Source organism: Brassica napus, chromosome A2 (genome assembly GCF_020379485.1).
Source record: "Brassica napus cultivar Da-Ae chromosome A2, Da-Ae, whole genome shotgun sequence".
Lineage (NCBI taxonomy): Eukaryota > Viridiplantae > Streptophyta > Magnoliopsida > Brassicales > Brassicaceae > Brassica > Brassica napus.
The window spans coordinates 19,487,296-19,550,685 of record NC_063435.1 but is presented as its reverse complement, the minus strand read 5'-3'; the positions used below and the strand labels follow the sequence as shown (position 1 = coordinate 19,550,685).

General features: G+C 36.4%; 3 protein-coding genes and 1 long non-coding RNA gene across 10 annotated transcripts; 2 read left to right on the top strand and 2 right to left on the bottom strand.

Moving 5' to 3' along the window:
* Positions 1 to 13,944: 13,944 nt before the first annotated feature.
* On the top strand, positions 13,945 to 19,503 carry LOC106407265 (COP1-interacting protein 7). Of its 6 annotated transcripts, none has more exons than XM_048759442.1 (13): positions 13,945 to 14,225; positions 14,532 to 14,711; positions 14,790 to 14,910; positions 14,978 to 15,026; positions 15,086 to 15,150; positions 15,260 to 15,306; positions 15,411 to 15,563; positions 15,661 to 15,836; positions 15,897 to 17,092; positions 17,166 to 18,254; positions 18,340 to 18,742; positions 18,932 to 18,997; positions 19,115 to 19,503. In XM_048759442.1, the coding sequence occupies exons 1-13, from the start codon at positions 14,167 to 14,169 to the stop codon at positions 19,168 to 19,170; spliced, it is 3,660 nt and encodes a 1,219-aa protein (XP_048615399.1). In that variant the 5' UTR covers positions 13,945 to 14,166; the 3' UTR covers positions 19,171 to 19,503. The 6 variants fall into 6 exon arrangements, with proteins under 6 accessions (XP_048615399.1, XP_048615404.1, XP_013703558.1 ...); XM_048759447.1 differs by having other exon boundaries at positions 13,946 to 14,225; positions 14,981 to 15,026; XM_013848104.3 differs by having other exon boundaries at positions 13,946 to 14,225; positions 15,098 to 15,150.
* A 1,626-nt stretch (positions 19,504 to 21,129) lies between these two features.
* On the bottom strand, positions 21,130 to 34,170 carry LOC106409457. Of its 2 annotated transcripts, XR_001282073.3 has the most exons (7): positions 33,394 to 34,170; positions 33,135 to 33,301; positions 32,662 to 32,969; positions 26,655 to 26,729; positions 26,198 to 26,344; positions 25,848 to 25,945; positions 21,130 to 22,722 (listed from the first exon to the last, which is right to left on the bottom strand). It is a non-coding gene; the product is annotated as an uncharacterized LOC106409457 (long non-coding RNA). The 2 variants fall into 2 exon arrangements; XR_001282076.3 differs by lacking the exon at positions 26,655 to 26,729 and having other exon boundaries at positions 22,453 to 22,722; positions 33,394 to 34,164.
* An 8,459-nt stretch (positions 34,171 to 42,629) lies between these two features.
* Positions 42,630 to 45,893, top strand: LOC106409941 (glycerophosphodiester phosphodiesterase GDPD3). Its single transcript, XM_048759436.1, has 7 exons — positions 42,630 to 42,679; positions 42,755 to 42,942; positions 44,408 to 44,467; positions 44,575 to 44,853; positions 44,928 to 45,023; positions 45,171 to 45,367; positions 45,469 to 45,893. Exons 1-7 carry the CDS (start codon positions 42,643 to 42,645, stop codon positions 45,707 to 45,709), a joined length of 1,098 nt encoding a protein of 365 aa, XP_048615393.1. The 5' UTR covers positions 42,630 to 42,642; the 3' UTR covers positions 45,710 to 45,893.
* Positions 45,894 to 54,988: 9,095 nt separating this feature from the next.
* LOC106407208 (probable LRR receptor-like serine/threonine-protein kinase At1g56130) lies at positions 54,989 to 60,778 on the bottom strand. The gene is made up of 24 exons (XM_048759431.1): positions 60,600 to 60,778; positions 60,306 to 60,492; positions 60,145 to 60,216; positions 59,988 to 60,059; positions 59,819 to 59,890; positions 59,675 to 59,746; positions 59,508 to 59,579; positions 59,297 to 59,368; positions 59,102 to 59,173; positions 58,930 to 59,001; positions 58,620 to 58,691; positions 58,405 to 58,476; positions 58,258 to 58,323; positions 58,105 to 58,170; positions 57,933 to 57,977; positions 57,791 to 57,852; positions 57,324 to 57,679; positions 57,049 to 57,247; positions 56,815 to 56,973; positions 56,620 to 56,738; positions 56,185 to 56,395; positions 55,881 to 56,109; positions 55,619 to 55,769; positions 54,989 to 55,532 (listed from the first exon to the last, which is right to left on the bottom strand). Exons 1-24 carry the CDS (start codon positions 60,712 to 60,714, stop codon positions 55,167 to 55,169), a joined length of 3,051 nt encoding a protein of 1,016 aa, XP_048615388.1. The 5' UTR covers positions 60,715 to 60,778; the 3' UTR covers positions 54,989 to 55,166.
* Between the last annotated feature and the right edge of the window lie 2,612 nt (positions 60,779 to 63,390).

Below are 63,390 nucleotides of genomic sequence, written 5' to 3'. Positions count from 1 at the left end.
CATGTTGGCTGAAAAGAACAATGAGCTCCTGATCAAAAACCACAATTCCCGACCTACGGGAGCCAAAGCATTTCCTGAAGTGAATGCTACGGCGATAGAAAATTCAGAAAGGAGGAACCAGACCAACCGAGGTCATGGTCGTCGTTTCAACAACAAACGTGGAAAAACTTACAATCCCAAATGGAAGGGATCTAACAAGTGGGTTAGATCCGAACAAGTTTCTAAGGGTAAAAAAACTCAAGGGGATACCACCCAGAAGCGTGAGACAGTGTGTTACAGATGTGGCTGTAAAGGACATTGGTCCCGTACATGTCGTACTCCTCCACATCTCTGTAAGTTATATCAAGAGTCCACGGAAGGCAAAGTTAAAGAAGTGAACCTCACTGAAAACTTTGAAGGGACATCGTACCTCGATGCCTCCGACTTTGCAAATGAGCTGGACTAGATTACTCCTGAAGAGAAAAGAGATGCTTATAATAAAACTATCGAATAGTTTTCAGTATTGTCATGTATAATTATTACATTTCCTGTTTTAAACAAATAATGATGTTTTAACGTCACCTTAATGTATAATTATTGTGTGTTTCCTTATATGATTATTATATGAATGAATTTTATGTTTTTCTTTTATTAATATTTATGACAATTTCAGAAATGGGTCGAAATGCTAATGGAGCAAAATCCAAGAAACGGATTCGTGAAATATGTATACCAGATAGTGGAACAACGCACACTATTCTGAAACAAAAGAGATATTTCTCTAATATAAAACCGACAAGAATTGTCGTCAATACAATATCAGGTCCTGCAGACATGATTGAAGGAACCGGTAAAGCAAACTTTACGTTGCCGAATGGAACAAAATTTTCCATAAATAATGCTCTATATTCTCCGAGCTCTAAAAGAAATTTGTTGAGTTTTAAAGACATATATCTTCATGGATATGACACTCAGTCTGCAACTGAGGATGGAAAGAAATACATGTATGTAACTTCTGAGCAATGTGGCAGAAAACACATATTGGAAAAGTTTCCAGAACTTCCTTCGGGACTACATCATACTTATATCGATGAGATCGAATCAAACCTTGTAGTAAATCGGAACCCAGAAGAGTTCACATTATGGCATGATCGTCTCGGCCACCCAAGCACTACAATGATGCGTAAAATCATAGAAAGTTCGCATGGTCATTCACTGAAAATCCAGGAGATTTCTCAAGGGAATAAAATGACATGTGTTGCATGTTCTCTAGGAAAATTGATCGTAAGGCCATCGCCAACCAAAATCGATAAAGAATCACCAAAGTTCCTTGAAAGAATTCAAGGCGATATATGTGGACCTATACACCCACCTTGTGGACCATTCCACTATTTTATGGTATTAATTGACGCATCCAGTAGATGGTCACACGTTTGTCTATTATCTTCTCAAAATGTGGCATTTGCGAGATTTCTAACTCAGATAATCAAACTGCGAGCACAGTTTCCTGATTATACTATTAAAAGAGTTAGACTAGACAACGCTGGTGAATTCACATCCCAAGCATTCAATGACTATTGTATGGTAACGGGAATTGAAGTTGAACATTCGGTGTTGGGGTCAAAAACGGTCACGACGGAATTACCACCCGAAAATCCTCGGAGATCGCATTTCCGAAAGAATTAGTAAAAGAAGGGATGTAATTTCCGTAAAAATAACCTACACGAGGTTTTTACGAAGAAGTATCCTTTGAGATTCAAACCAAACCCGAGCCAAGTTCGGTCGCAACGTAGCAACCAAGCTCAGCCATGCTCGTCGCTACGTAGCGACCGAGCGATCGTCCCGCTCGGTCGCTACGTAGCGACCGAGCTCGAGCCAAGCTCGGTCGCTACGTAGCGACCGAGCGATCGTCCCGCTCGGTCGCTACGTAGCGACCGAGCTCGAGCCAAGCTCAGCGATCGTCCCGCTCGGTCGCTACGTAGCGACCGAGCTCGAGCCAAGCTCGGTCGCTACGTAGCGACCGAGCGATCGTCCCGCTCGGTCGCTACGTAGCGACCGAGCTCGAGCCAAGCTCGGTCGCTACGTAGCGACCGAGCGATCGTCCCGCTCGGTCGCTACGTAGCGACCGAGCTCGAGCCAAGCTCGGTCGCTACGTAGCGACCGAGCGATCGTCCCGCTCGGTCGCTACGTAGCGACCGGGCTCGAGCCAAAGATCGGTCGCGGTGTAGCGATTGAACCTTTCCGAACAGCGATGCGACACCAGTCCTCGCATTCTCGTCAAACCTTCGAATGCTATCTCCCGAAGACCGTGGTAAACTCAGTCCATGTTTCCCGCTATTCTAAATCCATCGATCAAAACTTCGATTAGAAACCGCGGAAAACTCGTAGTGAACGTGTCGAGTCGGAAGACGGCCCAAAGGGACCTAAAACACGACTCGAGGCCCATCCTACGATTTTTCCTAATCAAAAGCCCGTGAACCACAGCATGGTTCACGCTTGGCCCACGAGGAAGGATAAATGTCAAGTTTCCGCGGATAAATACGGAAGTTTTGAAGATAATTGTGAAGATCGGGAAAAATGGAATATCTCCATTTTTTGCTATGACGGCTTAAGGGCAGAAGAGTAAAAATGTAAACCGACCTTGGAGCTAGTATATAAGGAGTCCTAGGCGAGGAGCAGAGGGGAGAACTTTTTCAGAGCAAACTTAGCACTTAGAGCAATTTAGGCAACTTTTCCGTTTTTGTTATTTCGAGCTGCGACTCAATTAGGTTTAGCCGTCTTAGGGTTGCTAGAACTAGGAATCTCGCCGACAGCTCTCGAGCCCAGGCTTATACCTTGTTGTAACGCTCATACGCAGATTCGGAATAAGATCTACTTTGCTCTCTTTTCGATTTCTTATTTTTATCGTTGTTACTCTCGTGTTCTGATTGTTTGACGTGTGGTAATTAACAGATATCCGGGTCCTCTGGGAAGTTAGGGTTTTTCCTAGTTTCCTTATTTAAACGGAAATCGACAGTGCGAATTTCGGTTCCCACAGTTTGGCGCTAGAAGGAGGGGGCCTTACGGATCAATCTAACCCGCAAAAGCCACACACAGTCGGACATGTCAACCAACGACGCGGATAACGTGCAAACTCCCCTTAACGGAGGCAGCGGCACCGATCTCCACACTCCGGTAGCGGACGTATCTGCGGCCAACGCGCAAGCCAACGCCGCGACGCTCGAGGAGTTTAAAAAGATGTTCGCCACCTATGAAAAAAGGTCGGAAGAACAGGATAAGCTCGTGAATACCTTGACCAAACAGGTTGAAACCTTAACGGCAAGGACCCAAGCTATCCGTCCCCGCGGAACCACCAAAATCCGCGGGAAGAGGCTCGACTTCGCCACCCCACTCGATAGAGCAGGAGTCGCGCGGGAACGACCTTCCGGTCAAAACCCCAGCGAGAAATCTCCCATCGAAAAGGGGAACTCTGAAAGCCTTCCGCCCCATGCAAAGGACTCGGAGGATAACGAAGCCGAACACATTGACCTGGACCCTAGCGATGTCTCCAACGACACCGACGAGGATGTCGACAGGCACCCAAGAAGGACTAGAAGCCGATCCACTCGGGAAGGCTCCCCGTTCGAAAAACCAATGACGGAAGAAGAAGAAGTCGCCTATTGGAACGAACAAGAGGAGCTGGCCGAAAGGCAAACCGAGCTCACTCGCAGTAAACGCCGACAGGCTCGGAAATCCACTGACGAGACATCGGATATCCGCGATCTTCGCGATTACATCACTAAGACTGCGGCAGAAGTGAGAGCCGTAAAGTCTCAAATCCATCATGCTACTAGTGCTGCCCCCGAGATCGATCGACTGCTGGAAGGAGCTCGAAAGACCCCCTTTACCAGCCGCATTTCGGACATGAGGGTGTCCGATCCGGGAAAAATCAGAGTACCAAAGTACGATGGTACGGCCGACCCGAAAGCGCACCTTCAGGCTTTCCATATCGCGATGGGGAGAGCAAGACTGAAGGACGGCGAAAAGGATGCCGGCTATTGCCGCTTGTTTGTCGAAAATCTTGAAGGAGCAGCGCTCGAATGGTTCGCACGCCTTCGTCGCAACACCATCGGGAGTTTTCGACAGCTCGCATCGGAATTCCTCAAACAGTACTCTGTATTCATAGACAGGGAAACCTCCGATGTGGACCTCTGGAGTCTCTCCCAGAGGGAAGACGAACCCCTCCGCGAGTTTATCAGTCGGTTCAAGCTGATAATGTCCAGGGTCAGCGGGATAAGCGACAAAGTGGCCATCGACGCGCTGAGAAAGACGCTCTGGTACAAGTCGAAATTCAGAAAATGGATAACTCTCGACAAACCGCGAACGATCCAGGACGCCCTCCACAAAGCAACGGACTACATCATAGTCGAGGAAGAAACTAAAGTCTTATCGCAAAAACATAAGCCGGCAAGACCATCCTCGAAAGACGCGGATCCGAAAGGGAAAAAGAAGAACTCTCGTAACGACAAGTACGTCCATCACGAGGGGGAAGATCTCCAAGGGGCGCATAACTATGCGATCAATTCGGAGCAAGGCCGGACCACGGGCAACACATGGACTCGCAATCAAGGGTACGACGAGAACACCTTCTGCGAGTTCCACCAATCCCGAGGACACTCCACGACCAATTGCAAAGTCTTGGGAGCAAGACTGGCCGCGAAGCTACTCGCTGGAGAGCTCTCGGAGGTAACTAGCGTCAAGGATCTCATCCTCGATTCTGATCGGCCCCCAAAAACGGACAGAAATCTGCCCGCTGAAAAATCCCCTCAACGAAACCAACCCGGGGATAAACGCGGTAGGAGGCCGGATGACAAAGGGAATGATAACAATCGTCGCAGAGTCAATATGATCATCGGAGGATCTCAATACTGCGGCGATACCGTGTCGGCCATCAAGGCTTACCAACGGAAGGCAGAATCAAGCGCAAATTGGCCTACATGGTCTCCTCCTCGAGACGGCCAAAGTTGCTCGATCACCTTCACAGAGGAAGAAGCCGGCGGTATCGACCAACCTCACTGCGACCCGCTCGTCATAGATCTCGTCATACGAGATTTAGAAGTCGGAAGGGTACTCGTCGATACGGGAAGCACGGTCAACGTAATCTTCCGCGACACTCTCAAGCGGATGAGTATCGAGCTTGGAGAAGTAATTCCAACGCCAAAACCACTCACGGGTTTTTCAGGCGAAGTGTCGATGACTCTCGGGTCGATCCAATTGCCAGTCATGGCCAAGGAGATCACGAAAATCGTCGAATTCGCGGTAGTCGACCATCCCGCTATCTACAACGTGATCATGGGAACCCCATGGCTCAACGCCATGCAGGCAGTTCCGTCAACTTACCACCTGGGTCTCAAGTTCCCAACGCCGAACGGAGTCGCGGCCATCTGGGGATGCCAAAAACAGTCGCGACTATGCTTTCTCGCGGAGCATAAGTTAAGGCAAATCACGGCTTCTGCAAACGGCAAACGCGCGAAGATAGATCGATCTTCGGCCAAAAGCGCCCCGCACCACGACGAAGTAAAATCATCTGTCAACGCAAACGCATCGGATGTCGAAGCTCGACATAAACCCGAAGCCCACGCGACAACTCAACCGGAACATCCGGAAAATAGCGTCGACCCAGCCACGATCGACACGGTCAAGGCGGACATCGCGACACCAACCGCTGAGTAAGAACACTCGCGGCATGAAACAGAACTACGAGATGGCTTGATCCTCGAAAGGGGTACGTAGGCAGCTTGTCAAAAGACAAGTTCAGCTATCCCCCTCTCTAAAAAGGGGGGGAGTGGGTGCGTATACTCATATACTCCCACAATCGCCATTATTGTAATCGAGTTGTTAGAAACATAAAAATCGAGGATAATATACACTGTCTTTTTATCGAAAACGCCTACGCTTCAGTTTCCACTCGTCTGTGGCCTCATCCGGCCCAAAAAACGTATCACCTCTCAAACACGCAAAAATGCACGCATAATCCTCGAAAATAACTGCGAGACGTCGCAAAAAGTTAAAATTCGAGGACGATGCTAAACAAATCGTCCAAACGCGACCACCAAAAACCTTACACCCCGTTCGTCGATTGGCCCCGACGAACACACCAGCCGTCTTAAACAAACGCAATCTGATCACTCTTTTGATCTTTAAAAACGTCCAGCACAAGGACAAAAGCGCGCTACAACAAAAATCCGAAATTTTGGTTTAGCACTTCCAGTTTACTCTGAGAAGATGCTCGACTCGTACCATACAAGTCATATAAGCCGAGAACATATCGCGGACTTTAAACCGGTGCGAGTCAGGAAGAAATCGCAACAGGAAAAACGATAGCCGGCTAGTCACCGCACAAACCTTAACCGAAAGTAAACCTAGGTCTTGCCCTAAACCCAACGCTCTGGTCTCAAACATCTCAAGGCATGATATCTAAAAGATACGAGATCATAAACCATGCCTCTCCGTTCGTATCTCAATGTTCTCGAAAATCGTAAAGATAGATAAATTTTTACGAAAATCACGAACGAACCAACAGATTGAACGTCTAATCAGAACTACATACGAGACGACAACTCGTATTTACTTCAACCTTACTCAGGAAAAACTTGAAACAAAACATTTATCATATAAATAAACCGCGTAAAAGCGGCAGGGGATTCAAAGCCACCAACGGCCAGTCCCGAAAATACAAATACGGCCATCTTGGCCTAAACGAAATCTAAATTCAAAGGGCCACATTCGGCCGAAAACAAGGATAACTGATTCACCCCTCATACTCCAAAGTCGAAGTCCCCGGACAACGAAGCACCAAACGCATCCGCAGGACGATCCACTTCCTCGCCACCATCGTGAAAATCAATTGGGATCTCCGCGGTATCAGGAGAAACCGGGATGGAATCCCAGAACCCTTGAATCCTCTCGTCAATCGGAGGGATAAGCGCCTCAGCATGGGCACGGTCACTCATCCCACTCTTCATCAAGCTCATCTCCTCTTCGAACACATAGTCGTCGGCTTGCGTCCGCCAAAGACCTCCGACCGAACCACGGCACTCGCGAAAGTCGCCCACCGAGGTAAAGGCATTCTTAAGGTTCCCGTATTCAACCTGGAACTGAGATGCGCGAGTCTTCATCACCTCAACGATTTCTCTTTTGCCTTTCCTCTCCGCTCTACGAACAGCCCGCGCATGATCGCGAGTGAGCTGTGCCTCTCGCTCCAGCATCTCGCCTTGCACGCGAGCAAGATCCCGCTCCGCTTTCTCCGCTTTAAAACGGTAGACCATGGCTTCTCTATGACCCGCCTCGATGGCCGAGCCCAGCAAGCTCAGGCCCTGCAAATTCGATGGGCGTGTTACAAATCCATACATAGGATAATAAAAAAAAAAAACTAACCCCATTGATGATGCGAGATCCTTCCGCAACGACTCTCGGCCTCGCCGATTCTTTCGTAGGAGGAGGAGCATCGAAACCCGATGGCAGCCCAGCAAAGAAATCATCGAAATCCGGAATAGGAGCCTCGCTCGAACCGCTCCCGTCGCCGTAAGCAAGGTTCGGATCCCATCCTGGAAGCATAGAGTCGTCCATCGAAAACTCTATGTCGCCGAGATCGACATCTTTTCCCTTCCAAGAGCTCGACTCCGGCACAGCTGTCGGAGCTTCGACGGGATTCTGGTCGTCGGGTTCGGAGTCGCTTCCCGTGTCCGCATCCAGAGCGGGACCAGGTTGCACGAATCTCAGTGCCTTCCGAACCCTCTTCGGCGTAAAAGAAGTCCAGAAGAAGGGACCATTCCTGAGAAGATCCCTCACCGAAATGATATCTTCGGGGAACGGAGCAAGAGGATTGATGAAAGGACGATTGTTCGGCAACCTTCGGAACAGTGGAATGCAACTCTCTTCGACGGACGCAGCGTCCAAACGAACAAAGAAAAAGAACTTCTTCCACGAGTTGAAGTTTGAAATGAACTTCTTAACCACCGACATAAATTTCCGAGGGACAAACCTATGCTTATCCGAATCCGTGACAAGTTGAAGCCTCAAAAGCGCTTCATAATGCTCGACGGAGAGGGAAAGGCCATGCTCATAGCTTAGGACCAAGATCCCAATAAGGTGTTGAATGGCAAGGGGTGTCAACTGACTTATCGCAACTTCGAAACGATCCAACACTCGGACGAGAATTTCGGGTATGGGGAACCAGAGGCGACAACGCACTATGAACGCCTCATAACAAGTAAAGTAACCCTCCGGGGGGTTGTTAGCACATTCCCCGCGGCAGGGAACCCGGAACTCCACGGCATCCGAGATGTGGTAGAACGACCGCATCGTCGCGAGAAACTCGTCGGTAGTCCTGCTTGCATCCTCTTCCTCGACTCCACGATGGACCAGGATCGGGAATGGCTTCTCCTTGGGAGGGGTCAACGAGCCATAATGTGCAACCCACCATGCCTCGTTCTCGGCAGGATGCACCGAGTGAGGCACGAACTCCATCTTCGGAACAATGAGCTCTTCGTAAGGGCTCGCGGACGAAGACCCTTTTTTCGCAATCTTTTTCTTCCTCGACATCTTTGCACTTCTCTTGAGAGAATAAAGGAAAAGGGTGGAAAGAAAGATAGAAAGTTTTTTAGAGATCTTAGAGAAAAACAAGAAGGTGAAAAAATTATGAAACAAGTTACCTCTCTTCTTATAAGACATGAGGATTTACTATTCAAGCTCGGACTTTCGGATATTAATTCCACCCATCACGCCTAAACTTGCCAAACATGCCTAACCGCGCGCTAGGATCTTACGATGCATGATCCTAACGGGCTGGGGGGCTAACTGTTGGGGTCAAAAACGGTCACGGCGGAATTACCACCCGAAAATCCTCGGAGATCGCATTTCCGAAAGAATTAGTAAAAGAAGGGATGTAATTTCCGTAAAAATAACCTACACGAGGTTTTTACGAAGAAGTATCCTTTGAGATTCAAACCAAACCCGAGCCAAGTTCGGTCGCAACGTAGCAACCAAGCTCAGCCATGCTCGTCGCTACGTAGCGACCGAGCGATCGTCCCGCTCGGTCGCTACGTAGCGACCGAGCTCGAGCCAAGCTCGGTCGCTACGTAGCGACCGAGCGATCGTCCCGCTCGGTCGCTACGTAGCGACCGAGCTCGAGCCAAGCTCAGCGATCGTCCCGCTCGGTCGCTACGTAGCGACCGAGCTCGAGCCAAGCTCGGTCGCTACGTAGCGACCGAGCGATCGTCCCGCTCGGTCGCTACGTAGCGACCGAGCTCGAGCCAAGCTCGGTCGCTACGTAGCGACCGAGCGATCATCCCGCTCGGTCGCTACGTAGCGACCGAGCTCGAGCCAAGCTCGGTCGCTACGTAGCGACCGAGCGATCGTCCCGCTCGGTCGCTACGTAGCGACCGAGCTCGAGCCAAGCTCGGTCGCTACGTAGCGACCGAGCGATCGTCCCGCTCGGTCGCTACGTAGCGACCGAGCTCGAGCCAAGCTCGGTCGCTACGTAGCGACCGAGCGATCGTCCCGCTCGGTCGCTACGTAGCGACCGAGCTCGAGCCAAGCTCGGTCGCTACGTAGCGACCGAGCGATCGTCCCGCTCGATCGCTACGTAGCGACCGGGCTCGAGCCAAAGATCGGTCGCGGTGTAGCGATTGAACCTTTCCGAACAGCGATGCGACACCAGTCCTCGCATTCTCGTCAAACCTTCGAATGCTATCTCCCGAAGACCGTGGTAAACTCAGTCCATGTTTCCCGCTATTCTAAATCCATCGATCAAAACTTCGATTAGAAACCGCGGAAAACTCGTAGTGAACGTGTCGAGTCGGAAGACGGCCCAAAGGGACCTAAAACACGACTCGAGGCCCATCCTACGATTTTTCCTAATCAAAAGCCCGTGAACCACAGCATGGTTCACGCTTGGCCCACGAGGAAGGATAAATGTCAAGTTTCCGCGGATAAATACGGAAGTTTTGAAGATAATTGTGAAGATCGGGAAAAATGGAATATCTCCATTTTTTGCTATGACGGCTTAAGGGCAGAAGAGTAAAAATGTAAACCGACCTTGGAGCTAGTATATAAGGAGTCCTAGGCGAGGAGCAGAGGGGAGAACTTTTTCAGAGCAAACTTAGCACTTAGAGCAATTTAGGCAATTTTTCCGTTTTTGTTATTTCGAGCTGCGACTCAATTAGGTTTAGCCGTCTTAGGGTTGCTAGAACTAGGAATCTCGCCGACAGCTCTCGAGCCCAGGCTTATACCTTGTTGTAACGCTCATACGCAGATTCGGAATAAGATCTACTTTGCTCTCTTTTCGATTTCTTATTTTTATCGTTGTTACTCTCGTGTTCTGATTGTTTGACGTGTGGTAATTAACAGATATCCGGGTCCTCTGGGAAGTTAGGGTTTTTCCTAGTTTCCTTATTTAAACGGAAATCGACAGTGCGAATTTTGGTTCTCACATTCGGTTGCTCATGTTCATACGCAAAATGGTTTGGCTGAATCTTTAATTAAGCGTCTGCAATTGATTGCAAGACCATTGATCATGAGATCAAAACTTCCAACCTCTGTATGGGGACATGTTATTTTGCATGCTGGAGCACTTATTCGGATCAGACCGAGTGCATACCATAAGTATTCCCCACTACAGTTAGCGTTTGGTCGAGAACCAAACATTTCCCACTTTAGAATATTTGGTTGTGCAGTATATTTGCCTGTAGCACCACCACAACGTACAAAGATGGGACCACAAAGAAGATTGGAAATATATATTGGTTGTGATTCCTCATCAATTATACGATATCTCGAACCACAAACTGGTGACGTCTTTACGGCACGTTTCGCCGATTGTCACTTTGATGAAAAAGTATTCCCAGTTCTAGGGGGAGAAAACAAAAATGTAGAAAATGATATCAAATGGAGTGTACCTTCGTTACTATATCTTGATCCTCCTACTAAAGAGTCTGAACTAGAAGTTCGACGAATCATGCATTTACAGAATATAGCTAATCAGCTACCTGATGCATTTGCGGATACCAAAACGGTAGCTAAATCTCATATACCAGCCGCGAATGCTCCAGCTTGTATCAAAATAACAAATGAGCAAAGAAAAGCAGACGATACACGAGAGTCTAAAACACGCTTGAAGCGTGGCAGACCTACTGGTTCTAAGAATAAAATCCCAGAAAACAAAAGGAAGTCGAAATAAATGACACACCCAAAATAGCGGAAAATATTTTGGAAGAAACAAATAATGAGGATACTGACAAAGTAGGGCATCATGAGTCAGAAAATAATCATGAGATTTCTATCAACTACATCCATAATAAGAAGATATGGAATAGAAATGAACAGGATGATGTTGATGATGCTTTCTCATATATTGTGTCAAGTGAAATAAATGAAGAAATCGATGATCCAGAACCAAAATCTGTTTATGAATGTCAAAAGAGACATGATTGGAAACAATGGAAAGATGCAATACAAGCTGAACTTGATTCGCTTAATAAACGAGAAGTATTTGGATCTATTGTACTCACACCTGCAGATGTGAGACCAGTCGAGTACAAATGGGTTTTCGTTCGAAAACGAAATGAGAAAAATGAGGTTACGAGATACAAAGCTCGTCTTGTGGCTCAAGGTTTTTCTCAAAGACCTGGAATCGATTATGAAGAAACATATTCTCCAGTTATGGATGCAATCACGTTTAGATTTCTGATGAGTCTAGCCGCTGATAAAAATCTAGAGATGCGTCTCATGGATGTTGTTACAGCTTATCTATATGGATCATTAGATACTGATATCTACATGAAAGTTCCTGATGGTTTTAAAATGCCATAAGCATTAAATTCCAAACCTAAAGAGTTATGTGCAATAAAATTGCAAAGATCATTATATGGGCTAAAGCAATCTGGACGTATGTGGTATAATCGTCTCAGTGAGCATTTAACAAAAGAAGGATATGTGAATGATCCTATATGTCCATGTGTTTTCATTAAGAAAACAATGTCCGGATTTGTAATAATCGCGGTATATGTTGATGATCTTAACATTATCGGAACTCAGAAGGAAATACAAAAGGCATCAGACTATCTCAAAGGAGAATTTGAAATGAAAGATCTTGGACAAACACAATATTGTCTTGGCCTACAAATAGAGCATTCACAAAATGGTATATTTGTGCATCAATCCACATACACTAAAAGAGTGTTGAAACGATTTAACATGGATAAATCAACTCCTCTTAGCATCCCGATGGTCGTTAGGTCACTTAATATTAAAAGCGATCCATTTCGACCACCTGAGGAGAAAGAAGAGATACTTGGTCCGGAAGTACCATATCTAAGTGCAATTGGAGCGCTGATGTACCTTGCAAATTGTACACGGCCTGATATATCATTTGCTGTAAATCTTTTGGCAAGATTCAGCTCATCTCCAACTCGGAGACATTGGAATGGGATTAAACATGTTTTTCGTTACCTCCAAGGGACCATTGATTTGGGTTTATTTTACCCTAAAGATTCAAAAGGTCAAATGATTGGTTTTGCAGATGCAGGATATCTTTCAGATCCACACAAAGCCCGATCGCAAACGGGATATGTTTTCACGATTGGAGGCACTGTTATATCTTGGCGTTCTCAGAAACAAACGCTCGTGGCTACTTCTTCAAATCATGCTGAATTTATCGCACTCCATGAAGCAAGTAGAGAATGTGTTTGGCTAAGATCAATAAGCCGACACATCTGTTCAAGCAGTGGGATTGACGGAAATACAGAGCCAACTATCCTCTATGAAGATAATGCAGCATGTGTTACTCAAACAAAGGACGGATATATCAAAAGCGATAGAACGAAACATATTCATCCAAAGTTCTTCTCATACACTCAATAGCTCGTGAAAAAGTAAGAGATTGAAGTAAGATATGTCCGATCATGCGACAATGCAGCCGACCTTTTCACAAAATCACTTCCGACTGCGGTATTCATAAAACATGTCCATAACATTGGAATGCGTCATCAGAAGGATCTATGACTGCTCATTCGAGGGGGAGCTTACGTAGTTGTACTCTTTTTACCTTACTATGGTTTTTCCCATTGGGTTTTCCTAGAAAGGTTTTTAACGAGGCAACAAAGACGTTAAGCAAGAAGCGATAGTGACACTGGCCTCCAAAGGGGAGTGTTGTAAACGTGAAGAAAAACAACGTCAAAATAATACGCACCAAAACTTGACATTTTCGCATTGTTATTTACTATGTGGAGCCCACCGTCACTATGCACACACAGTAACTTTCTCTTTTTCATTTATATATAAACGATCGTTTCGATCAATTGTAATACACCATCTCTTCTTCCTCATATAACATATTCTCTCTTGTTATTATCTTGTATCAGTAGTATCTCCTTTCTGCGGGTATAAAATTTTGCCCTTATTTATAATTTTCAATACTATAAAATTATAAGTTATTTTATAACACGGAACACTTTCGTCATAAATTTATTCTAGAAGAACTATTTTTTTGACATATTTTCGTTATATATTATTCTCTTATTTACGATGACCCATATTCGTTGTAAATGGTTGTCGTTAAATTCATGTTTTCTTGTAATTTTCTTGTAATGTATAGTATATTATAGCACATATTTTATAATAGATATGTACCTAATTTTTGTTTTACTATAGTTATATCTTTCAGTTTCTCTTAAAGTAATGTGTCAATTTTTTTTAAAAAAATTATGTTTTTAAATTTAGATACAAAGTGTACTGAAACATAATTGTTCTCTAAATTAAACTGTTTCGATCCTTCATTTTGAAGTCATTTTCCTAATAAAGACATAACTGTTGTTTGTTTCAACAAAAATAAAATATAACAACCAATATTACCGTTGAGGAAGACTATGGAGCCGATGACATATTTCTGTCGGTAGTAAACACTTATAGACACTTACACCTGTGATCACCCTCGGATTTCCTATTTTACCCCTGACTTTTTCCCACTTTTACATTTTCGCCCAATATTTCCTCGAAAATTTCGCAGATTACACACTGCCTTTCGCTCTACAATTCTTCGTCTCCATCTGATTCTTCACTTTAATTTGTAGTTTGTGTTTCGTTCTTCGGTTCGGTTAGTGGGTTCTTCTTTGGATGATTCAGTAATCTGAAAAGTTTCAAGATTTTGCGATGAAATCTTCGACCAGGCTTGATTCAGTTGTGTTTCAGCTCACTCCCACTCGAACCCGGTAATATAATCTCTCTCTCTCTCTCATTGATCTAAAATATTTATTTAAGAACATAATATGCGCCGAAAGGTTTTGCATTTTTATTGGTTTCTTGATAATATCAAAATCCTTTTAATGGTGATTTGATCCCATATTGTTAAGTGTTAGAAACTGTAACAAAGTTATTCCATTTTTGAGTTCTTTGATACGATCAAAAGTCTTCTCTTTTTTTTTTGTGGGCTGTAACGAAGTGACAAAGCTATTATTATTGCATCGAGAAGTCGAGAAAACTGTAAAGTCGCTAACTTGTGTAACAAAGTGATTCAGGTGTGATCTGTTGATAATAGATAATGGAAAGGCTGAGAAGATAGCTACAGGGTTGCTTGATCCTTTTCTCGCTCACTTGAAGACTGCACAAGATCAAGTTTCTAAAGGTGGCTACTCCATTGTTCTCAAGCCTAAGGATAGTGACAATGCGGCTTGGTTCACTAAAGCAACAATTCAAAGGTTTTATAACAATACAAGCTTTCTTTAAACGGGGCTTTTTTGGACACTGAGACACTTTTTCTTCTTTGTTTTCGTTAGGTTTGTTCGCTTTGTGAGCAATCCGGATGTCCTAGAACGTGTTTACACTTTAGAAACTGAGATCATGCAGATGAGGGAAGCAATTGGTATCCAGCACATCTCTGAAGTAGCATTAACTGTTGTAAGTAAAACTTTGATATACTGTAAATACTTTGTTTGGTCAATTGTAACGTTAGATTGTACAAAAGCAGGTGGAAGACGACAATCTACGAGCAAAAAGAGCAGAGAGTACACAAGGTATGCTATAATGATGCCAACGTTTTCTCACTAAGATTACAGTTGAACCAATATTTTAGAATGTGAATCAGGTAATAGGCCATTGCTAAAGTTCAACGAGGAGAAAGCCATTGTCCTTTACGAGGTTACTTAGAACCGGAATGGTTTCTATAATTAAAATGATTTTCTTCTTCTCATCTTTTTTTTTTTTCTGGAGAAAACAATTAAATTCCATCTTCTTTCATCTTTGACAGCCAGATTCACATCCAAAGCAAGCAAACACATCAGATGAAAACTCTAAGTATACCACCCCTTTGCATGAAAGATGTTTCTTTTCTTTTTCTATGCTTAAAAGAAAGAGAGTAGTGAAGTATCTGATTGGTGATGTGGAATTGTTTTTATCAGAGTTCAAGTTCTGAAAGTTCTGGAGACAAGGAAGAAAGTGTTGCAGAAAGAACAGGGAATGGCATTTGCACGTGCCGTGGCAGCCGGTTTCCAAGTTGATGATATGCTTCCTCTTATATCTTTCGCCAAATCCTTTGGAGCCTCACGTTTGATGTGAGAGGATTTCTTTTATTTTACTTCTCGAGTTCGAAAGAATCTTTTGAGTAGCAGCCGTAGTTATGTCACTGTTTTGCTTCATCGATGTCATTAGGGATGCCTGCTTAAAATTCATGGACTTGTGGAAGAAAAAGCACGAATCTGGTCAGTGGCTTGAAATCGAAGCAACACAGCCAAACATCTCTCCAAAGAACGCCTCAGGGACTATGTTGGCAAATGCTGCTAATATGCGTAGGAACTCGTGGCCTGGGACACCTGAAAATAATAATGGTAAGACGGTCCATTGTTTTGCACAGTCGATATTTATACCAATAATATTTTTTTATTCAGATGTGAAGTCTCCTACAAATGTAAATAAAGAACATGTGCAAGGGCAGCATCCACAGCCTATGTATGCACCATGGCCAGTTCACTCTCCGCCCGGGACTTTTCCAGTGTTTCAAGGATATACAATGCAGGGCATGCCTTACTATCCATATCCATCACCCTATCCCTCTACGGATGATTCTAGGCGTAGCTCTGGCCAAAGAAAGGCTAAGAAACATCACTCATCTTGTAGCGAGGACTCCTCCGGATCAGAAGAAGATCAGGGCAGAGAGAAAGGAAAATCAGGTAGGAGAAGGAAATCAGGGAAGGTGGTGATTCGGAATATAAACTACATTAATTCGAAGAAGAAAGATCATTCAGGAACAGAATCTGATGCTGAAGAAGGGGCGATAGTAGTAGAATGTTACAATGTTGGTAAAGAGAGAGAAACAAAAGGGACAGAGGCTGACACTGGGGATTGGCAGGCCTTTCAAACTTTATTGTTGCAAGATGCTGATAGAGAAGAACGTACCGTTGACCACATGATGGAGAAGGATAGGCAAGGTACATGGAAATATGATGATCCTTTGGCTCTTGACAAACGTGAAGCAGAAGAAAGATATCAAGAAAGGGATACTCAAAATGGAACTGTGACTCGTAGAATTAGGGGATCTAGTGACTCTTTTATGGTTCACCAGAGAGAAAATGGTTTTGAGAATCCTTCTGATCCTCTCAACTTGAATGGTTTTGATAATCCAGGGAATGGTCTGGATAAAAGATCATCATCAGTTAACATGGATGATGATTCTTATATTGTTACTCGGGAAGCTGGAAGCAGTACTCGAAATGCTTTAGACATTGGACCAGAGATCTCTTCGTACCACCAAGCTGATGGAAGTGAAAGAAACAAGATCAGTTATGAGCCTCATGATCTGAGTCTGATGCCAGAGCGAGAAACAGAGAAGTTATCAGCTGGCTATGATCCTGCACTAGATTTTGTTGGTTCCAAAGCTTTAAAGAAAAAGAATAACAAGGAAGCTGGAGTTACAAAGAGAGATCCAACAACAAGACTGTCTAATGATGCTGCAGATAAGAGGAAGGCTTCAGGGGTAATACGGAAAGGAAGACCCACAAAGATGAGTCCTTTAGATGAAGCAAGAGCACGAGCTGATAAGCTTAGAAATTTCAAAGCTGATCTTCTGATCATCAAAAAGGAAAAGGTAAAACTAACAATTTGATGAGATAATTGCTTTTTTTTTATTAGTGCATCACACATTCTTATTACCGTTTTAGGAAGAGGAAGAGAGGAAACGCATCGAAGGTCTGAAAATAGCAAGACAGAAGAGGATTGCTGCTAAAAGCAACTCAACTGTAGTAGGCCAGTCACAGTTATCTGCTCAACAAACAAGAAAAAATTTGTCAAACAGATTTTCTCCTGGCGCTCCTAGAGCCTCTAAGTTTAGCGACACAGAACCAGGATCATTATCATCACCTCTTCAACGCCGTCTTCCTATAAGAAGTGCTTCTTTAGGCTCAAATGAACCTCAGAAAGTTCCGAAGAATAGTAAACTGAGTTCTGGAAGTAAGTCAACAGGTAACAGGCTAACAAGATCAATATCACCGCTACCTCCATCTAAGAGAGAAAACATAGCATCAAGTAACAGGCTAACAAGGTCGACATCACCGTTACCTCTTTATAAGAGAGAAACCAGAATCAGTCTTGATAGTCAGAACGAGTCTGTTTCAAGGACAAGACCCAAAATGGGTAGTGCACCAAGTTCTGCAGTGAGGTCACTGCACATGGCAGGAAGTAGGCTAACAAGGTCGATATCACCATTACCTCTCTCTAAGAGAGAAACCAGAGTTAGTCTTGATAGTCAGAACAAGTCAGTTTCAAGGACAAGACGATTATCAGAACCTAAAACGGGTAATAATAGTGCACCAGGTTCTGCAGTGAGGTCACTGCGCACAATAGCATCCAAAAAAGCATCTGATGCTCCGGAGACAAAGAAAATATCTGCCATTGTTAACTATGATATAGCGAAAATCGCCTCTCTTCCAGAGCTGAAGATAAAAGCACCAAAAGGTCCTAACAATGTTCTAGTGAAAGGAGCAGAGAAAATTAAATCTTCAGCTTTTGAGATTGAACCATTTGGTAACAAGAACAAACCCTTGTCCCAAAATGCTGTTGATGAAACTCCAGTGATTGAGAAGACAGTGGTGATGGTGTTGCCAAGTTCAGCTCGAAGTATAAGTGCAGCTCAGACGGAGGAGTCCAAGTTAGTCCCTGGATACTCCACCATCTATGACTGTTGTCCTTCTGCAGGAGCTGATAAGAAAGCTGTTGAAACAATGCAGGAGAGTGGCAATGATCTGGTCTTAGTAAGTACTCTTATTCTAGCCAGATCACTTTGATGTTCTGTTTTACAAGGTTTTCATGACTGGCATGTGTTTTTTTTGCTTTCAGATTAGACCGGAAACTCTGAGTGACTTGATAACAGAAACACCAAAGTTTCTGACAGTTCAAAATGTTGTTGAGAAACCATATGAAGCTCCCCATGCTCGGGTTTCTTCGTTAGAAGTTCCAGGTAACTCAGTGTGTTCCCAAGCACCTGGACCAAGCTGTCATTCAAATGAAACAGCGCAAGAAACTGTCAAAGCTCTTGCAGCGGAGAAGAAGATGAGTGAGGCCTTGGAGAAATCTCAATCAAAGGAGTCAGCAACAAAAGGGCTTAGAAAACTGTTGAAATTTGGAAAAAAGAGTCGGTCTTCGTCTACAGGTAAATACCATACCAAGTCTAATAGTGCTGCTGCTGTCAGTAGCAACAAGGATCATGAATCAGCTGTAACTGCTGCTACGACAAGTGAAGGTACAAACATTTTACATTCTTTTATCTTTATGGCTTGTAACTAATTACTAAGGATTTAACTTACATGGTCTCATAACCGCACGAACCTTCTGTTGATGTTGAGTATATGGTGTGGAATAGAGAATATGACAATCATGATTTGCTTACCTTAACTTGAAGTCAATATAAATTTTATGTTTTGTTATCCAGCTTTTACACTGAAGAATCTCATATCTCAAGATGAAACACCTACAGCAGCAACTGCTTCACAGAAATGTAAGCAGTTTTTCGTTTAGAAACTATCTGACACTGTAAAAGAAATTCTCCTTCACTTTCTATGCTTTTGTCAGTAATCTATGATAGGTCTCACTTTTTTTTCCTTCATTTCCTCAGCTTCTCGCCATTTTTCATTGCTCTCTCCCTTCAAGAACAAGAAGAGAGTATCATGAAGACAGAGATCAATATCTACATTTACAGTCTTCAAATCTTGTAGTGGCTGAGTATTTATAAAGTATCCATCGAGCCTCTTCCCAGTATTTATGAACACTTTAATTCCAAAAGCAATGAAATGGATGCAATTGTCAACTGATAAAATATTATTAGTGTTGTTCTATTTTATCTAATCTACTAGATTTTTAGGGTATATTTTTTGTTTTACATTTTTGTTGAAATTTAATTTTTATATTTGTATTTTTAGTCAATATATGTTTTTCTTTGTATAATATTTATCTTAAATGATTAATAAAAAGTTTTAATAATTGTAGTAAAATAGTTGGACCACACCTATATGAATAGGACATGTTTATGTTTTAATAGTTTTAATCTATTCTATTAAAAAGGAAGTAGTTTTGAAAAATCTACTTATACAAAGTTACTGCACCTTTTCATTTTTAATCCAACCAATTATATATAACTAGATATTATAACTGAACTCCTATTATATAGCAACCAAATAATATTTCCAACATTTAGAAATATATTGTAATCTCTCTTTTAATTCTAATATTTTTTTGGATCCACTTTTTTATCTACATATAATACCGAACGTATTGACCTTTATAAGATCTACAACTTATAACATCTACCGTTAACTAACGTGCTATACCAATATCAACACTATTAACAAAACAAATTATATCAGACATTGTGGACAATATAGAAGATTTCATATTATGTTATTAGATTATATATTTGGGACTGCAATACTAAATTAAAAAATATGCTAAATAAATCTTAGAGAGTAAAGTTTAATATTTGGGTCTTCGGGCCGAGTTGGATCGATTCCTTTTATGTCCTAGACATTTAAACCAACTAGATATTTAAAAATTTCAGTTCGGATTCGGGTTGGTTCCGGATCGGTTCAGATTCGTAATTCAAATAACTATAATTTTTGGTTACATGACGGATCTGACCGATTTGAATATTTAAAACCCGAAATGATTTGATATACCCGAAAACACAAAAATACCTGAAACATGAAATTTTTTGAAAACTCAAACAAAACTCTTAAAAGTTCAAATAGTTTATATAACCCAAAACTTTACCCAAAATATGAACTAAAAAACATAAAATATCCAAAATTTTACTTGAATACCTGAAATATATAAGTAAATTTTGATAGCATCACCTTTTAACTTAAAATATCCATAATACCAATCTTAAATATCCAGATATGCCTAATATACACAAAACAATTGGGTACTTTGTTTAGCCGATCGAGTCTCAGATAAAACTCGAACCTAACCGAGATCCGCGGGTTCAAAAGTATACCCAATAAATACTTTGTTTTAGAAATTGACCAAATTGAATATGTATTTTTGGATCAGTTTTGGTTCAAATTTTTGGATTCGGATAAAGTACATATGCCTAATAGAAATTTACAGAAAAATATACATAGAGAATCTCAAATAAGCTAATTAAATCTAAATAAATATCCTTCTTTGATATAATATGACTCTGTAACGTAATAATGTAAAACAATCTCAAAATGATAATTCATATCAAATTGTGTTTTTTTCTTTATAATCCAAAAACCCGCGCTTCAGAGCGCGGATCAAAATCTAGTAGTATTGATTAAAACAGAGTTCTATTTGAAGTTTTGAACTCTACTGTGACATACTGTGACATATTTGTTTTGGACCTATTCAATAAATTGTGACTAAATATAAAATTACACTTCATTATATAATGACCTATATATTTAAAGTAAACTAACTTTAATCTGTGATTATTATTTGAACCTATCCAACTTTGATAAGGTCATCCATCTTTTGTCGTCGTTGGCTTCTACATCTTCTTCCTCTGTTCCACCATCATGATCTCCGACCACCACACACGGGTAGATTCACAAAACAAAGAACAAAGTAAAATTAGGGTTTGTGGATTGATTCGTGGACCAGCCATCTTCGAGAGCCAACTTCTAGCGTGCCCCAAATGTGAAATGCCAAATCTCCTATGGGCTCCTAGAGTCTCCTATACCCCTATTTCATAATTCTTTTTTTTGATCAAAATCTAAACTCCTAAGTCAAATCCTTCCCGGTTATCAAAACTAAATCCTAACCCCCCTATGGATTAGTGAACCCATGGGAAAATATTTAAATTCTATACCTTTCAAATTCAAAAAAATATATTTTAAAATCGTTTTTAATCATATTTTGATGATTTTTTCGAAAATATGGAAAACAATGTTTTTGGATTTTTGAAATATTTTTTTTATCAAATTGTATAAATCAAATAAAAAATATTAACGTTTTCATTTTAATTTTATGATTTTTCGTTTGACATATAAAATTAAAAGAACAAAAGGGTCCTTTTGAGATTGTGTTATGAGATATAGGGGCATGAGAGGAGATGATTCCATTCTCGAGCAAGAGGTTTTGCTTCATAGAGTTTATGTGCTTACCTGCGCAGCTGTTTGATAAAGGATGTTTCTTGATTAGAAGGAAACAAAGATGATAGCTCAAATTAGTATATGTGATTCCGACCCTTGATTGTTGATCATCGCATGAACTCTTTCGTGAATTTTCTCTTGAATCTGAGTAATAGACGCTATGTTTTGTTTAATTCAGAGCTCAGGTCAGTCACTATCATGAGTGAAACTGAGACAAGAGTGAATTCTGAGTCAAGGCAAAAAGGTATTTGGAAGACGTGAAAGCTCCCAAGCAAGTTTTATCCCCTTCGCACGTTTCTGTCGTGGTGTTGGACGTACTGATATGGCATTCCAACAATCAAGGTAGCAAGGCTGTTAAATCTGCTCAGTTGGTACTTGATTTCTCAAGAATCCTGAGACTAATACTGAGGTAACTTTAGAGTTTTGACTCTATTACTATTTTTTTTTTCTTTTATTGATATGGATCTTATGCTCAGTTGATAATTATCATTTAATTTTCAGGTCAAAGTTTTGGGTTTTGATGCCTTTTTCATATCGCTGGCAACTGGAAAGTCAGTTGGCAGTGAAGTCAAAACAATAGAACTTTATTGGTTTTTGAATTATAATCATCTAAACTATTAAAACTGAAGTACATTTTGTACTTAGCCCTGACTTTTCCACAAAAATTACCACTCTATGCCACTGGTTAAAATTGAGCGTTTTCTTTAATTTAGTAAACCAAGTCCATCGTTTTCTGTATAAGTAAACCATTCAATAACAATCCAATTATAATTAACATCGTACCACTATCCTACCAATCATTTAAAATAGTTACTAACAGATATAATTAAAAAACCAGTAGTAAACCAGAAAATTTCAAAACCATCTTAATCATCGTTATTGTCATTCTAAATTCTTAAACATACAATATCGAATTCAATTGTGATACTACCTTAGTTCATCTTTGTCTACTGAATCTAGAGTCAATAGAGACACTCCTACATAGCTTTCCAGAATTATACTTAAACATCTAATATCGGTTTATATGATACCTCGGTTTATCTTGGTATGCAGAATCAAAACCCCAAAATAACGAAAGCTACAACTCCATGTCATTGTCCACGCATTAATCCTGACAATATAAATATATATATCATAAGTTATATCATTATTATCCTAATTAAACTCACGTAATTAAAAACCAAAATTAACTTTAACAAGTCAATAATATACTAAACGAATATACTTGCCCAAATATATTCCTATTTTTAAGCATTTCCATAACAATAGCGATGTCAATCAAATACAAAAAGATTTTCAAGTTATTGTAATCTTGCCAATCACGTTTAGTATCAACTCATTAAAAATCTACAACCCTGTGATTACGGTAACTCCATAACAAGCAAAAAAATTTTGGGAACAAAATCGATCCGCATATTCTCTATTAATGATAAAAAATCACAACTGCCAACATCTTTATTGGTTTTTGGCGTTAACCCTAGCTTTACTCACTACCTATATATATATATATATATATATATCTCTTCTCCCCCATTACGTGAAAACCAAATCATTCGACTCAATTCCTCTTAAAATGTCGATCCTTGCTACATTTCATCCTCTCACAAAACTCAGACCATTCAAAAATAAGTGGCGAGTTCAAGTTAAGTGCTTACATTCCTGGAGGCAGAACACACCTTTTGGAGATACCTTTGAGATGGTTTTAGCAGACCAATGGGTAAGATGGTTTTATCATTTCTATATGTTTTTTATATTGAGAGTTACTGCTTTAACTATCTAAATTAATATTACCAATGTGTTTTTGTTAGGGAAACAAAATCCAGGCCTCTTGCAAAAGAACACACATGGCCAAAGTTCAACGTGCATTACCATTAGGAAAATGGGGAGTCATTGAAAATGTACAAATGAATCCAGCTGGTGGCAAATATCGAACAACACGCCATCCATACAAGATGGCTATCTCAAATGAAACTGTGATAAAAGGGTCGGATTTAGCTGATGATCGTATCTTTCTGTCTCTGTCCAATTATGAATCAATTGGAAAAACAGACACAAAAGAGGCTGTTTACCTTATAGGTACTATGGTTATCTATTTCAATTTTTTTTATTAATCTTAAACCAGTTTTGTGGTCTGACAACATTCTATAAATGGGAATAACATATATTACTCCGTTTTTTAACAGATGTGATAGGGAGAGTTCATGACCTTGGGGATGTCCTTACAGTCAAGGCACAAGGAGAAGACAGGAAGAGGGTCGAATTTCGTTTAGTTGATTCACAGTATGCTCTTATTTCCTCAATTTTAGACATTACTCTCCTGTTTTGAAAAAGTCTTACTAATCTTTAACTTAACAGAGGAAACGATCTTCCATGTTGTCTTTGGGGAACATATGCTGAGCAAATAGAAGCTTTTATTGAGAAGAGTGATGATCGAACTTTTGTTTGTTTGATATGGTTTGCGAAAGTGACCTTCTTTAGAGGTATTTTACTTTAAACTTCGTGATTATTTCCTATCATTTACTCCATCTAAACTTTTAAATTATAAACTTTGTCTGTACTAGGAGATGTACAAATCACAAACGCCTTTGATGCATCGCGCATGTACCTCAATCCAACAGAACCAGACGTTTTAGAGTTAACTGAAAGGTATATTCCTATTTTTAATGATTTAATATTGTTTACACTAACTGTTACTGATTGATGTTTATGATTCATAATTTTGTAGTTTGTCAGCTGCTAATTCACAACTTGCTACGGTTGAGAAATCTACTGGGAAGAAAGATGGTAAACGCATTCAATTTGATTGGAATGATGCAGAGATCAAGCCGATTTCAGAAATCATGGATGCAACACAGGTAATCACTTAATTTTTTGTTCATTGATTTCTCTGTCTCAATGTGGTTTTCTGAGATTGTTTATTGCATTTAAGTTATTTGTGACTAATTTGGTCCAACAAAACACTTCTATGCAGGTGGAGATTTGTAAAATCATATGCACAATTGAAGCAATAGACACTGATTGGGCATGGTTTTACTTTGGGTGTGACCGTCACAGCAAAAAAGTCAATAAGCTCGCAAATATTGATTATGAACAGATGACAAGAATTGACAAACCAAAGTTTCATTGTGAAATTTGTAATGCTATTGTGACTCATGTTTCCCCCAAGTAAGTGTTTACAATCGAATTACATGTGTTACGTTTTTTTTTTTGTAATTATCATACATTTTGCTAATCGATTTTATTGACTTTTATAAGGTTCAAACTCCATGTGGTCGTGAAAGATGCCACAAAGACATGTAGTCTAATGTTACTAGGCTCTGTTGCAAAATCCATTGTTGGTGTGAAAGCTGATGATCTATGGGATGGTTCTTATGGAGAGGTATTTTTTATACAGTTTTTTTAGCATATCACGTTAGTGCAATTTAAAACTAACAAATGGTTTCAAAACTTTAATAGATAGAAGATCCAGAGATACTACCAGAACCTATCCGAAATTTGGTCGGAAAGTCCTTCTGTTTTGGGGTGTCTATTAACTCTGAAAATGTCTCAAGTGGATCAGCCACCTTCTTGGTTTTAGAAGTTTGTTCTGGAGATAAGGTTCTAAGCATTGAAAGTGGTTCTGAGGCAATTTCTGAAATGGGAACAACTTTTTCTACAATGTCATCTGGTGGTGTAAGTACAAAAAAAGTTGTATCTGTGATTATGTTATAATTCTTCTTTTTTTCTTAGCTTATTTTTTTTAACCAAATCGCAACTTCTACGGTTTTAGGTGGTGCTGTTGGATTCAAGTTCATCTGAAGATCCTAAAACTCCATATTCAAAACGCAAAGAAGATGATGCTGATCTACCAGACCTAACATCCACTTCCAAGAAACTATGCACCAAAGTGATCAAACATGAAAATGCGAAAACCGATTAGCTGTTCGGATAGGAAAAAAGTTTCTTCCTTTCAATGTTTTTGAATTGTTTTTTTACTTTTATTTTCTCAGTACTTTTAATGTTTGCAGTGCTTTCTATTGTTTTCTATTGTTTCTTATTTTTATTTAAGTGACAATGAATAAAATCTGGTTTTCTATTTGATTTCTTTTGAATTGTTATATTAAAGTTTATCAGATACATGTAAACATATTATTCAGTCTCCTAAGTTAACATAACTAACTAAGCAATTCATATGGTCGAACTGACTTAGATGATTTCTAACTATCTAATTTTAAGGATATAATACCAAGAACATACCTGTCTCAGCTTTGATAGAAAGCATCTGTTACGTTATCACCTTTGCATATTAACGTCCTTCTCATCAAATCTCTTCATAATCTCCAACAACATGATTGCTTAGAATAAAATAAAAACAATTCTTAGTTATATTAATCATTTATATTGGCATCATTTTATTAGAGAACTATAATAACTGATTGTAATAATTATATATTTTATCTATTCTGAATGGATACAACAATAAAGGAAAACCGCCAGAAATATATAACTAGATTCGTAAATATACTTTTTTACTTAAACGATTTTCCTAAATTTCAGCCAACAATATATTGTCAATCTTAAATTTGGGTAAAAAAATATGATTTTACCTCAAAAGAGTTTATTCTCATCCAGACAACGTCTCTTTCTTACGCAAGATTTTTCTCATCCTTTTCCTCATACAGAGCACTCTCACGCACATTGTATTCCAAATATGATGAACCGGAAAAGAGGAAATGTACGACTGGGAATTGACACTGCAAAAAGAAAACGTTCACCAACAATCAATGAGATCCCTAACCTTGAAGATAACCACAGATGTTCTAAATCTATCTCCAATCAGGATATTCCATTAAGTTCTATTTATTTTAGACTGTTGGAAACCATTGAAGGTCACCAAGTGCTAAGCTACACAATTCCACCATTTCAACAAATAAGCATGCTTTCACCACAAACACCAAGGAATTTGAGAAGATTAGTCCTTGGTAAGTCATTCACCTAAAAGAACTTATTAACTATATTAAGAAAATACACACTGTCCTTTGTCAAAAGCTGGTTTTATGATACCTGATTATCTTTGCAAGGTATCGATTTAATCAAAGACAGTGTGCCATATACCCCCACGCCCAGCAGTTGCTTAACCTCAATAACAAGTAAGTTTTGTTTAGATTTTTTATTTACATTTGGTCTTACGTAGAAAAAACATGCTCACGCACATAGTCTTGCATTGGAAATAAACAGAGGATCTACATAAGAGGAGCTTCAAATCAATCAAATCCAAGGGAGGCCATAAACGCAAAAGCGATTGTAATGTCCTAAAAGACATTACTAATATATCACAGGTGCCAAATAAAAGAACACCAAAACATGCACGTACATTCAATGCATCAACTCAGACCATAGAAGAAGATGATGAATTGGTGGGAAATGATTTGTTTGGAGGTAGCAACACGTTTAGGTGTTTTCTTTGTAATTGTGTAACTTAATCTTTCTGGACATTACATGATTAATTAATTGTGTTGCATACAGGGATAGTTGATGAGGATAATGATCAGGTTTTTGAATGTTCTTCCCAAGAGAATACTGATACAGAAGATGAGGATTCTGACTTAGATGATCCTATAGTTTCTGAAGAACAGGATGATCGGATGATTATCACTAATAAGGCGCCTAATTCAGAACGTGTTGTTGAAAGTGTAAAGGCTTCTAAACCATCTAAGTCATATGTTAATGAAAATGGTAACCACCCCAAAATTCTTTGATATACAAGAACACCTATACAGTTGCCTATATTTGAAAAAAAAAATTGACATCATGTTTTCATTTCGAATTTTGCAGACTATTTAGATGAAGGTGATCCGGATTACAAATGTGGTCATTGTGGTGCTATCATGTGGTATGGAGAAAGACTCAACAAGCGGAGAAATGCAAAAAAACCTACATTTTCATTATGTTGTATGCAAGGTCAAGTCCAACTGCCTTTATTGAAAGAACCACCATCAGTTTTAAAAAAGCTCTTGGAAGGAGATGAACCAAGAAGCAGACACTTCCAGAAACATATAAGACCTTACAATATGTTTTTTTCCTTCACTTCACTTGGTGGAAGAGTTGAGAGGTCTTTGAAAAAGGGTAGAGGCCCTGATATGTTTCAGCTACAAGGAGAAAATTATCATCTATTGGGTAATTTAACCCCACCTGATGGTAGTGACCCCAAGTTTGGCCAACTATACATAGTGGACACAGAGAATGAAGTTGAAAACAGATCTAAATGTTTAAGGTATAACAATAAACCTTCTGAACACCTTTTGACCCAATTTTCTAACTAACATGGTTGTTTTTAACTATGTTTTACAGCTCTGGTAAACAAAACTTTGTGGTCAAGAAAAAGGATAATCTCAAGAAAGATATTATTGAGACATTGATGAAGATGTTGAATGAAGTCAATCCATATGTAAAAAAGTTTAGATCAGCAAGAGATCGTTTTAACACAGATCCTGAAAATTCTTTTCATATGAGGATTGTTAGTGAGAGATCGAAGGATGGAAGGACATATAACACACCCACGGCCTCAGAGGTTGCTGCCTTGATTCCTGGTGATTTTAGTCTTGATATGGACAAAAGGGATATTGTTCTACAACAAAAATCAGGAAAACTGCTGAGGATAAACGAGATTCATGCTTCTTATCTTGCACTTCAATATCCTCTTTTGTTTACGTATGGAGAAGATGGATTCAGACTGGGTATTAAGAAAGGAGCAACAGAGAAGGCAAAAAAAACACAAGAAGCCTAATATCAGTATGAGGCAATTCTTTGCCTTTCGACTACATGAACGTAAAAACGAGTCTCATGCTCTCCTACATTCTAGAAGGCTATTTCAGCAGTTTGTGGTGGATGCGTTCACAACAATTGAGTCCAATCGACTGCGATATTTGAAGTTAAACCAACCTTCTCTTCGATCTGATAGTTATGACTCCATTAAAGAGTCTGAGAATGCAGGAAAAGTGGATATGAATGAGCAAGGAACAGAGTTTACATTACCAGCGTCATTTGTAGGGAGTCCTAGATATATGAAGAACAACTATTTGGATGCTATGACAATATGTAAGCATTTTGGATTTCCAGATCTTTTCATAACATTCACATGTAATCCCAAATGGCCAGAGATTACAAGATATGTTAAGGCAAGGAAGCTTAAGGCTGAAGACAGATCAGACATTATTTGTAGGATCTTCAAGATCAAACTTGATTCATTGATGGATTCTTTGACAAAGAAAAACATTCTGGGAGAGACACGCTCATGTAAGACAAACTCGACTGTCTTTTAGTTTGATTGTTCTTCCATACGTGTGAATTTTTGTAACAAATGACTAATTATTATTTTTTTGGCTTGATACAGCTATGTACACAATTGAGTTCCAAAAACGGAGTTTACCACATGCTCACATTCTCTTATTCATGAAGAAGATAAAGGTTCCTACAACAGAAGATATTGACAACATCATTTCTGCAGAGATTCCTAATAAAAAAGAAGAACCAGAACTTTATGAGGTCATTAAAGATATGATGATTCATGGCCCATGTGGACGAGCTAGTACTAATTCTCCATGTATGGAGAATGGCCGTTGCTCTAAGTCATATCCTAAATCATTTGCTGAGAAGACCACTATCAATAAAGAAGGGTTTCCGGTTTACAGAAGGCGTCAACAGTCAGATAACTATGTTCTGAAGAATGGAGTGAAATGTGACAATCGATATGTCATTCCTTATAACCGGAAATTATCTCTTCTATACAGAGCTCATATTAACGTCGAGTGGTGCAACCAAGTTGGTTCTATAAAGTATTTATTCAAATACATAAATAAAGGACAGGATCGTGTCACAGTTGCTGTTGACCCCCAGACAATATTGTTGCAAGTGAGTTGGGAGATGTTGAGCTTACAAAGGAAAAGCTCGACAAGAAAAGGAATGAACTCAAGGAATTCTTCGATTGCAGGTACTTAAAAATTATGATTTTTTCCGGTTACAGCTTACTCAAGCAAGCTGCGAAATTGATCTTTACTTTTTTGTGTATGCAGATATGTTTCAACATGTGAAGGAACGTGGAGAGTCTTTAAATTTCCTATTCACTATCGATCTACTGCTGTTGAGAAGCTTAGTTTTCATCTCCCTGATAAGCAAGTTGTTACTTTCAAAGGGAAAGATAAATTGAAAGCAGTGGTCAGCCGGAAGCTCATTCAAAATACAATGTTCTTGGCTTGGTTTGAGTTGTGTAAAATTGATGATCTTGCAAGAACATTAACCTATGCTCAGATTCCAAACTACTTTACTTACGATAAAAAGTCAAAGAAGTTCAAAAGACGGAAGCGGGGATTTGCTCTAGGCCGGATTAATTATGCTCCTAGGACCCAGGAAGCTGCTTATTTCTTGCGTGTATTATTGAATGTTGTCAATGGACCCACCAGTTATGATGACATTAAAACATATCAAGGTGTTCTGTATCCGAGCTACAAAGATGCATGTTATGCTCGTGGGTTATTAGATGATGATCAGGAGTACATTGATGACATAGTAAGAAGAAGTTTTGAAAGCACAGAAAGTGAGCTTCGGAAAGTGTTTGTTATGATGCTTATGAGTAACTCTTTGTCTAAGCCAGAGGCGGTATGGGAAAACACTTGGCAGTTATTGTCAGAAGATATCGAGCACAACAGGAGAAGAAATTTTAACAGACCAGGTGTGTTTTAAATTTTATTAATAAAATCAATCTAGAACGCTACATGATATTACGTGATTGATAAACTAATTTACTGAGCTCGCCTGTCCTGTCCTTTTTCATTGTAGGTCTTATTCTGAGTGATGACGAGAAAAAGAAGTATGGTTTACTAGAGATAGAAAAAATATTGAAAAGAAATGGTACTTCTCTTACAAGGTTTGAATCTATGCCTAAATTACCAAGGACATATAGGCAGGATTCTAACGTCTTGGTGTTAGACGAACGCAGCTATTGTCGTTCCTCATTGTTAGAAACTCTTGAAAGAGATATTCAGAAGATGACTTGCGAGCAAAGAGAGACATATGAGCAGATACTATTGGCTGTTAATAAAGGAGATGGTGGAATGTTTTTTGTTAGTGGTTTTGGTGGAACTGGCAAAACTTTCCTCTGGAAATTGCTTTCTGCAGCTATACGTTCTCGAGGAGATATTGTTCTAAATGTAGCTTCAAGTGGCATCGTATCATTGTTGTTGCAAGGCGGTCGGACAGCTCATTCCAGATTCGGTATCCCCTAAATCCAGATGAGTTTTCCTCATGTACTATGAAGCACGGAACTGACCAAGCTAATTTAGTGAAAGCGTCATCACTTATTATATGGGACGAAGCACCTATGATGAGCAAGCATTGTTTTGAAGCATTGGATAGAAGTTTATCTGATATAGTGGGAAAACACGATACACAGCCATTTGGTGGAAAGGTTATCGTTTTTGGTGGTGATTTTAGGCAGGTATTGCCTGTTATAAATGGTGCTGGTAGAGCTGAAATTGTTATGGCCTCACTGAACTCATCGTATCTTTGGGAACACTGCAAAGTGCTTAAGCTCACCAAAAATACGAGATTGCTATCAGCTGGATTGTCAGCATGCGAGTTAAAGGATCTTCAGGAATTTTCAGAGTGGATATTAAAAGTGGGTGATGGTAAACTTTCAGAGCCTAATGATGGTGAGGCAGAGATAGAAATTCCTTCTGAATTTTTGATTACCGACTCAAATGACAATCCTATAGAAGCAGTCAGCGAAGCGATATATGGCGATTCAACTTCACTACATGAAAACAAAGAGGCGAAATTTTTTCAAGAGAGAGCTATCCTTTGTCCAACTAACGAGGATGTTAATAGAGTTAATGAATATATGTTGGATAAGCTACAGGGTAAATATTTTTTCTGAATCTTTTAATTTGCCATTTTATGTTTTGATGTTATTCTCCTAATATATGTTTTCCATTTCAGGTGAGGAAAAAATTTATAACAGTGCTGATAGCATTGATCCCTCTGATACAAGTTCTGTAAACAATGAAGCTCTTAGTCCTGATTTTCTTAACACGATTAAGGTTTCTGGCTTACCAAATCATAGTCTTAGACTAAAGGTTGGTTGTCCTGTTATGGTTCTCAGAAACATAGCTCCTACTGATGGCTTAATGAATGGGACGAGACTGCAAGTCACTCAGCTAATGGATTTTATGGTTCAAGCTAGGATTATAACAGGAGAAAGGGTTGGTGAAATAGTTGATATTCCTAGATTGCTGATAACCCCCTCAGACACCAGATTGCCTTTTAAAATGCGGAGACGGCAACTGCCTCTCGCTGTGGCTTTTGCAATAACAATCAACAAAAGTCAAGGACAATCGCTGTCTAAAGTAGGTTTTATCTACCAAGACCTGTCTTTTCACATGGTCAGCTATATGTGGCTGTTTCTAGAGTCACTTCAAAAAAGGGATTGAAGATTTTGATTTTAGACGAAGATGGCAAACCTCAGAAGAAGACTATGAATGTAGTTTTCAAAGAAGTTTTCGACAACCTTTAAACAAATGTGAAAGAAGGTATGTGAATTTCTATCATTTTGATGTCTTATACGAGTGTGTTTGGATGAGTTCTTAAAAAAAAAAAATTCTAAGTGTTTTTTTGTGTACACCGTGAGTTCATGTGACTTATAATTTATTTTACTTATGTTCTTTGCAGATTTCAGGCCTTCATAATTGATCTATGGTTGAAGAATGTTTTTTTTTTCACAAAAATATTTTTAGTAATGAAAACAACATTAGTTTTGATTTCCAATAATTCTATTCAATAAGATTTTTATTCTTTTGATTTCACGAATTTTGAATTATTTGCTGTTGTTTAAAAACAATTCCCAAAAATCGTATGTTATATTAGTTAATCATTGACATAAACTCTTATATACATCGCTGAAGCAAGTAAAAAACAAACATCGAAACATAAGCCAGGGTTCTATAATCTAATTCCTGATTCTACACTGTCCTACTTTATCACCCTATGAATTACTTCCAATAGATAAGTAATTACTAACCTTAGAAAAAGACTGTTGTCCAGACAAGTTGGCATTTTTCTTTTGCATCTTGATTACTGGTACTGGTTCTCTCCACCTCCAATATACTTCCAACAATAAATAAATTCAAAATCAGCATATGATCATAGTACTAAATGATGATCGAATGAATTTAAATGAGAACACATCCATTAAAGATTTACTACATGGTTAGTTGCCTTCCCTTTGCTATGTGATGTTACGACATTTTTTTATCTCTCTCTCCTTCACCATGTCTCTGGCTGAGCTTTTCTATAGATCACTTATGTCCCCTGTCCCTCAGTTTCTCCCTGCAGAGTTGTTTGTGTAGATTACACAACAGTCTAGCTTTTGACAAAGCTCAAAGCTCAGTCTAATCTACGATTGTCTAAATCTGAAGCTTTTTGATTTCTCCAATAACAGAAATCAAAAATCTGGAAAAAAAATTTAAACTGAAAACCGTAGATTAGAATTACCTTAAGAAGGAATAAAGATCTCAGCCAGAGACGAAGTCCTCGAAATATTCAGCTGCTACCCGCGAACAAACCAAAGTTCAGCCTGATTCTTAACCAATCTGTAAGGGGCTGAGGTTTTTTTTTGACTGGAGATTTAACCGATTGAACGTTCTTGGTATTACACACCTCTGATGGATATTAACAAATCATAACACAGAATAAAGATTAGAACAACTAATCGTTTCAAAATCAACTTCAACCTAAGTATACAAACTCGAACCTGTATCCCAAAATCTCCAGTAGTCATCAGTAGATCTAGACTCTGGCTCTCTTTTAAGTGAAAACTTCATAGCTGTTTGTGCACTTCTCGCCAGCAGAACGAACGGCAACAACGACGAAGAGATAGGTTGAAGACACAGAACTTTCTACGGGAACAAAAAAAGAGACGTACAAGATATTTTTCTGTTTTTTTCCCGGAAATAATAGTTATATGGGCTTCCTTGAATTTTTAAGGTCCAATATCTTTTTTCTTAAATATGAATTTCCTATTTATAATTCATAACAAAAGGCCCAATTCAATTTATGTATTTCAGCTTGCTATATATAATTGCTATAGATTGTCTATAAAAATGTTTAGTTAATATTGATGCTGTCTAAATATTTTTTAAAAAATACATATTAAATATTGTCTTCAAAAATTTTTACTCACCACATTTATAGTATAATTTACCACAACACATATTTTCTCAACAAAATACTCTATAATTAATCATTTTAATGTCAAATGTTACCAAGTAAAATTAAAAAATATACAATAAAAGACGTATACAACCTGATAGTTAAAAAATAGACACTAAACAAAATTACAAATATACACCAATGTCAAACAATAGATAATCTATGAAACACAATTATGTTTTTACAACAAACAAAAACATTTAATTATATAAAACATATACATCCGCGCGGACGCGCGGGTCAAAGGCTAGTATACTTTACAACACATGATGATGATTGGTATTGGATGACCGAAGCTTTAATCTATCTACTACGTTTTGAGGTTAATTAACTCTGGATTTTGAGCTTTAGTCTATCTACTAGGTTAAGAACATTATATAAAAATGATTTTCTATATTATATGTTTCTAACATATTATGAAATAATAAATATATATTGAATAATTAAAAATTCAGTAACTAATATTTATATAATTAAATTGGTGCGAACATATAAATAACTTTTATTAATCCAAACAATAGTTTTTCTAATTGATATGGTATATAATTAAATTTAAATGATAGTAACATATATAAATAGTACATTTTAATATTATTATTTATTAAATGATGTTTTTTACTCATATGTTTTTTTTATCAATTGTATATGTTATAACAACAAAAATTAAATTACTGATAGCAAAATTTTTACTGTATGATTAATAGTTTAACTAATTTATAATATTTTTAAAAATTAAATTGTCAATATTTTTTCAAAAGTTTTATCAAAAACATTATTCAAAGTAAATTTTAAAATTAAGATATTGATGTACTTTTATATGGCATATAATTTAATTTAAATTATATATATATATATACATATATATATATATATATATATATTTATCTTTTATTTTTAATACTTATTAAATGATACTTTCGACTTATATGATTTTTAAATCATTTGTATCATGTCATAACAAAAATTTTAAACTATAGATCACAAAATTTGAATGTGAGACTTATAACAGTTTTAATAATTTATACTCGTTTTTAAAAATTCAAAATATAACATATAAAGAAATTTTTTATTTTTTATTATATGGTTAATATGGTTGTTTAATTTCTTTTAATAGTTTAAAATTAAAAAAAATATAATATAAGAAACACTTATTTTTATCAAATCTTTAATATTTAAAATCATTAATTGTCATATATATTTTATCCACATTAGGAAATTCCGTAATATTATTTAAGGAAATAATGAAGCACATTAATAATGTATTTATGGTTAGTTTAATAAAAAACTTATTCTATATTTAGATGGACCAACCTATTTTTCTAAGGATTCTAAAAATCATTCTAGTGATGACATGTGGCTACAAAAAAATGTTGTAATGCTTCTCAAATAATATATAGGGGATTATGCTTTTTGGGATTATTTTTTTAAAAAATTTATTTACATATTTGTTTATTTACTAATAGAATTTAATATGTTTAGGTATGTTTAATATGTTTAGGTATGGGTGTTTGGTTTACGGTTCATCTATAGATTGTATTTTTTAGTCTTTGGTTTTTCCGGTTTAGTTATGATTTTTGGTTTTCGCTTCATGAAATATACTAACCACTCAGTTATTTATAAATTTGGGTTTTGTTTGGAATTAGTTATTTTAGTTGTTGGTTTGGTTTAAATAACAATATTAGGAACCTGACAAAATTCTGAGTTTAATTAGAGCGCGTGAGGGAACCAAACCGAAAATTAAAAAAATACGCTAACAGAGATTTATAAAATATTATCAAATCATAAAATTTTAATTTGAAAACATCAGTTATAAATATAAATAATTCCGCGCAAACGTGCGGATCATAATCTAGTTTTATTTCTTATAAGAAAAAAACAGAGATTTTTTTTTTGGATTTTGATATTCCACTTTTCTCATGTTATTACAGGTAGGCATAGGTGTTCGGATGTCTAATTGGGTTCGGATCGGAGTCAATTCGGGTTCAGGTTTTTGAGAGCACAATCTTTTAATCCATTCAGATATTATAAAAGTTCAGTTTAGTTTTGGTTCGGGTTTACTTGGATTCGGTTCGGGTTTAGTAAATCATATAAAAATAGGTTGATCCGAAAATGTATTCGGTTTGGTTCTACAACGGGTTATTATAATCCGGAAATTCATTTCCATTTTAAAAAATATTCACTTAATTTGGATGAGTTAGTTAAAGACTTTGCCGATGACCGAAATCATTAAACTAAAACTGAGAATTGATCCTAGAAAAATTCATGTAAACTAATCATAACTATTAATGATAACTCATATACAAAAAAAAACTATACTAGCAATAAGAAGAATAAACACATATCCCCTTCTTATTATTTGGGGAGCATTTAAAATAAATAACTTTTAGTTCATGTGTTTATTACAAGTATGCCATTTTTTTTACGTGGCAACTCCACAAGCTCTCTCACATATTCTATTTAAAAACTCTTTATTAACTTGAGTAATTACACAACATGCCATTGATCAAAATATTATAATTACCTTAGCTTTATCTACATATATTCGTAACACATTAAATCATTTATTTCTTGTGTTTAATTACCTTAACCAAAGTTTTTTCATTAATTTGTTACTTATCTTAACTGAAGTTTTTTCATTAATTTGTATCAATACAAGAACATTACTCTTTTTCTGGACATACATATTGGTCTAATTTTTTATTCAAAATGAATATAGATGCCAATAATCAAGTTTCATATTACAAAAAAGAAAATTATAAGAAACAAAAAATTAATGTTTGATGATCATTCAAAGTTTGTTTTCTTAAAAATACTAAAAAGTATTTGATGATCAATACATGCTCAAGTGATTTATTTTCTATTATTAGTATTTTTTATATTAAGTGCCAGTAATGTTTGATGATCAATCAAAGTTTGTTTTCTATTTGTTTCCTATAACACCTCTTTCTGATTGATTTCTTTTACAGAATTTCCTATATTTCCTCTTGATGTTTCCTATAATATCTTCGCATTTATCCCTAAGCCATTATGATTGATTTTCTTGGTTTGAATACACATTATATTCACGATAATCATGCAATACTTGCTGCACAAGTTCAATCTTTGAAATAATCTAATTAGTGCAAGATTGAAGCAAATTGACAAATTTGCATCTCTAGGAAACTTAGTTGTTCAAACTAGCCAAATATGGTAACAAATGATTGATTGCTCAATCACATTATACACCTTCCGTTTAATTAAAACGTGTAGTATATTTTTCACTATAAATATATGGCTTATACAATTGATCGACTCATATCATCCTTCTTCTCTACCTCTCTCTCAAGCAGAAAATTATCTCAAGCAAAAAAAAACTCTCAAGCAAACTCATGGATGGATTTAACTCTGTCTCCGATTTGAAACCTTTCAAGACAATGTGGAGAATTATATTTAAATTAACAGAGGCCGTAACGGTCCCATAATATTTAAATGACATGGAGAGAATTATCATGTGGTAGATGCCTATCAGTTGCATGCATGATATATTAGAGCTCAACCCCTTAGACACAGTGATCAGCGATGGCAATGTTTCACTGGTTAATTAACAAGATCTTGGATCTCAACTGTCGTATATTGATCACAAGAAAGTGTCGATCAGTGGTCCTATAGGGATATCAATCAATACACCTTTCGCAAATATCGATCGATTGTCAGAAGACAGTATTGATTGATGCTTCTAGTTAAGTCTTAGGCGTAAGTTGATAATGCTCACTAGCTTTCTAGTTCAGCGGTAGCTTTTTTCCAGTTGTCTAGTATGACAGATTAGGTTCAGGACTGGATGGTCAAGGATGCTTGACTCATGCAGATTCCTAGATTCAATATTCTAGGTAGCTAATCTAGAACAAGCATTAAAAACAATCAATCAATGAATACCACAACTTAGCAATCTGTAGTTGGGGCTAATCCCTCTAACTTATTTGAACCATGAATCTAACAAGTAAACTACTCAGACATAGCTAAGCAATTCATGACACAAAATTTAAATAATAACTGTATAGAATAGAATAAATGAATCAATGGAGTTCCAATCACAAATATCTTTATGATCTTTTCTCCTAAAACTCTCTGCTGAAAATAAGAATACAAAGGTGGCTCAAAGCTCTCTTTTCTCCTAACACTTAGACAAGTATATATCTATTAGGTTAAAAACTCGCTAGGGGTAATCTTGTTATTTGGTGAAGTATTGGGTTTAAAGTCAGCTGGAACCAAGTCGTGCTTCCGTGTCTCGACATCGAGCGATGGTACATGATGTACATCGATCGATCTTAATCTTCAATCGTCGAGGCTTCTCTTCTGTATCGATCGACGACACTGGATATGCATTGATCGATTGTGACTTCTTTGTATCAACCTCTAATGGTCAGCTCGGATGAATACTCATTTAAGCTCCTAAATGCTCCATAATCATCACTTTACTCCAAGATACTTTTGAACCTGAAAACATACCTAATATGATAGAATATATAGTATATAGATAGTAAAATACTTATATACCATGGGTGAAAATAGGTCAAATCCATGGTATATCAGTAATCAACCTTACGCACCACTCTGTCCGGTGGGCCGAGCTCTACCACCTCAGCCTCTGATCTCAAACGTTCAGGAGCAGCCCGGGCAGCCACACGAACCGGAGGAGTAACCTGACCCACAGATGAATTCACCAAAGGTATGAATGCCTGGGTCAGTGTCACCATCTGTGCTCCCATGAGCTTCACAGCCTCCAGCACTTCCCTCATGGAAGGCTCGGCCACTTCCCCTTCCGGACCACACTCAACATCCTTAGCACCACCAGAAACCCGTTCATCCGTACGGGAAGTTTCAGCTTCCTGCTCCTGGTTCTGATCACGTTTATCACCAGCATCTTCCCTGTTAAACTCAGTCGAAAGGATTGGTCCCTGCGGCAATCCGGTTTTATTGTTGACCGGACCCGTCTGGGTCGGCAACACCTGAGTAGGAAACACCTGAGTACGCAACACTTGAGTCGGATCGACCCTATCAGCCTCAACAATCCCGGATGCTCCAGCAGCCTCCTTTCCCTTCTTAGACTTCCTCTTAGTACCCTTAGGATTTACAACACAAAGAAAGGTTAGTTCATAACATAATCCAAAACCTCAATCCAATCCTAAGATTATGCAACCAAGCATTCAACACAAGGGAAAACAACACCCTTACCGTGAGTCTCAACAGCCGAATAGATGGTGATCCCAATAATCCAAGCAAATCCTAGAATCAATCAGCTCTGATACCAACTTGTAAGGCCCGATCATGGATTCCTCAATCCAACTAGACGGCGGCTTACTTAAACATTATATTCAGTTCGATTCCTTTACTTCCGATTCCAAGTGTAATATTTTTCTAAGTATTTTTCAGAGTTTTGAGGTTCATTCAATCACACTTAGACTATCATATTCAAGTAAGGAAAATTGTTATTTTATAGATAATTAAAACAAGATCCATACAACATTCATTCGTCCTTAATACATAAGTTGCACAGTAGGCTATCATAAGTTCACAACTAGCACAATAGGTTATCAGTACTTCACATCTATCAACAATGACTCAATCACCACACATCTTCCTATGTCTGGAGTCCTCACAGTTCCTTTCCTTTACCACGGTACAAGTCTGTACCTGGAACCACAAACACAACACACAAGAAAATGATCAAATAACCTAAGACAAGGAACTATCATTGCATGACTGGTTCCATAACTAATCATCAGTCTACACATCAGGCCAAATCTGACCGATTTCAAAAGTGTTCCAAGAACTAATTAAAATTCACTATAACTCATGATAAATCCCAACTAATAGATTCCCATAATCAGAATCCAATGAATCGACCCAGACCATATGGATTCTGATCATGAACCGCCCGACTAAGGCCATGGGCATCATTCCAGAACCGGCCAAGCCATGGTTCCTTGCCATCAAGTCTGAACCCACAGACTACACCATAATCATTCAGAATATAAGATGAAGTAATCAGAAAGTGGAAATGGGTGTAACCAACAAAACAGATCGAACCATAGACTCGGACGGATCAACCACCGGCTATCTCCGATGGTTTGCAAACCACACCACTAACCTTAGGCGTCTGTTCTCCAGGGCGCCAAGTCCTTCTCCTTCTCCTTCTCTCTCTGTCTGGTATCCACCTTGCTTCACACGGTCAGGGTTTGGTCGGAATCGATCAAGCATGACCACACACGGTTTCTCTTCAAGCCGCCGGCCACTCTTTCTTCTCTTTTCTCTCACGATTTCTTCAGGGCTTTCCCTAGGAAAAATGATGCTCAAAATCGACCCCAATGGTCTGTATTTATAGAGAGAGAGACCAGTAACTGCTCTGGCGGATCGGTTACAAGGGATTGGCCAAGGAGATGCCACTTGTCCCCTTGTACCTTTTCGCCCAAAACCGCTCCCATAGCCGCCCAACTGCTCCCTTAGCAGTTCCCACATGAAAATCAACCCCTGGCCTTTGTCTTACTGCCTGGTTTGGTCAGGATCGCACATGGACCGTCGTCCCACACGGACCGTCGGACCGGCTCGGTAACTGCTCGGACCTGACCACACTGGTCCGGACCGGAACACTCCGCCAAGCTGAGATGAGCTGCCCACCAGTTGTCCCCAGCTGAGTGAGCTAGTCCATCAGCTCCCGTAAGCTGAACAACACTGAGTGAGCTGACTCCATACTCTATTGAGCTGACTGAGCTTGATCCGGACCTCGTCCAGCTCCCAGATCACTCGTCCAGCTCTATTTAACTTGTCTCCATCGTATCCAGGTTAAGTCTCAGCTGTCTGACGTTCTTAACCATCAATTTGGACCATGGTACGCTTGTCTCAAGTCAGATGACCTGATCAGTGCATTGCCTCACACCACAGTCCGTCCGGACGATCCTATCTAGGATCGGGGACATGACAATGTATCTTTAAAACAAGAAAACCAAGAAAAAAACCCAAAACAAACCGAAAACCAAATGGTATAGAGGCAACCAAAGTGTTTCATGTTGTGTTTAGACAATGAACAATGGAACTGACTATTTATGAATTTCAGTTTGGCTATTAATGTTTTTGTTCCGGTTGGATAATAATAGTAGAAACTGACTAATAAATTTTGGTTCCACTTTGGTTCTGGTTTGGTTTGTTTTAAAACATCATTTTGTTGTTAAATAATATAGATTAATTGTTATTTGTGACATTACTGAAACTATTTATATATTACTTTAAAATATAAATTCTTATAATTTTATCACATTACATTATATTTTCAATTGATTTAGCGTGGAAGTGGATTAATTTATAATCGGGAGACAATTAATTATTGTAATAGTATTAAAATTATACTCTTAGAAATTAAAAAAATAGTTATTCATACTTTAGATTTTCGTCAACTGTATCAAAGTGAAATAGAAATAAAATAAGAAATATAAATCATTACATTTTCTTAACTTTTTAATTTCATAATTGTGTATTCTATAACCAAAAAAATGTAGTGGTTCTTTCAACTCAAGCCAATAAATTTTAATAAATACAATTTTATTTTTAAAAAAAATATTATATTTATTATTTTATTTAAAGTAAATTTTCAAAAAAAAATTAAGATATATTTTCATATACAATAGTTATAGCGTAAACTTCCCCGCCCGTAGAGCGGACTAATCAGTTTAATTATATATTTCCATTCTGTTGAGTGGGAATTTTGCTCCCATACTTGTCAAATGAATCCATATTTTTATTAAATTATTATTAAATATTGATATATTTATGCACTAAATATTGGTGTATTTATGTACAGTACAAATACATAAAACATATGGCTTGTGTAAAACAAGATAACGTATAACATTTTTATCCAAAATGTTCCCATACATTTGTTTTACTATTTTTAGCAGCCATTCTAACAATTATCATTTAATTAAAACTAATCTTCATTTTTCAATACGAAATAATAAAAGTATGCGAACATTTTGGATAAAAATGTTATCCGTTATCTTGTTTTAAACAAGCCATTAAAGATGTGCTTTATGTATTTGTAGTTGTACTGTACATAAATACACCAATATTTAGTGCGTAAATATATCAATGTTTAATAGTAATATAATTAAAATATGGATTCATTTGACAAGTTAGATGTAGACATAGAAAATAATATGCATGGGAGCAAAATTCCCACTCAACAGAATGGAAATATATAATTAAATTGGTAAAATTTATAAATGATATACATATTTAGAAATAACAGAAAAAACAAAAAAAAAAAACAAATGTAAACACTTATTCTAACAATAAATATAAACACTTATTCTGTTCTTATTTTGGTAATCAGAACAATTTATCCAAAATGTTCCCATTCATTTTTAGCAGCCATTCTAACCTAAATATTAACTCAGCACATTCCCAAAAAAAGAAGAAAATTGTTTTATTCTAGTGTATATATATACTCGTCTAAATAAAACGATCTCCATCTGTCCTATAAATCGCGAACCAAAGAGAATCGTCCAGAAAAAAGACAAAACAAAAGATATCAAAATAATCAAAGAGAATGAGATTCACCGAATAAATCAAGAGGAACTGTTTTCAAGGTAAGAAAAAAACCTGAAGATTATTCCATTCGATCTCTAGACACTTCTTTTGTATCGAATGGAATATTCTGATCTTGTCAATATGGAGATTCCCTCTGCTTCTTTCGTTCACAATCATTGTTTCTATAAACTTTAAGTTTGTTCAGCAAGAAATTAACATTGCTCTCGAGCCTATGGCATTGTCGGTATCTTCTGCCAAGTTTTCATCAGGTACTAAATATAAAATTGATTCTTAAGAAAATCTCATTTTATTTCTTTATTTGAGTTTCTTATGATTGGTCTTAGGTGTTGAAGATGATAAGACGAAGGATGAATTTTGTTTTCCTAAATTTGTTGTGATGGGTCACCGAGGATTTGGGATGAACATGCTTCAATCTCCGGACGAGAAAATGAAATCCATCAAAGAAAATTCTATTCTTTCTTTCAATGTTGCTGCAGATTTTCCCATTGACTTCGTTGAATTTGATGTCCAGGTTTGATTTTTCACCTATCAAGAAAGAAACCACAAATCATATCGATGATACGGTTTCAATTAGTTCTTATATTATATTTGCTTTTGCATGCAAATTACTACTTTGAATTTGAAACCACAAGTTTTAGTGTTAGATAATTTTGCTTTTAGTAAATTGTAACTGTAAACACCAAACACAAACAGCAACAGAAAAACAGAAGGAACATTCCATTTGCAATTAACGTGTTTGCAAAAGGAATTTTATTTAAATATTTAATAAAAAATATTGTTCATTTTTTGAAGTGAAGATTTGTTTTTAAATATAACTAGACTTTAATCCGTGTGCCTGGATGTATTTTTTCAAAAATATGTTGCTATTTTTTTTTATCTCACTATTATATATCATATTGTGTCATCATGTAATTAATCGTACTTTATATGTACCATCATATAAGTAATCATACAATTAATAGTATTATATATGTAAAATCACATAAATAATCACATATATTATATTTTTAAATTTAATGTGAAATATAAAACCATAATTTAATTTGGTGTTTGAAATTGGGCTTGTATTGTATTTTTATTATATATATTGAAAATATTTTTTTATAATGGTTATTGGAAAATATTTTAATTAAAATCAATTTTTGAATATATATATATATATATATATATATATATTTTGAATCAATTTTTGATATAAATCAATTTTAAGTTATTATTTTGATTTGATATATGTATATAAAGTTTAAATTTTGTTTTATGATTATTTTAGACATAAGATGTTTTTAGGAAATTGGATTGAGCTATTTTCGCATATTTTAAAATTAGCTCATATAGTTAAATTTTTATAATATAATACTCCCTCTGTTCCATTAAGATAGACTTTTTAGAAGAATTTTTTTTTTTCACAAAGATGTATTTTTTGTGTTTTCTATTACAAAATTATAAACTTCAAGAAAATTAATTGACTTTACTGAGTTCCTATTGGTTAAGAGTTATTGAAAATTACAGAAAATAATACATTTACTATGGTAGTTTAATGTGTTTTCTTAATATGTGTGAAAATACTTAAAACTCTATCTTTGTAGAAAGGAGAGAGTAAAATATAATGGACTTCCTATTTTTGTTAATAACATAAGCCTATTATTATTATTTCTTAATATACTTCTATCCATGTTCCCAAACAATATTACACTTTTTTTTATTGCTATCTATGTTTCCAAACAATTCTCAAATGTACTTCAGTTTTTTAATATAGATAAACGCAAATTGCATAATATATTTTTATCCATGTTTCCAAACAACACTATACTTCTTTTTTTATATTGCTATCTATGTTTTCAAAAAAATCTCAAATGTACTTTAATTTTAATAATATAGATAAATACAAATTGCATAATTTAGCGTTTGAAACATTGACAGCCGTTGACAAAAAAAAAGCATTGACAGTCTAAATAAAGCATGTAACTATTTTGTAGGTAACAAGAGATGGTTACCCTGTAATTTTCCATGATATCTTTATGTTCACACAAGAAAAGGTTAGTTTTTTCTTTCTTTTTCACATAGATAATCGTTTTTTACTGGTAGAAAATTGTTCTGATCACCAAAATTAGAAATCATCAAAGTTGGTATCAATTTTTTTCAGGGAGTAATCACTGAGAAAAGAGTAACTGAAATGCCTTTACATGAATTTCTCTCTTATGGACCACAAAAGGATGGCGCAAATGTGAAGCCTATGTTCAGGAAGACAAAAGACGGACGAATCTTTGAGTGGAAAGTCATGAAGGATGATCCTTTGTGCACCCTTCAAGATGCCTTTGTGAAAGTTAAACGGTCCGTAGGGTTCAATATCGAGCTCAAATTCGACGATAATACTGTGTATGGAGAAGAAGCGTTACGTAAAACTCTTGGCAACATCTTGAAGGTAAACAGCATATTTTTCACCCATCTGATATTTGTTCTTGATTTAACATCTGGTTATCAATTGTTTATGAACAGGTTGTGAATGAGCATGCGGAGAACCGGCCCATAATCTTCTCTAGTTTTCATCCTGATGCAGCTCTACTCATCAGGAATATGCAAATAAGTTATCCCGTAAGATTACTTCTTTGGTTTCTTTTTCCTATCCGTACCATCATGACACTGATTAATTACTTCCCACCAGAAACTGGCGTTTGAAACACTCCCGCTTATTTAAAAAAAAACTGGGTTATGTAGCTGAAATGCTTATATATATTTTAGGTATTCTTCTTAACAAATGGAGGATGTGAGATCTATAAGGATGTGAGAAGAAACTCATTCGACGAGGCCATCAAGATTTGCAAAGAAGGTGGCTTGCAAGGGATTGTTTCTGAGGTTAAGGCCATACTAAGAACCCCTAACGCAGTCCAAAGAGTCCAGGATTCAAAACTTTCACTTATATCATATGGCCAGCTTAAGTAAATTCAAATAACATCCTTTCGAGTTCATATTTGTTGTCCTTCCTCTCTCCTCTCCTCTGTTTTTTATTCGTACATAAATTTATCTTTAATAATTTCAGCAATGCCGTGGAGGTGATTTACTTACAATATTTGATGGGTGTGGAGGGAGTGATCGTTGATATGGTCATGGAGATCTCTGAAGCCATCGCCAGTATCTCGGTTAGGAACAAGGAAGATGAAGAAGAAGACGATGGAAGAAAGTCTATGATTATGTTTGGAGAGGAGAGGACAAAGGTGAAGATTTCTAAAGATGAGATCGCTTTCTTAACAAAATTTGCACCTAAACTGCTTCAACAATGAAGATTTTGCTTCATTTACACAGTTTCACTTGTACATAGACTAAATTAGGTGTTTTAAATAAAACGGTTGTGGCATAGTTATTGTGTAAAGAATGTTTGTGCTCGATTACTAATAAGGTGCACATGGGACTCTATCTCTCTAGATATTAATCTGGAAAAATAAATCTCATTAATACATTTCAACACCATGAACATTTAACTAGCGCTTATCGTGCTCGTAAACAAAGCTCATACTAAATAAGTTTACTTGGTTTAAATAACAAATGCTTGAATGCCGTTTGATAACAAATCTTTCAGCTCTTCTGACAGTAGTTGAAAAATAATATTTTAAGACTTTTCTTCGGATGATTTTGACCATCTATTAGAAATGGCAAAACAGAAATTCTTGTACTATGCCCTTTTTGGTGGATAGAGATTACAAGGAACCATAATTATGCATTTCTAATTGGGAAGTTTACTCAAATATATAATATTTTAGGACAGTTGACTAGAACTATACAATTTTTTTTTATTACTGCCATTTTTTTTATACCTAGCGTGCCCTTTCTTTATGTTATGAGAAAAAATGTATTTACAAGAATGCCATTACTTTTTAGTGCCACATAAGCAAAAATCTGGCGCCACGTAGGAATTTGGTTCCGTGTTTTCATTAAGTCAGCCGTAAAGCGCTATATACGTCGTTGCGGCTGAGTTATTTCTACGTTGCGGCTGAATTAAACAATGCGGCTGACTTAAGAGAAAACGGCTGACTTAAAAACATAAGTCAGCTGTTAGTTATGGATGATTTACATAAATCTGGCTGATTTATGAGATAACGGCTGACTTACGTACACGCGTTATGGCTGACTTACACATTGGCGGTTTGATTTCTGGAAAATTCGGCTGAGTTATAGTTAGGACATGGCTGAGTTATGTTTCCATGGCTGAGTTAATGAACATCGACTGGCTGAGTTATTGAATTTACGACCGACTTATGGGATGTTGTTACGGCTGAGTTATATTTAATCAGCCATAATTGGATGGATTAACAGTAAACTCAGCTTATTTACGGCTGACTTATTAGCGAAAGATTAATTACTAGAATATCATTCGTTTGACGGCTGATTTATTTGACGATACGGCTGACTTATGATTTTGCATCCTAATTACGGCTGATTTATTACTGAAATAGTTCCACGTTTCGGCTGTCTTACATTGTACATGAGGGCTAATTTATTTATGATGAGTTCTATATTCGTTTGGCGGCTGACTAACTGATTTTCCATGTCATCCGCCATGTCATCAACTCAGATTTGCCATGTCATCACTTGTCTAATGTTACAACAGTAAAATAATGGTCTATGTTATCTTTATTCTTCATCTTTTTTATCTATCTTCTTCATCTTATTCTTCATCTTTCTCTGAGATCTATAGTTTAGGGTTTGAAGTTCAAATTTACGAAAAGATTAAAGTTTTAATATTGTGTCCAAAGGATAAACTTTATAATTTTATAACTTTATACTTCTATAGTTTAGGATTTGAGGTTCAAATTTAAGAAAATATTAAAGTTTTATATTGTGTTCAGAGTTGAAGGAATGATTTTGTTTCCGCCCAAAACATTTTGTTCCCGCCCAAAATCTGAAACGTCACGAAAAAAATTACACTTGATGGCTGAGTTATAGGAACATTACGGTGATGATCGGTCACCGTAAATTTGAGACATATTTACTACAGTCGTCGTTGTTTTCGATGATGATCGGTTAAAGAAGAAGTTTCCCCTCCTCCAGTTTCATATATGGCGGTCCTATATCCTGCTGCTCCCTCTCTCATTGGATTCGTCGTCTTGCAGAAGAAAAAAGACTCAAAGAGAGAGATGAAGAAATTAAGCCCCGTAAATTGTAAGAAAAGAGGAGAGTTGAACAAAAAAAATAAGAAAATGAAAGAAGACGAAGAAGATGATGAATTTGAAAGCTGAGTTTATATGTTTGATGACTCAGATGGTGCGTCATCTGAATATGATAACTTTAGTTCATACATTAAGTCTCCAACACATACATTTGGGCTGAATTATCCTTACATTACGGCCGAGTTATTCATACATTACGGCTGAGTTTATAATTTTTATAAATTTATAGTTTTAGGGCTTGAAGTTCAAATTTAAGAAAAGATTAAAGTTTTAATATTGTTTTCAAATGATTAAACTTTATAATTTTTATAACTTTATAATTCTATAGTTTAGGGTTTGAGGTTCAAGTTTTAGAAAAGATTAAAGTTTTAATATTGTGTTCACAGTAGAAGGAATGAGTTTGTTCCCGCCCAAAATATTTTGTTCCCGCCCAAAATACGAAACGTCACGAAACAAATTACACTTGACGGCTGAGTTTTAGGAATGTTACAGCTGGCTTTTACCATTCAGATATGTTATGGCTAAGTTATGCATACTTTATAGCTGAGTTATGCATACGTTACGGCTAAGTTATAATCAAATTACGGCTGAGTTATGCATACGTTACGACTGAGTTTATAATTTTATAACTTTATAGTTCTATAGTTTTGGGTTTGAGATTCAAATTTAAGAAAAGATTAAAATTTTAATATTGTGTTCAAAAGATAATTTTATAATTTTTATAATTTTATAGTTCTATAGTTTAGGGTTTGAGGTTCAAACTTAAGAAAATATTAAAGTTTAAATATTGTGTTCAGAGATGAAGGAATGATTTTTTCCCGCCCAAAATATTTTTTTCCCGCTCAAAACACGAAACGTCACGAAACATATTACACTTAACGGCTGAGTTATAGGAATGTTACGGCTGAATTTTACCATTCAAATATGTTACGGCTGACTTATACCATTCAGATACGTTACGGCTGAGTTATGCATACTTTACAGCTGAGTTACGCATAGATTACGACTAAGTTTATAATTTTTATAACTTTATAGTTCTATAGTTTTGGGTTTGAGGTTCAAATTTAAGAAAAGATTAAAATTTTAATATTGTGTTCAAAAGACAAACTTTATAATTTTTATAACTTTATAGTTCTATAGTTTAGGGTTTGAGGTTCAAATTTAAGAAAATATTAAAGTCTAAATATTGTGTTCAGAGTTGAAAGAATGATTTTTTCCCGCCCAAAATATTTTTTCCCGCCCAAAATACGAAACGTCGTGAAACATATTACACTTAACGGCTGAGTTATAGGAACGTTACGGCTGAGTTATGCACACTTACAGCTGAGTTATGCATACGTTACGGCTGAGTTTAATTATAAACCAACCCTATTCTAAAACCTAAAAACAAAAAAGCTTGCAGCCGTGTTGACAAAATCTAAACCTAACTAAACCACCGTGTGTTTCTTCCATATCACGAGAGACGGGAGGTCATTATTGTCTTCTTCCTTTGCCACCGCAGTCCCGTTACCATGAGAGCTCCAACGTCTTCAAGCCACACAACGGTTTTGTTATCTCCTCCACCATCAAGATCCTCTGCCTTATCCACCTTCTAGTAACAAGAACAAATTCAAAAGACAGAGAAAGAGTGAGAGATATTGAAAGAGAGAGAGGTGACCAGTGTGGTGACAAGCGGTGGTAGTGGTGACTACGGTGAAGATGGAGACCGGCAAAAATGGATCTGAGAAACTGAAACAAGGACGACGTCGGCAAGTATAGATGGCTACGAGCTCAATATCCGTGATGATGGCGAAGACCAGTCTTCTTCGACACTTTCTCTTCTTCGCCGACAATCTTCTTTTCTTCTTTGACGTTTCTTCTTTTCTTCTTTGACGTTTCTTCTTTTCTCACTTCTAAGATTTACAAACCAAATATACTAAGGCATAAGAAATGAATGATAATGTATGAATCTCTCTTGTTTAGACAGAAAGTGAAAGAGATGAAGAAGATCTGGAACTGTAAAGAACTCCAGAAACAAAGAGAAGAGGAGAAGGAGACGTCAAATAGAAGAGAGAAAGTGAAGAAAAAAAATGCATTTTAAACCATTAGATCAAAACTAATCAATGGTCAAGAATTGTAATCCTTGTACTAAAAAATCTAACCAATGAGAAAGAAGATAGAAGATAACCACTAGATGGATTTGTAGCCCTTAGATTAAAACAATCAATGGTTAGTGTTCTAATTTTGATGGTTAAAATTATATTTTATATTAAAGTGTATTTTTGATAAAGCTTTATATTTTAAAACTTGGATTTTATGATTATATGTTGATTTTTTGATGTGTGGTTTAAATATGAAGTTTAAAGTTTAGGGTATATAACTGAGTAAGTTTAGGGTTGGGTATATAGTGTTTTGGGTTTCGATTTAAGATTTAAGATTATATTTTTAAATAACAAAAATATTAGAGTTTTAACATTTGTAGTTAAAATTTATGGTAGACGATTAATTAATTTTTTAAAAAAGTTTGAAGTTTAATGTTTTATGGTACAGGTCAATGTATGTGGTTCAGGGTTTAGGGTTAAAGGTTCGAAATAGATGTGGTTTGAGATCATGTTTTCAAAATATTTAACTTTATAATTTTATTTTTAATATTTGTAGTTTAAATTTTAAAACGTTATAAAATATTAAAATTTTATATCGAAAATATTGAACCCTTAGACTAAAATCAATCAATGGTCATGAAAAAAGCAATATAATTTGTAATTTTAGTTCTTTTCATTTTTTTTTTTTAAAATTGCTTAAATTTATAAAATGTAGTTACGGGTTTAAATCAAAATTTAAAATGGAACTTTAAATTAAAGATTATTTTTTTAAATGATTAAAATTTGAGTTTAACTCTAAACAATAAACCTAAACTTTAGACATATACCTTAAACTTTAAATAATAATAAAAATATTGGATTTAATGTTCAAAGATAAACTTTATGGTTTGAGGTTTATATTTAAGAAAAGATTAAAGTTAGAGTCTTGTAAGTAAGAATTGTATAAGTGATTGTAAGAGAATATATATCTCAAGATCAAGTTAAAGTCTCAACTTGAAATTCAAGAAACTATACACATTCAGTTGAGTTATATTCACTTGATATTGATAAGATGATCTTCAATATAACTTCTTAAAGTACTTGGATTCAGTTTTCCGATTTTAGGGTATGTTTGAGGTATTTTTGATTTATATAAATGATACGGCTGAGTTATCTAAACGATACGGCTGAGTTATCTAAACATTTTATGATTTTAGGGTATGTTTGAGGTATGGCTGAGTTATGTAAACAACACGGCTGTGGTATATAAACGACACGAATGAATAGTGTAAACATAGCATAAATCAAACACACAATACATGGGTGAGTTATGTTTTTTACATAGAAAACCAAAAATACATGTTTTCTGCACCATTCTGATATTCATCCATGTATCCAAGCTTCAATGAACTCCTCTGTGTCGTCTCTGCTGAATACGTCACTTCTTTTTGTCTCCTTTATTTTCTTTTTGTTCAAATTTCTCTTTCACTCAGATCTGAAAAAAAATTAGATTATCCATATATGGATATGAAATCACAAGCAAACTTAATTAAATACATCCCACAATTGCCGATCTGGGTGTTTTTTGGAATGTATTTGTCTTTTCTCCTCGGAACGCACACTTCTTATAACAAGGTTTTCGGAAATTGGCGAGAAGTAACTCAGCCACAACTGCATATATAAACCAGCCGTAAAAGAAAAGTAACTCAGCCACAACATAAATTAAAACTCAGCCACAAACTCGAAAAATGCAGCAGAAAAGAGGATTTCAGGCGATTGCAGCGAAAAATATTTCGTAAAAACGATTGGAGACAACCATTTCGGGGAAGACGATTTTGGGGAAGACGATATTAGAGAAGACAAGACAGAGAGTTAGTTCAAGGAAGAGGCAGTAAACTCAATGTCGATGACGATTTTAGGAAATATGTGGTTAGGATTCCTTTAGTTCTTCGACGAATTTGTGTTGTGTTATTGTGTTTTTTTATTACAACGTTATGTAATTAAAGAGATGGTTGATTGTTCTCTATTGATTATGTGGATACTTAATTAGTGATGTGGATTTACTGTTTAAAAATCATTTCAATTAAAAAAACTAACCAAAGGCCCTTATTGTCATTTACTAGGGGTATCAAAACACTCTAGTAATTTTTAAAAGATGTATAACATTCTAGTAATAGACCAACTTTTCTATAACATTCTAGTAATTTTCTCTTTCTAATTTCCCTAGACCAAGGAAATCAGCTAAAATGCATAACTGTGCCGTCGGCTAGCTTTGATTCCAATATGTGAGGGTGAAAAACCATAACTAGTGTCCTCTCCCAAACTGAATCCACAGAGAAATAGATTAACAATATCTTCAAAGGGGAAGGAGTGGAAATTCGACCAAAATACATTTCCTTGCAACCTAAAGGTAACTTAATGTAGAAATATTGTCCAGTAATGATTTTTATTGATCACTAGAATTGTGTTAAACAACATGTTGTTAGGTTTCTTAGGATGTTATCTATAAAGATAAGACTAAATCTATACATGATATTAATTTATTAACTAGTTATTGATAATCACTATCTATACTAATATCAGCCAGTTCATGTTAGACATCGGTTGCAGAGTCCAACTTCAGAAGAAAGATCAAGAAACTAAGCGCAGAGAAGCAGTTATTGAATTCAAAGATTGTATATAAAGAATAACTTTCTATATCAAACCTCAGTCCTATTTTCCTAGACTGAACTCGGTTTTTCTGGAATATTTTTAATTTTTCTTTCTTTTTTATATATATCTGATTTCCTCGCTTGCAAACAGATAGACATATAATAGATTGATAAGAATAGATATACCCAGATTTAGAAGATGAAAATCCCAAAGACCAGAACTTGAAATCCTAAAAAGTTTTAGACTTTGATAGATTAGAGATTGAATAATAACCCAGAACCTGTAGATTTACAGAGTGGTTGCTCAGATACCATTTGATGACTTCTTCCCAAGAATTTCCACTTTGATTTTGGTTGGATCTAACAGGAACATGATGATTGATGGTTTGATGGATGATTAGGGTTGATAGATGATCAGCCATCTAACTAGCTTCCTCCGAACAGGTTTATGGATACGTTTGATGGATTGAATGGAAACACTGAAGCCGCATAATGGCCCCAGATACTCCTCTTTCAAGTTATGGATTTGACACATCAGTCAACTAGAAAGTTTGTTTATTGTTTTGGGTTTTCACTCCTCACAATCAAATTGTTCAAAGAACAAATGAATCACCAAATCAGATAGAGGTTTTTGATTAAATAGATGATTAAAATTGCATAATGAGTTTGACAGACTCTAAATAAAAAGAACAGACAAGAAACACAAGTAGATAGGTTGCATGACAAGCATAGAAACACAAACTAGCTGTTGTGGGAGACAGCTGAGTAAATGAAGGTAGTTAGGGAGGTGGTGGCTTGACCAAGAAGCTCTTCTTTACTTTCCATATTCTGAATAAGGGCAACAATCTTCTCAATTAGATTATTTGACTTAGATATTGTAATAGATATGTCAGAGATGGCAAATGGGTCTTCAATCTGAACGTTGGAGCAAGGTATCCATTCATGTTCATCTACAGAGTTGCATTCACTCGGGTTCATCAACAGTGTCACATCCACTTGGATACCTCCACATGTTCTTCTAAGGTTGATTCGTTCAGGGTTGTTTCCTCGGTTGGTTTAACCAGGATTGCATCATTTCCCTAGCCGCCTAGGATCTCCATAACCGCAGCCGTCAGATATGCCTATCTCCTCCCTCGTCCCTATCCGAAGACATCGTCAGCGATGTCTAAATGATAGGGTGGTTGTTTAGAATGGCAACAGTTACATCACCAACTCAGCCAAACACTTTATTAGGAAAGTCAACCATGACGGCATAGCATGGATCTTCTCAAGATCGCCATTTCGAGGCTGATTAATTCACCGCAATTTTGACGTTACACCTCTCCAGAAGAAGAAGGGTCACTACGTTTTGATAACAACGACCATCTTTCAATCGAGAGAGCATTATTTTAGAAGATGTCATTGCTGTAAACAGAAATTCATAGGAAGAAACAGTGAAGAACAGGATGAAATGGTGAGAATCATGGAATTGGACACCCGTATTTATACAGTTCCAAGAATCGAAAAGTTGGTGTGGTTGGATAATTAAATGCTAAATAGTAGGAAGTAAATGTTTGGCTTCATAATTATGAAGCTTTATTAGATATATTGAATATAAACGCTTTAATAGCGTCTAAGAAATTGTGGAGGGCATGTGAGGAGACAATGATGATGATAAAGGTTTGCCGATATCAGTGTTGAAAGAGATTATGAATTGACTCATCTTAAATGAAAAGGCCATATAAAATCGTAACGGAAAGCAATGAAACTTAGTTAGAATAAGACACGTATCACTTTCTCTTGTTCCTATTTGATGACGTAGCGTCTCCAGGTGGGAGAAAACACTACTTTATATAATAAGATATCCATAACTTGGTATGATTAGGTTTCAAACTTGTATCTCAAGTTTCTTTTCTTTCAAGCTTAATCCAACAACAGTATGGTTAGTCAATCAGTGCATCAGTTAACTATCCGTAGAACTTATATGTGACACACCAAGTGTTTTAGCTTGGACCTGCTCTGAATTAAATGATAGTCCAATGTGAGATGCTTCATACTTGAGTGAAAAAACAAGATTCACAGAGAGATATGTTCCACCAATGCATTAATTTGAGGCCAAACTATGTCATTAAAGAAGGCATTCATTTCACCTCCAATGCTGTCACAGTGATAGCTCGATACTCATCTTATGCATCTGTCTGCTTCTTAGAGCACAAGGAGATCATCTATTTTCCTAAGTAGACAAGTAGGCTCCCATATACGAGTACTCATCTCGATTGCTAGCCGAATCCGCATCTGAATAAGTGTGAAGAATAAGAGGTGTTGACGCAGGAGGAATTTTAGCTTGGAGGCAGGAGAATCGTTAGGCCCGGAGGCCGGAAACCCGGAAGCAAGAGGCCACACTCCTACAGTTCTACTATAACCAGAAGGGTCCGTTTCTAGATTAATTATCATCAATAGTGTTTGCCACATAATATTTTGAATGAGAAGATGATGTCTATACCTATAGAGAGTGATATACTTTCTTGATACATCTAAATGAATTTCACTGATGTAAGGAAATCTAATATATCCTACGTGAATGAGCACAAAGATATAAGTTACCACACAGCGTATTATTCCTTTAGCAATGTTGTTGGTTTTGTACCACCGATTTGGCTAAATGAATTGTTTTAGTAGTTTGGATGTTGTTTGCAAAAATACACTGATAAAATAAACTTTTAGTATTACTATTACTAGTGGACAAACTCATAAAAAAGTGCTTAAAACATTGTTGAATCAAAGTGAAAATGTTTCTCCAGCCAAAGAAGAAAATAGTGATCCTCATATAGTCACATACACAAAGGTCTATACATGTATAGCCCATCATAGATAGAACAGACATCATCTCCCCTCATTGATCTTGACTCCAAGCATTTGCTTAAAGCCACTGTCACTAGGCATCACAAAGCTCGTCGAGTTATATGCAGAAGCGCCTGTTTCTTTAGTTTGAAATGCGCTAAAAGAGGAGCCTGAGTTGTCATCAGATCTTAAGTCGGTTAGGTAGCCTAGCTTAGAGGTAACCTCACTGACCTCAATGTCTCCTGAAAGCATAGCCACCACTTTTGACATTGGTGGTCTCAAGGAATGAGATGAGTATGTGCACAGCAAAGCAATTCCTATCACGCGTTTCACTTCTTCCATGTTGAATTCAGTCAGCTCATGATCAATTAGTTCAGCTTCACAGCTATTCTCGTGTAGATTCCAGGCCTGTATACACCAATGTTGTTAGATTTATATCAAATTTTGATAAATACCTTTCCATTAAAAATTTTGACTAACAAGCAAGGACTTACCCATTCAAGAAGATATTTTTTCTCATTCCCGAGGTTCACATCAGAATTTTTCCTTCCACTCACCAACTCAAGAGCCACAATACCAAAGGCATACACATCCGTTTTCTCTGTTAGGATTCCTCGCATGGCATATTCTGGCGCAACATATCCACTTGCATTCACACAAACATGTGTGTTATATATACAATTATATATTTTATATATATATACATATATAAATTAGTGTTCCAAATAAGAAAAAGCTGTGGTTGGAAATGCATACATAGTTCCTGCCACTCGGGTACTTATGTGACTTTTCTTTTCATCGTATAGCCTTGCAAGCCCAAAATCAGAAATTTTTGGGAGCAGCTTAGAGTCAAGCAAAATGTTGCTGGCCTTAACATCCCTGTGTACTATACGGACACTCGCCTCCTCGTGGAGGTAGGCTAGACCTCTGGCTACACCCATGCATATCTCAAAACGGGTTGACCAATCAAGATGTAGAATCCCTCCTGCAACATTGAAAGAATGAGTAATACAGCTTTGTAGAGAAGAAAATATAAATAAGCCATGTTTATGTTCATTACCAAATAGTGCACGATCGAGACTTCCATTTGTGAGATACTCATATACGAGCAAGCGATGATCTCCTTCATAGCAGCACCCGTAAAGCTTAACTAGGTTGCGATGCAATACTGAAGAAATTGCTATGATTTCTGCAACAAATTGTCCCTTTCCGTGTTGGGATCCAACCGACAACATTTTCACAGCGATCTCTCTTCCATCAGCCAGGTTCCCCTGTTAGATGTTTCAAAGCATAACAAAAATACGTGTATAATCTTACCATTTTATTGTTCAAGGCCTATGAAGCACATGTCTCATTATTTCCAACGCTTTGAGAAATATGCATATATCTATCTATATATGTATACGAATATATTATTATTGTATGACGTCTACTCGTTTCTAAAATCTTTAGTTATGCCATTTGCTGTTCTATTGCTACTTAGTTAGGGGTTTACCCGATAAACAGACCCAAATCCTCCCTCTCCAAGCTTGTTTGAGGGATTGAAATCTTGAGTGGCACTTTTAAGTTCAGAGTAAGCAAAAGTGTATGGCTTTACATCCATACTAAGCAGCTCTGCCATAACAAAAATATGAACCACTTTGTAAGATGATGTTCAAGCTCAAAGACTTGTTTGTGTTGTAATTATTACCTGCATCATCTGTGTAACGCTTTCTGCTTTTTCGGATGATGAAGATAACCACGCCTGCAAATATGCTTAAAAGGCCTAGGCCAACAATAGCACCCACAACAGTACCAGTCGCATATTTTTTCTTTGATGGTGGTCTGTTGCCCACAGTTGGTATAAAATCTGAACATGTAACACTTAGGCACCAGGAAGATTATAGAAAAGAAAAAGAAAAGAATTCGCCATATGTTTTGATACCTGGTTTTGCACTGATGGTCGATATAAGTGGCCCACAAGTACCTTTAACAGGAATAGTAAATGTTCCTCTGCCAGCCCAGAAAAGATGAATTTCAAGATAATTTTCTGATACATGTGCTTTATACTCTCGCTGAACTGGTCGGACAGTAGTGTCACCAGATGTTTTGCGTATATCAAAATCCTTTTCAACAAGTCTTCCCTGTTAAAAAAAGGAGCTAGGTCTCAGAATTCAGAGAGATGATTATTACACATTAATAAGTTAACTTGTAAAGCACCTGGACATAAATGTCAAAACGTCTTCTTCCTAAACCTTTCCAAGCATTAGTACCAAGTATTTCTATTTCAGCAAACTGAAGTTTTACGGTATAGACTCCATTTTCTAGCCCCAACCCATAGTATCTTAGTGAAGATGAAGAATGTCTTGCTGTCTGAAAAAGCTCTCCGCCCAAACTGTTGATAACCCATATATTATTGATGTTCCCGGCAAAAAGTCCTACACTACTGGTTGCCCATCTGTTAACATCATTCACGAAAAATGAAGCAGTTCCAAGATCCTCGTCATCCCTCTCAAATACTTCTCCTGTTATGGATCGTATCTGTGGCCCTCCGCACTTGATTGAAAAGTCAGAATCTAGACACCAGTCAACAGAAAAACCTTAAGAAAATCTTATTTTTTTTCCAAAATAAAATACCTGCACAGTTGAGCACAACTGTTATGATGATATATCTTTGTCACACTTACAAATTCCTTTGCCTCGATTGCAGGGGAAGTTCTTCTGCAGGCACTTTAGTCCTGGTAAAACCCTTGTAACAAAATGAAAACAGATATTAAAAAATGAAACTAGAATATCAGGTATCAAGAAGAGCATATTTAATAAAATCACCTCTTGCCAAGACCTTCCAAGCTGAAGTTGTTAGCCACAAGATTGCTGCACAAATAACATACAGTTTTTTAAGGATTATAATAATATTTCCTAATCAGGAAAGGAAGCTAATTATTTTCTGATATAAACCCACTGTGATTATAAGTAGAGATGCAGTGTTTTGTTCACTTACAGTTTCAGGTTTGGTAAGCTGACCCATGAAGGAAGAGTACCAGCCAAATCATTGTACGAAACATCTCTAAAATAATATGATTATGAAGAAGGATTAGAAACTACAGAATACGTGATATATTCCAAAACAGTTTCGTATTATATTGTAACCCACATATTGCTCAATGTCTGGCTCTTTTTAGTGGGCAAAGAACCATTCAACGTGTTGTTTCCCAGAAACCTAATATGAAGACAACAAGGTCATCCACAGTTATCACAGCTAGATACGACTATATAGACTCAAAAGAAGTAGAAAACTTACAAGTAAGTAAGTTGATATACGTTGAAAAGTGAAGCTGGAATTGGTCCATGTAGTCTGTTAAAGCTTAAATCACTGGAAAACAGACATGGTAACACAGTAAGGGGGAAACTGAGAACTAACATTATCAGCAACGTTAAGATAATTTGGTATTGTCTCGGTGACTTTCACAAATCATCTCACTTGCTTTTACAGAAAAGACTTCAAAATATGCTTACACTTGTGTCAGATTTAAGTATTCCCCAAAATTAGAGGGTATTGTCCCAGTGAGATTGCTGTTCCTTAATACTCTGCAACATATATCATCAATTAAATACACGCAAAGAGAAGACTGAGACAGTTCATGAATTGGAGTAAGGGGCGGTCCTGAGATTGTGGAGGATATAAACGTTTTAGTAAGGTTTTAATATAAAAAAAGTCGACAAATTTGGTTTTTTTAATGTAATTAAAAATAAATAGGCTATATGTCAATGCTTCATTTGGCTATGCCCAGGATCACCATTGATTGGAATATAATTGTTGCCTTACAATGTAGTTAGAGATTTCATGTCTTTAATGAATTCAAGGGAAGAGCTTCCATTGGATATATCACCAAGACTCCTACATTTAAGATATGATTATGTGATGCAGAGATGGAAATTAAAAAAAAATCATAAAGAAGAATGATTGTGACACGGTGACACAATGCCATAACACATACAGTTCGCTCAAAGAAGTTAAGTTGGAAAATGACGACGGTATCGGACCGGTCAAACCAGTTCCGAGAATTTGCCTGCAGTAAAAACATGGTAGCAGTAGCATGAAAACATCTCCACGCTAAGTGTACAATTTAGATAACATGAGCAGTATAAGTAACAAACATATATAACTTTCTAAAACTAAAAATCATTCTTACAAGATAGTAAGTTTTGTCCACTTTCCAATAAATTCCGGTATCCGACCAGTAATGTCCAGATCGGTGATCGCACTGGTACAAACATAGGAAACCACCCCCACGCAAAACATAAATAATAATGTAAAATTAATTAATAAAAAAATTACAGAAATGTAGAAACACAACGATAAAACTTAACGTATATGAGAATTTAATTAAAAGAAAATCTTACGCGTCTTCCAGGTTTACAAGATTTGCAAATGAGGAAGGTATTTCCCCGCTAAGTCCTGAATTTGATAAGTATCTGCAAATATAATGTAAGAAATGCTTACAACAATAGATGATTTTGAAAGGTTATATTAACTAAATTTACACACTAAAAGCACAATACATTCTCACATTTTTAGTAGTTCAGTACAATTCCCAATCTCAGCTGGTATAGAACCGGCAAAGTTATTTCGACCAATACCACTGCATACAGTAGATAGTTTTATTAATAAGGAAGCATGATGATATTTTCTTAAGAAGAATGAAGAAGCTTACAGCGATTTCAACTTGGTAAGCAAACCAATTTCCTTTGGAAAGGGGCCTGACAGGGCATTGATCCCAAAAGTTCTACGGTAATTGAGAACAGGACAGGCCAAGAGTAAGTGACAAGAAAGAGAGAGAGATTAAGAAAAGGAAGAAGTCATCATTCAATCAACAGCCTTACAGCCATTCCATTCGAACCAATTTTCCAATGGCAGGAGAAAGGGGTCCGGTAAGATAATTTTGAGCCAGGTTCCTGAAAGAAAAATGCTTGTTATTTTGAGGTACAGTTAATGCATTTACCGGCTCTTTCTGAATGATGAAAAAAAAAATTTCTATACAGATTGGTGAGGTGTGTCAAAGTCCAGAGCTGTGGAGGTATAGGCCCTACAACATCCATCGCATAGACCTTGCTGTGGAGTAAAACAACAACATGGAAACATTCAGTGGCGAAAACAAAACAATAAAAAAGAAGAGAAAAATTAAAGAGGTTGTACTGTACAGGGCGGTGATTCGGCAGGGTGTAGACTTTTCCAAACTGCAGTCGCATTTGATAAGAGGGTTGTAGGCTTTGTCGTCAATGATAATGTCGTCGTTGATGGCTGCGCCGGAGCAAAGTTCGCCGCTTATATTCCATTCCTTTGGCGCCTGAATTTTCCAAGCCGCGAAGATGGAGTTCAAAGCTTCCGCTGTTGTTTATCCGTCAGTTTTTTTTATTACAAATAGAATAACAACCGCCAGTTTATTTAAACCAAACAAGTTGTTATCAATTATTTCAAAGGGTTGAAAGACAGACCTTCTTCCGGATGAGTAGTGGCTCCCATTTGGTTTTGAGCTCGAACCAGGTGAACCGAACCAGGGATGCACAAGAGGAACAAGATGGTGAGGAGTATACACATGGGCATTGTCATCGACGGAGTTTTACTCTCTCTTCTTTTTGTTCACAGCAACGGTTTACACTGGTAATCTTGGGGTACGTATCCCCTCCTTAAATAACCTTAACTAGACTTTGATCCGCGCGGATGTATATTTTGAAAAATATGTTGATATTTGTTTTTTATGTAATTATTAAGATTTGGCAAAATGAATCCGAGGTACAGAACCGATACCGATCCAAAAATATATTACCAAACCCGAACATAAATTGATTAAATATTCGAATTATTCAAAAAATTTGTTATTTAGAGAACCGAATCTGAACCGAACCGAAGTATTCGGATACCCAAATTTATCTAAAAATAGATTTATATACTTATATATATTAATTATTTTTAGATTTAACGTATATAAAACATCAAGAATGATACTTTTAAATTGGTTTAAATACTTAAAAATATATATTGATAGTCAAAAGTAAATATCTGAAATAGTTAAAGTATACTCAAATCACCAAAAATACTTAAAATAATTATTGATTCCATATCCAAAATTTTAAATCAAACCAATTGATATGGTAAGTTTAGGTATTATGACATATGTTATTCAAATTTATAGGTAATATATTATTTTATTTATAGATTTTGAGAAATTTAAAATATATAATGATTTAAAACTTTAAAAATAATTTAAATGAGTTATCCATACCCGCAAATATCCGAATCCAACTCAAACCAAAATAGAACTGAAATCTTTGATCCCGAAAACCCGAAACGCAAACCGATCAGAACCAAACCCATATGGGTACCCGAAAGCCCATCCCTAGTTATTATTATATACCGTATATTGTCATCATATAATTAATCGTATTTTATACGTACCATCATATAAGTAATCATATAATTAATAGTATTTTATATGTACCATCATATAAATAATTACATATATTATATTTTTAAAACTTAATATGAAATATAAAAACCATAATTTGAGTTGGTATTTCAAATTGGGCTTTGTATTGTATTTTTTTTATATATATTGACAACATTTTTTTATAATGGTTATTGAAAAATAGTTTAGTAAAAATCCATTTTTGAATATATGTATATTTTTGAATCAATTTTTGATATAAATCAACTTTGAATTATTATTTTGATTTGAAATATGTATATAAAGTTTGTTTTATGGTTAGTTTAGAAAAAAAAGTTTTACGCAATTAGATTGAATCATTTTCGTATATTTTAAAACTGGCTCAGATATATATTTTATTATAATATGATAGACTTTCAATTTTTCTTAATAACATAATCCCATTACTTTTTTTCTTAATATTAACATTCTTATTTCCAAACAAAATTTTTTTTTTAAAAGACTACAATCCATGTTTCTAAACACTCTAAATTTTTTTAATAATCTTATTCAAATCTCCAAACACTCCAATTTTGTACTTGAGTTTTAATAATATAGATTATTTTTACCTTTCTTTTTATTATTATCGTTACATTCTTGATTTGGCTTATGATGTACCCCCGAAAACATGGTAAGTGGAATCCCGAGCCCTACGCTACAGAAATTTAATGTAATGGACCAGTTGACGGACAAGTTGACGTTACTTTTAACCTTTTACTAGACTTTTACTAATGACTACTAGACTTTAATAAGCATCATGTGCGGATTTTTTTTATCTTATTACTTCGAAAAAATATATATATATAGTTTTGTGTTACAAAGACAAGTTTGTGAACTAATGGATTTCATAATGTTTCTTTTTAAATAGTATAGATTTCAAAATATTAATTTATATCAAATTTTATTTATAATCCAAAAAAGTCACGCTTTCGAAGCATAGATAAAAACCTAGTTGTATTTATAGTAGTAGACGGGCGTATATCCCTTACAATATGAGAGTATTTGTAGATATTATAAAATTTTCATCTATTTTGAAGATTTTATTTTATTCCTAGGCTTGAGTTTCTTCGGATATTAGTAGGATGTTAGAGCATCCCGAATGGGGATTCTAACATTGAAATTCTCTAATATATGTGTATATCCAAGTGGTCTTGGCCTAGTGGTAACAGGGTTCCAGTTGGAACTTCCGTCCTGAGTTCGATTCCCCTTAGCCACCCATGGACGCCTTAAGTGGCAAGAAAATCTGGATTTTTGTGGATCTCTTGGTGATTAGTTCTTGGGCCTAAAAAATCTTTGCGATCACACCAAAGTTATCAAAAATATTATATATATATATATATATATGTGTATGTATATATTAATATTAGTATTTAATTGTGAGTTTCTTAACTTTACGAAAAATTCAATCCAAAGCAGATACTTTGGGTTGAGTTTTCCGTAAAATTAAGAACCTCACAATTAAATACTAACTAAACTTTGATCCGCACGTCCATGCGGATAACTTTTGATTTTATAAATGTTAACTTTGATATTATTGCAAATGTTTTAAATATATGATTTACAATTTAGTGTTATATATTATATAACTCTATAATCTTATTGGTTAAGTTTTTTATTTGACATTTTTAATACATAATAATTTATTTTTTATATTTTATTTTGTTATTAATTTTTATTACATTCTAATATATTTTTTAGTTGAGTATAAGAATTCATAATATGAAATAATAGAATACAGAATCTCCTTCAAAATATATATATATATAATATTACTGTTTGTATACGATACATTTTAAAATTTT

What these genes read in the sequence shown, in the direction of transcription:
- LOC106407265 (XM_048759442.1), top strand. Translation starts at nt 14,167, where the DNA reads ATGAAATCTTCGACCAGGCTTGATTCAGTTGTGTTTCAGCTCACTCCC. An exon ending in AAGAGCAGAGAGTACACAAG is followed by an intron (nt 15,027 to 15,085) that starts GTATGCTATAAT and finishes CCAATATTTTAG; the next exon opens with AATGTGAATCAGGTAATAGG. An exon ending in AGCAACTGCTTCACAGAAAT is followed by an intron (nt 18,998 to 19,114) that starts GTAAGCAGTTTT and finishes TCATTTCCTCAG; the next exon opens with CTTCTCGCCATTTTTCATTG.
- LOC106409941 (XM_048759436.1), top strand. Translation starts at nt 42,643, where the DNA reads ATGGCATTGTCGGTATCTTCTGCCAAGTTTTCATCAG. An exon ending in CTCTTGGCAACATCTTGAAG is followed by an intron (nt 44,854 to 44,927) that starts GTAAACAGCATA and finishes GTTTATGAACAG; the next exon opens with GTTGTGAATGAGCATGCGGA. An exon ending in ATATCATATGGCCAGCTTAA is followed by an intron (nt 45,368 to 45,468) that starts GTAAATTCAAAT and finishes TAATAATTTCAG; the next exon opens with CAATGCCGTGGAGGTGATTT.
- LOC106407208 (XM_048759431.1), bottom strand. Translation starts at nt 60,714, where the DNA reads ATGACAATGCCCATGTGTATACTCCTCACCATCTTGTTCCTCTTGTGC. An exon ending in TTGACACACCTCACCAATCT is followed by an intron (nt 60,060 to 60,144) that starts GTATAGAAATTT and finishes TTTTTCTTTCAG; the next exon opens with GAACCTGGCTCAAAATTATC. An exon ending in AGCCAGACATTGAGCAATAT is followed by an intron (nt 58,171 to 58,257) that starts GTGGGTTACAAT and finishes ATATTATTTTAG; the next exon opens with AGATGTTTCGTACAATGATT.